At 54.4% G+C, this 68,462-nt stretch overlaps 3 protein-coding genes across 13 annotated transcripts in view; all 3 read left to right on the top strand.

Moving 5' to 3' along the window:
• The window catches only part of DCTN3 (dynactin subunit 3), a 6,942-nt gene extending 2,646 nt beyond the window's left edge, over nucleotides 1-4,296 (top strand). The window contains exons 4-7 of the mRNA XM_032164026.2: nucleotides 1,738-1,821; nucleotides 3,081-3,139; nucleotides 3,747-3,806; nucleotides 3,977-4,296. Coding sequence (XP_032019917.1) covers nucleotides 1,738-1,821; nucleotides 3,081-3,139; nucleotides 3,747-3,806; nucleotides 3,977-4,066 — 293 coding nt within the window. The 3' untranslated portion in view covers nucleotides 4,067-4,296. The remainder of the gene's footprint in view (nucleotides 1-1,737; nucleotides 1,822-3,080; nucleotides 3,140-3,746; nucleotides 3,807-3,976) is intronic.
• A 1,407-nt stretch (nucleotides 4,297-5,703) lies between these two features.
• RPP25L (ribonuclease P/MRP subunit p25 like) lies at nucleotides 5,704-7,349 on the top strand. Of its 2 annotated transcripts, none has more exons than XM_032164025.1 (2): nucleotides 5,704-5,777; nucleotides 6,509-7,349. In XM_032164025.1, exon 2 carries the CDS (start codon nucleotides 6,545-6,547, stop codon nucleotides 7,034-7,036), a length of 492 nt encoding a protein of 163 aa, XP_032019916.1. In that variant the 5' UTR covers nucleotides 5,704-5,777; nucleotides 6,509-6,544; the 3' UTR covers nucleotides 7,037-7,349. The 2 variants fall into 2 exon arrangements, with proteins under 2 accessions (XP_032019916.1, XP_058301585.1); XM_058445602.1 differs by having other exon boundaries at nucleotides 5,744-5,981.
• A 20,131-nt stretch (nucleotides 7,350-27,480) lies between these two features.
• Nucleotides 27,481-65,698, top strand: CNTFR (ciliary neurotrophic factor receptor). Of its 10 annotated transcripts, XM_032164023.2 has the most exons (10): nucleotides 28,056-28,238; nucleotides 36,637-36,747; nucleotides 48,726-48,810; nucleotides 52,885-53,118; nucleotides 59,789-59,906; nucleotides 60,081-60,247; nucleotides 61,355-61,518; nucleotides 64,252-64,432; nucleotides 64,802-64,970; nucleotides 65,060-65,698. In XM_032164023.2, coding segments are annotated over exons 3-10 (1,119 nt in total). In that variant the 5' UTR covers nucleotides 28,056-28,238; nucleotides 36,637-36,747; the 3' UTR covers nucleotides 65,061-65,698. The 10 variants fall into 10 exon arrangements, with proteins under 10 accessions (XP_032019910.1, XP_032019913.1, XP_032019909.1 ...); XM_032164019.2 differs by lacking the exons at nucleotides 28,056-28,238; nucleotides 65,060-65,698 and adding an exon at nucleotides 27,481-27,548 and having other exon boundaries at nucleotides 64,802-64,974; XM_032164018.2 differs by lacking the exon at nucleotides 65,060-65,698 and having other exon boundaries at nucleotides 28,055-28,238; nucleotides 64,802-64,974.
• The last annotated feature ends 2,764 nt before the right edge of the window (nucleotides 65,699-68,462 follow it).

Genomic DNA, 68,462 nt, shown 5'->3' with positions numbered 1-68,462 from the left:
CTGAGGATGTGGGTTGTCGGGGAGGTTAAGCACAGACATGGCCTCCCCATCCAGTCTTCTGATGGGTACAAGCCCTGGATGCTGCTCTCTGGAATTGTGGCCTGGTTCTGGGTTGAGGATCCTGTGGATCCTCTGGTAGACATTGAGTACAGTATACCTCTGCACCAGCTGCAGGCCATGGTGCCAGCCACAGTGGGAGCTAGTCCAGTGTTCTATCAATAGTCTGCCTCTTGGATTTTCCTTCAGAACCTTCCTCACTTCTGCTCACTAGACAGAGGAGCTTCTAGGAAAGGGTAGGGGCAGAGAGCATTGCCATTAAAGAAAAGAGACAGTATTGGCATGAGTTTCAACATCTTTCTTTCATGTGAGAAAGCTCTGCAGTGTCAGAATTCTAGGCAGGAACTATTGCCTTGGCAATGTCTGCTAATCAGTCAGCCATTCTATAAGCTAGGGTTTTTTAAACTTCGTTATTCATCCAAAAGGTGTATAATGATCATCTACTCTGATCCAGGTTTTTTCCTAGGTGAGGAAGCATAAAGTGGTGAACCAGAAAGTCCCTGCCCTCATGGGCACAGCCAGAGCTAGGGGAGACAGGGTCCTTGCTTCAGGGACCTGAGCTTATAACCCAGATGGGAGATCAGTCTCCCAGGAGACTGATCAGTGCAATGCAGCACTGAGGACTGGGTAAGGATGGGCCACTCCTGCTAAAAGGGCTGTCAGAGTTCCCAAAAGGCTCTTGATCAATTGCCATGGCTGAAGCACCAAGTTTAGATATTCTCCTGCACTGACTCTTGAGTCTAGCCTCTCCATCCCTCCCTGTGGCACTGCCTCAGGAATTGTGCATCCACTTGCATATGAATGGTTGCACAGTCTGCTAGATTATACTCTTGACCCTAATCTTTCCCTTCCTGCATGTGGTTCAGTCTCACCCTCACAAAAACATGTTTCCAACATGTCACTTTGCCTACTTTGGAACCTCAGTGTCTCCTGCCTTGCTAGGATAAAGTCCTAATTCCATAGTCTGCCATTCAAAGCCTTTCAGTCGGCCAGGTCTACCCTCCCATCCAACTCTGTTTCCTGTGCTCTCCCTGCTCCAGTTCAGCTAATTGAATTCTTTCCCCTCTACTAATTGACAGGCATTCCTGCCTCTAAGCATTTGCACGTAACAGTCCTCTCCTGAATACCCTTCCCACTCTATGGATTTCAGTACATTGAAATCCCCTGTGCATACAGGGCCTAGCCCAGATCCTGCTGTCCTCACTGGACTCTTCCATTACTGTCCCAGCTCTCCTCCAGCATATAATTGTCTAAGCCTCTGAGAGCCACTGAGCAGAACCTGCCTGGCGTAGTCTGCCACATATCTCCTCTTTTAGACCTTCCTGGGGACCCTTGGGTGTGGGGATCCAAGTCTGAAGTACTTTGTATCCCGTGGCCTAGGAGGTGCTCCCTGAGTTTGTTGATAGGAGGCTAGAAGAAGAGGTCTTGAAGTTAAACCTTAGAGAAAGGTGGGATTTGGAGAAATTGAGAGGCTCCTTAGGCTCCTTAGACCTGAGGCATCCAGGAGAGTTGGGGGCAGGATGGAAATGTGTACCTAGAGAAGGGGGCAGAGGACAGAGTCACTGTCTAAAGCTCTAGGACCTAGCCATATCCCTTGCCAGGTCCTCAGGCCCTTACATGGGCTGAGTAGCAATGCCCAGGTTTGCTTCACTGCAACTATCTTGTCCATTTTTGCTTTAGAGGAGCAGTTTATCCTTTCCCAGGTTGCACTCCTGGAGCAGGTGAATGCCTTGGTGCCCATGCTGGACAGTGCTCACATCAAAGGTATCTCTCTGGGGTTATAGCTTCACTACTCTGGTTGGGGAGGTAGGTGGATGGATGGGCAAGACTTTCCTGTGTTTCAGGTTGTGTGGATTCGGGTTGGGTCTGTTCCTTATCTTTTTTTTTTTGGACAGAGTCATACTCTTGTCACCCAGGCTGGAGTGCAGTGGCATGATCTTGACTCACTGCAACCACTGCCTCCGGGTTCAAACAAACTTCCCACCTCAGCCTCCCAAGTAGCTAGGATTACAGGTGTGTGCCACCACACCTGGCTATTTTTAGTAGAGACGGGGTTTCACCATGTTGGCCAGGCTGGTCTCGAACTCCTGGCCCCATGTGATCCACTCACCTCGGCCTCCCAGAGTGCTGGGATTACAGGCGTGAGCTACTGTGCCTGGCCTGTTCCTTATCTTTACCTTCACCCTGAGGTACTTGCCACATCCACCAATTAAAATTACCAGGATAGAGAGCCCAGTTTTAGGACCTCAGGCAATTTGGGCCTGAGAACACTAGCCTAAGCTCTAGCAGTCCCCAGCTCTGGGGATTCCTTCTGCCTTCTACCTACCCCCAAGCATCTCTTCTTCAAGGTGCTGCAGAACCCAGATTTTACTATCAGAGTCTCTGCCAGGTCCATGAATGTATGTGAATTCTTTCTGCTGCACTGCTGAGAGCAGTCCCTGGGCCTGGACTTTGACAAGGAGACAGTGGCTTTAATTGAATCCAGATATCCATCTTGTCTGTCTCTGGAGGTATTTTTCCCACCTCCCCCTCCCTACCCCTGATCAGCTGCCCGCTGAGTATCTGACAGCCTTAAGCTTTGAGCCCAGCATGGTGGCCAAGCCTTGGCATGTTGGATTCCAGCTTAGGGACCTGGCATCCATCTTCAGACTCCCTGTTCCCTAGGCCAGGCAGACCTGCCCCCCACTGGGCTGAGAGCAAAGGGACAGGTCCTATAATAGCCAAAGCTCTCTTTACCTGGTCCTGCTTATAGCACTGGGGTGGGGGTAGGGAGCAACACTGGGAACCCCAGGGTTTTGTCTTCTCCTCGGGACATGTATCTTCCCCTCCCCTATGGGTCCTGGAGTAAAACTGGAGTGGGCAGGGAGCCCCACCACCACCTCCAGCTGCAGCGGTCGATGAAGTCTGGCATTTGTTTAGCTTCTCCACTCAATACTCTAATCCTGCCAAAGACCTAATAGACTATTGAGCAGTCCCGGGGGAGGGCACAAGCATCATCCAGCAGTGTGCGTTGTGTTTTACAGCCGTTCCTGAGCATGCCGTCCGCCTGCAGCGCTTGGCCCAGATCCACATTCAGCAGCAGGTATGGGAGGGGTGATGACTAGAAGGGAAGATGGAGGTGGCACAGCACCTCATCCCAACTCATGCCACCTGGGGAAGCAGCTTCAGGCCTTTCTGTTATAAGCTCAGCAGAAACTTTGGGGTTTATCCTTTATCTTGCATATGCCCCAGGAAGGTAAAGGGACTTGCCTAGGTTCATGTACAAACCTTCTGCTTCCAGAGCAGGACTTTATTGAGACACCATAAGGTTGAGGCTGGGAGGTACCCAAGAACTCCTGGGGATGGTATGTCATTGACTGTGGGTAGAGGGGCTCTTTTTTCACTATTCCCAGGCCCTGGTGTAAAGTTCAAAGAGAGTTCAGAAATAAGGACAGAGAAGAGGAGACATATACTAGGGGGAATGTTTACTTAATGTATGGCCACTCCCTTTTCCATCAGTCTTTGGACTGCTGTTAGGGCACCCATCCTGGAGCCTGAAAGTGCTGCCATAGCCATTTGCTCCTTTGGCTTTGGGGTTAAGCATCTTTTTTAGGCTCCATGGGGAGTGGGAGTCCCTGATGAGGCAGGAAGTTTAGTGGAAGATGTGGGCTTTGCCCAGCTCCTTTGTGTGCTACACTTTGGCCCTACAGGACCAGTGTGTGGAGATCACTGAGGAGTCCAAGGCTCTCCTGGAGGAATACAACAAGACTGTATCCTTTCTGCTCAACTAGGACCCTAATGGGTGCTGTCCCTAAGCCCTGTCCTTTTGTTCCACCTCTAGCTCTCTCTCATCCTATCCCACCCACCTATGTTTGCCTGCTCCCCACTTTTCATAAACTTCCTCACTCAGATTCCTATTCTCACCTTGACCTACAACCAGACAATGCTTCTCTCCAAGCAATTCGTGCAGTGGGATGAGCTACTTTGCCAGCTAGAGGCCGCCAAGCAAGTGAAGCCAGCAGAGGAGTGACAGCTGCTCCCCATCCCAAAGTGGGCCTGAGCAGTCAGGCTCCAGGGCCCAATGCAACCTGCCTTTGTTACAAGGCAGAGGAAGCTTTGTATTTATTGGATTCAAGGCCCACCTCTCTGTACTCTGGGCTCTAAAGTTAGAGGTCAGGTTACCTGAGGTTTGCAATTTGCAACACCCACCCTCCCCCCAATCAGTGTTCTTATTCCAGTGACAATAAACCATAGAGATGACTGGAGGAGTGTGCTGGCTTCTTGGTCTAGGCTAGAGGTGGTGGGGGGGCAGAGGTGTCAGCCTGCCTAATCATTTGACTGGGAACTACACTCATCCTGGTCTGGCTTTCTGGCAGTTGTAGAGCTCTCAAGATGAAGGCTCTCATTTGATTATGTGAATAGGATATTCCTTTATGTATCCATTTATCCCACATTTACCAATAAGAGACCTCCAAATGTCAGATGATGGGAGTAGATAGGACTCACCTAACCCCTGCCCTGCACGGGCTAGCAGGATAGACAGTAAAGGAAAAGTGCAGTCCTATCAGATGGACACAGAAGAAAAAAGGGACTGAAGGGACCTGGTAAGTGATATCCAGGGACTTTCAGAGCCAAGGGAGCAGCATGTGCAAAGGCCTTTAAATTTCTCTCTTGGGAGCCTACCTGCTGCCACTAGCCGAGAAGGGCAGCCTAAGAGGTTTGGATGCAGGAAATTTTGGTCCTGGGGAGGGGAAGTTGGGAAGTAGGGGCGCTGGGGCAAACATGTTGAGAAACAGATTGGCACCGTAGTACGCCAAATGTTTGCTGCCCCCTTGTGGTCTCAGGGAGTGCTCTGGCTCCAGACCCTTTTTCCAACGGCCCGCTGGCCGCCCCGCCTGTGCGACCTCTCGGGCACCTCAAATTCAGCGTGTCCAAACCGCTCTGAAATCTGGGAGTCACCCTAGATCGGAATTTCCTACTTCTCCGTCCAAACAGTGGCCAACTCGTCACTGAACCTACTAGTATCTCCCAACTTAATCTTTTTTCCATTCCCACTGCGATTTCTCTGGTTCATTAATGTAACAAATCATTTAACAAATATTGAGGGCCGGTCATACGCCAGGCACCATACTAGGCTCCGTGGGCACCCCCGCCCCCTCAGCCCCCAGACTCCGCGGCAGGTGTCGTCAGGGGCCGTGGCCCGATTTCCCCACCACTCCCTCCTCGGCTCCCTGCACAAGATCTGGTTCGACTGGCCCCTGGAAAACCCCCGTGGTCCGCCAGCGCCCACAGGATGAGGTCGAAGCTCAGAAGTCGGTAACTAAGGCTCTCGCCCATGCAACAGCAGCCACTACAAACTGAAGCCTTTGTTCGCACCCACGGTGAAACCCACAGCTCCCCCTTTGCTCAACAGCTAATGCCAGCCCTCCCTTCTAAAGGCCAGATACCCCTCCTTCAGACGCAGGACTTCCCCGACGGCCCCTCCTTTCTACCGCAGGGAACTGTCCTGCCTCCCTCCGGGGCGTAACAGCGGAGGCTGCGATCGTGTGACCACCCCCTATGGGACCGGTCCGGGGCGCCCTGGCCAGCGGGTTGTTTCCGCGGCGGAGATGCCTCGGGGCCAGTCCCTCATGCCCCGCCCCTCTTGCCACGCCCCCTCGGGGCGTGCGCGGCCCCGCGGCCTTAGTGCGCTCCGGGTCCGCGCGCCATCTTGGCTCCGGATCGTGCGTGAGGCGGCTTCGGTGAGAGCCGGAACCGGGCGGGCAGAGGGGCGCTCGTAGGGTGGGGGGACGCCTGCGGCTTGGCTGCAGCGGCCGGCAGGACCCTGGAAGAGACCGTGGCTATGGAAACGGCCAAGGCTGTCTTGGAATAGCCTGAGCAGCCCTCCGAGCCGAGCCCCTGCCCCCGAGTTTCTGAGTGACCTGGGTTGACATAGATCGACCCTGGTAATCTCTGGGAGAGGGAGTCAGTTCTGTTTGGGGGCAGCACTGGATAAGGGTTCTTGGCTGTTTCCCGGGGGGCCTGGGGCGAAGGGCCTTGTCCCTGTCCTTGTAGAGCCCCGAGTGAGGATCGCTGTCTGTTGGTATTAGTCTGGGGTGAGGGTTCCAGGCCCTGTTCCAAGGAGTCCAGGATAAGGGGGGCTAAGCCGCAGTCCTGGAGAGTTTGGGATCAGGAGGCCTGGCACTTTCCCAAAGAGCACAGTGTTTGGGGAATGTGATCCTGCCTCTGGGACTCTAGGATTGGAGGTGGGGGTGTTATGGCCCTTGTAGAGGAACGAGGTGTATGGGGTACAGCCCTTTCCCAGACTGCGGCAGGCATGGCCCTTGTCACGAGATGCTAAGGACGAGGGGACATGATCCTGTTTCTGGGAAGTCTGGAACGGCGAGCAGGGCCATATCCTGAATGGAGATAGGGGATGGTGGACAATGACTTGGGGCACATTGCTTAGCACTTATCTGATTCTTCCCTGCAGTAGGCAGCGAGAGTCACAGACAAGACAGCAAGCAGGATGGAGCACTACCGGAAAGCTGGCTCTGTAGAGCTCCCAGCGCCTTCCCCAATGCCCCAGCTACCTCCTGATACCCTTGAGATGCGGGTCCGAGATGGCAGCAAAATTCGCAACCTGCTGGGGTTGGCTCTCGGTCGGTTGGAGGGCGGCAGTGCACGGCATGTAGTGTTCTCAGGTTCTGGGAGGGCTGCAGGAAAGGCTGTCAGCTGCGCTGAGATTGTCAAGCGGCGGGTCCCAGGCCTGCACCAGCTCACCAAGCTACGTTTCCTTCAGACTGAGGACAGCTGGGTCCCAGCCTTACCTGACACAGGGCTAGACCCCCTCACAGTGCGCCGCCATGTGCCTGCAGTGTGGGTGCTGCTCAGCCGGGACCCCCTGGACCCCAATGAGTGTGGTTACCAACCCCCAGGAGCACCCCCTGGCCTGGGTTCCATGCCCAGCTCCAGCTGTGGCCCTCGTTCCCGAAGAAGGGCTCGAGACACCCGATCGTGAAGACCTGCTGAACCAGCCTGTTCTCCGGGCCTGAATGTCTGGGGTGCTTGTGTCTTTTCTGAGAAGCCCTGTGACTGCTCAACATCCCCATCAAGGTTTGAGTCCACAAAAGTGGACCTCCCTATCATGCTTCCCCTTCCCTCTAGCATGTGGGAAGGGACTGCTGTAAAGAATGACAGATGTGGGGCCTCTGCCAAGTTCCACATTGCTAAATAAGGGCTTACTCTGCCTTCTACCTACAATGCATCTGAACTGCCTTCTGAAAGAGGTCCAGGGAGGGATTTAGGAAATAAAGTTTCTACCTATTTGATGAGCCTCTACTCAGCCTGCTATCTGGAGTGGGATTAAAGAAATGGGAGTCCCCACCCTTACCCCCGGGGGCTGATTGGGTGAAGACAGAGGAAGAGTAGGCTCAGGCCGGTGCTGGGAGAATCTAGTGTCTACAAGAAGCCTCAGTCAGTACTGAATATATCTAATTCCCTGGGTAGTTATTTGTCCCTGCTTTGGCCTGGTTTAAGAACACTGCCAGGTCAGACATTTCTCTCCATCTGCAACATACAGTATCGTATAGTGGTTGTGAGCATGGACTCTGGTACCAACCTGCCTGGGTTTCACTCCTGGTCTGCCACTTATTAGCAAGTTACTGCTCTGTGCCTTAGTGGTCTTATCCATAAAACAGGAATACGATAGTGTTTATCACATAGGATTGTTATGAGATTAAATAAGGAAATATACATATATGACATTTAGATACCACGTTGGCACATAGTGCTATTAAGTGTTAATTGCTATTATCGTTAATTAATGACTTACCTATCCCAAATGCAACAACTGTCTCACACCTCCTTCCCTCCAGCTTCCTTGCCCCAATCTCAGCTATGGAGCTGGACTCCTGCTTTGAAGAGATAGAGGCCTTTTGAACTCCCTCATGTTCCATCTTCACCTCCAGACCTATCTGTATACACATTTATCCTCAACTCCACTAGTTTGCAAACATGCTTTTTCCTATCTTAGAATCATATCTTTGGGTTGGGCACAGTGGCTTATGCCTGTAACCCCAGCACTTTGGGAGGCTGAGGCAAGAGGATTGCTTGATCCCAGGAGTTGGAGACCAGCCTGGACAACATAGTAGGGAGGCCCTGTCTCTACAAAAACATCTAAAAATTAGCTAGGCATAGTGGTGTGCACCTTTAGTCCCAGCTACTTGGGAGGCTGAGGCAAGAGGATCGCTTGAGCACGGGAGGTTGAAGCTGCAGTGAGCCATGATTGTGCTACTGCACTTTGGCCAGGGTGACAGAGTGAGACCCTGTCTCAAAAACAGAAAACAGGCTGGGCGCAGTGGCTCACACCTGTAGTCCCAGCACTTTGGGAGGCCAAGACGAGTGGATCACTTGAGGTCAAGACCAACCTCGTCAACTTGGTGAAGCCCCATCTCTACTAAAAATACAAAAAATTAGCTGGGCGTGGTGGTGCATGCCTGTAATCCCAGTTACTTGGGAGGCTGAGGCAGGAGAATAGCTTGAACCCAGGAGGAAGAGGTTGCAGTGAGCCGGGATTGCACCACTGCACTCCAGCCTGAGTGACAGAGCAAGACTCCGTCTCAAAAAGACAAAACAGGCCAGGCGCAGTGGCTCAAGCCTGTAATCCCAGCACTTTGGGAGGCCGAGGAGGGCAGATCACGAGGTCAGGAGTTCGAGACCAGCCTGGTCAACATGGTGAACCCCCTCTCTAGTAAAAATACAAAAATTAGCTGGGTGTGGTGGTGCGCGCCTGTAATCCCAGCTACTTGGGAGGCTGAGGCAGGAGAATCGCGTGAACCCAGGAGGCAGAGGTTGCAGTGAGCCAAGATCACACCATTGCACTCCAGCCTGGGCAATAGAATGAGGCTCCATCTTAAAAAAAAAAAAAAAAAAAAAAGGCCAGGGGCGATTGTTCACGCCTGTAATTCCAGCACTTTGGGAGGCCGTAGCGGGCAGATCACAAGGTCAGGAGTTTGAGACCACCCCAACCAACATGATAAAACCCTGTCTCTACTAAAAATAAAAAAAGAAACTAACCAGGCATGGTGGTGGGCACCTGTAATCCCAGCTACATGGGAGACTGAGGTGGAAGAATTGCTTGAACCCAGGAGGCGGAGGTTGCAGTGAACTGCCACTGCACTTCAGCCTGGGCAACAGAGCGAGACTCCATCTCAAAAAAAAAAAAAGTCCAGGCAAGGTGGCTCATGCCTGTAATCCTAGCACTTTGGGAGGCCGAGGCAGGTGGATCACGAGGTCAGGAGATCAAGACCATCCTGGCTAACACGGTGAAACCCTGTCTCTACTAAAAATACAAAAGATTAGCCGAGTGTGGTGGCAGGTGCCTGTGGTCCCAGCTACTCGGGAGGCTGAGGCAGGAGAATGGCGTGAACCCGGGAGGCGGAGCTTGCAGTGAGCCGAGATTGTGCCACTGCACTCCAACCTGGGCTACAGAGCGAGACTCCATCTCAAAAAACAAAAAACAAAAAAAAACACGCCTCAATCCCACATGTCTCTCCAGGTCTCATCCTTGCCTGTTACTTTATTTATTTATTTATTTATTTTTATTATTATTTTTTTTTTTGAGATGGAGTTTTGCTCTTGTTGCCCAGGCTGGAGTGCAATGGCATAATCTGAGCTCACCACAACCTCTGCCTCCCGGTTTCGAGCGATTCTCCTGCCTCAGCCTCCGGAGTAGCTGGGACTACAGGCATGCGCCACCATGCCTGGCTAATTTTGCATTTTCAGTAGAGACAGGGTTTCTCCATGTTGGCCAGGCTGGTCTCGAACTCCCGACCTCAGGTGATCCACCCGCTTCGGCCTCCCAAAGTGCTGGGATTACAAGTGTGAGCCACTGCGCCTGGCCACATCCTTGCCTTTTTTCCCTTTGCTGCTTTTTTTCTGCTTTGCCTCGGCCTTAAACTCTCAGGTTCAGGGGCATGAGAAGAGAAGTGAAGGTTGCATCAGTTAGCAGGGGGTGCTGTGGGAACTAGAGCAGAATTATGGGCAGTAGTGAACTCTGAAGAATTGAATCGGTTGGATCTCCCATGGATCTCGAGATTTTCTCCAATGTGTCCAGCAGCCTGCGTGTCCAGTAGCCTGGGTGTCCAGTCATGAGGAAAGCAGAAGGTTGGAGTTCTTCTGGGCTCACATTGTAGTAGAATGGGTCCAGCAATGTAAGGATGTTGCAGTGATACTTAACTGAGACCAGGCAGGAAGGATTGAGAAGGAGAGGGAATTGGAGGACTGAAGCCCTTGATAAGAGCTTGGAGGAGGGGTGAGGTGACCACAGGGCCAGCAGGCAGTTTTCAAAACTTTAAATACTGCATCCTTTGCTTTCAAAGATAGGTTAGCTCTGAGTGATGTGGAGGACCCTGGGGGAGGGGTAGGTGACAAGGATCCAGAGGAGATTAGGAGAGAAAACCTCCGTGGCTGCCGAGCAGGTCTTTCAAATGCACAGGGTCGTGAAGCATCTAATACACTCCTAAAGGCAATTATGGCTGCAGTGGCAGTGACTCAGGTGTCTTGCTGCCAGCAACTGACTGACTTCCCCCATTCTCCTCGCAGCTAATTCAGGGATTTTGTTCCCTCTCAGCTTCTGCATACCGCTTTTTCTCTGAACATCTTCACTTGTGTGTCTTCTGCCATCAGCAGTTCTCTGAGTATCATTGGATCTCCAGAGCTTTGAGGCCAGGCTACCTTGCAGACTACTGACCTTTGGCTGATGATCTCATCCCATCTGCTGATGGCCAGGGTGGAGGGATCACATATAATAATTATGGTGATCTGTGCTGAAGGTGGCATTGCGAGCTCTGAAGTCCCAGGAGGGACACTTTCTCTCTGTCTTTGGTCTCTGCGGGGCCCAGCTGGGGTCTGCAGGAGGAATGGCAGGGAGGGGACCAGAGACATGGGCCCTTTGGAGTCAGAAAGGCTGACCAGCTTTACGAGAGAGCACAAGAGTTGTGTCTAGTTCTGTCCACTTTCTCCTTAATTCACTGCAATGTGGCTTCTGCCACCATAAGGCCACGTCTTGGCACAAAAGGTAAGGAAGTAGAGACAGCTGTTTCAAGAAATTGGATTGTGAATGGGTGGAAAGGGGTGATAGATAGCAGGAGAGGAATGTGGAGTACAGAGAGCGTTGGGTTTTGTTTTTGTTGTTGTTGTTGTTGTAGCTTTTAATATACTAGCAGGGACTTGAGCATGTTTATAGGCTGACGGACGAAGAAGCCAGTAGGGAAAGAGATGAAGGATGCAGGAGATTGTGGATAACTCACAGCATGAGGTTCCTGAGCAGGTAAAAACGAATGGGATCCAGAAGCATGGAGGTAAGGGCCTCCCGAGGGAAGAGGAGGGATGACTTCCTGTAACAGGAGGGATGGAGTTGAGGACAGATATGTATGCAGATAGGTCTGGAGGTGAAGATGAGACATGAGGGAGTTCAGAAGGCCTCTATGTCCTCAAAGCAGGAGTCCAGCTCCATAGCTGAGAGTGGGGCAAGGAAGCTAGAGGGAAGGACGTGTGAGATAGTTGTTGCAGTTGGGAGAGGTGACTAGGGAGAGGTGACTAGGAGAGGTACAGGATGATGACCAGGCAGGGCTAAAAGCCCAGTGTAGGCTGGTGACCATGAACTTGTAGGGTCATTGGTCAGGGTGTGTGAGCTCTAGCAGCACCCACAGGATAGGTGAGGACTCAGAAAAAGCACAGTTGCATTCTTCCAGACTGACTTTAAGACAGGTAGGAATGATGGAAGATGCACGAGGAGACTAGCAAGAGAGTACATGTAGTGAACGACCAAGGCATCCAAACTGGGCCAGGAGGGAAGTGAGGGAAAAGGGACAGGAGTCAGTGGCCTGGAGATCCCCATGAAGATGGGGTGGAGTGAGATGGACTATCCTAGGACAGGAACGTTGTAGCTATATGGTTTCCTAGGCAGCCGTAACAAAGTGCCACAAACTGGGGGGCTTAGAACAACAGAATTTATTGTCTCACCATTCTGGAGCTGGAAGTCTGAAATCAAGGTGTTGGCAGGGCCACACTCCCTCTGAAATCTGTGGGGGAATCCTTTCTTGCCTTGTCCAGGTGATTTGCCAGCATCCTTTGGCATGCTTGACTTACAGGTGCATCATGCCAATCTTCACGTGGCATTTTCCCTGTGTCTCCACCCCATCTTCCCTTTTTGTGTGTCTTTGTATCCAAATTTCTTCTTTTTGTAAGGACACCACTTATATTGGATAAGGGCCCACCCTAATGAACTCATTTTAATTTGACTATCTCTATAAAGGCCCTATTTCTAAATAAAGTCACATTCTGAGGTACTGGGGATGAAGATATCTATAAATGGTTTTGGTTGGGGGGTGGTGGGAGTGGAGGGCACAATTTAACCCATAACCACAGCTAAAGGATGGGAAGGTATGAATAGGGTTGAGGGTTTTTGGAGCTGATAGGATTTGTGGGCATGTGAGTGGATGGCTGGAGGGTCTGGAGAAAGAGACAAGGAAGATGAGTTGGTGAGTTGAGGCTGGGAAAGGTGAGGTGGGGAGCATTCTGGTCGGCAATGGAGTCATCCAGGATGGAATGTGTTGAGCATTCTCACTACCTGTCTTAGAGGTGGCATGTCTAGCCACCTTGTGTTTGTTCCCTTGAAATGGGGACATCAGAACACAATATGCCTGGAGGAGTTATGTGCCTCCAATATCCAAGCAGGCACCAAGTTCTGCCCGTTTTGCCTTCTAGGTCTCCATCCCCAAAGCCTCGTTGGTTTGTGCCACTCATTATCGCTCGGCAGTTTCCATACTCATCTCTGTGCTTCACTCCCCTCAGAGCTCTTTGTTTAGAATGCTCTTCCTCCGATACTTGCATGGTTATCTCCCTCCCTCCTTTAAGTCTTTGCTAAAATGTCACCTTCATGAGGTCTACTCTGGCCACTTCATTTAAAATTGCAGCCCAGCACTTTCAATATTCCTTACCCTGCCTCTCCCCCTACTCCAGTTCTTCTTAACCTCTATGATATTTACGTCTTTAAAATAATACTTTTGTTTATTGTCTCCTCCTGATGAGAATGTAAGCTCCAAAAGGGCAAGAATCTTTGTTTCATTCCCTTATGTAACCTAAGGATCTTGAACATCACTTGGCACATAGTAGGTACTCAATAAATATTTAGTGAATAAATGAATGAATATTGAGCCTCCCCGCCCCCAATATGGGGCCATACTCAGATCTGACCATGTCATTCCTCTATTCCCTTAGCCTCCATGCCAAGATTAGAGGGCAGGATCCAAGTTCATTCACTACATTCACTAGGTGTTTGGTTTTTTTTTTCTTTTCCATTTTCTTTCTTTCTTTCTTTCTTTTTTTTTTTTTTTGAGATGGAGTTTTGCCCTTGTCGCCCAGGCTGGAGTGCAATGGTGCAATCTCAGCTCACCGCAACCTCTGACTTCCAGGTTCAAGTGATTCTCCTGCCTCAGCCTCTGAGTAGCTGGGATTACAGGCATGTGCCACCACGCCCGGCTAATTTTGTATTTTTAGTAGAGACAGGGTTTCTCCATGTTGGTCAGGCTGGTCTCGAACTCCCGACCTCAGGTGATCTGCCCGCCTCAGCTTCCCAAAGTGCTAGGATTACAGGCCTGAACCACCGCGCCCGGTCCACTGGGTGGTTTTAAAGGACCCCTTTGCTTGGCCCCTGCCCATGGCTTAGTCCGTCTTTGACCTGGTCCTCTTGGACCCTAGGCTCTGACCACAGTCACACTTCCCAAGTGCCATAAGATTTTCTGCCTCTGAGTCTTTGTTCTTGTCATTCTGTCTGCTTGGAACTCGTCAAGAATGTTCAAAGGACACGGGTGCTGGCCTCTGAGCACTCCCTTGGGACCTACTACCTCCCCACTCCTTACTGTAATACTTGTCTGGTCCAGCTCTCACATTGATAGGTCATGTTCTGGCTACACTCACTTCTGGCTTTGGCCACAAGGTGGCAGCATTTGCAAAGGGATAGCCCATTCCTTTCCAGGGTCTGCGCAGAGGGCCTCGAGTCCCAAGACACAGAGACTTGAAATTTGATCTTTAATGGGTTCAGTGACCCCTCAGTTATTCAACAAACAGCTGATGATCATCCACAATGTGACAAATATAGTCACTGGGCTTGGAACCTCCAACCCCACGAGGGCTATAGCCACATATATAATTTCCCTATGGAGGCTGGGTGCGGTGGCTCACGCCTGTGGTCCCAGCACTTTGGGAGGCTGAGGCGGGCAGATCATTTGAGGTCAGAAGTTCGAGACCAGCCTGGCCAACATGGTGAAACCTACAAAAATTAGCCGGTCCTGATGGTGCACGCCTGTAATCCCAGCTACTTGGGAGGCTGAGGCAGGAGAATGGCTTGAACAGGGGAGGCGGAGGTTGCAGTGAGCCAAGATCCAACCACTGCACTCCAGCCTGAGCAACAGAGTGAGACTCCATTAAAAAAAAAAAAAAAGTTTCCCTATGGTGTGACAAGTACACAGATTAGGCAAGTTTACTGCTGCATGAGTTCAGACAGAGCCCCTATTCCAACCTTTAGAGACACACAAAGATTTAAAGACGAGAAGGTGATACCTGTGTGGAATCTTGAATAGCTTAGGAGAGAAGTGGGCATGACATTCCAAGTGAAGGGAAGGGATAAGCCAAGGCATAGAAGCAGCATAGAGATGATCACTGGAGCATGAAGTTCAAAGCAGAGAGTAAGGGATGAGGCTCAGAGGTGAGTAGGGGTCAGACAGGGAGGCCTGCAAGCCTGGCCAAAGGTGCTTGGACTCTGTCTTGAGGGAGATGGAACGTCACTGAAGGCTTCAAGGTGGGAGTTCTGTGGCAAGCAGACTGTGTTTAGAAAGAGAACTCTGGCTACAATGTGGAGAGTGGATTGGGGGTACAGGGCAGGAAGAGCAGTGAGAAAGCTGCTGTAGGGATCCAGGGGGTAGTCAGTGAGGCCAAAATTATAAGCAGAGCAGGCCCTGAAGAAGCTCCTCCCAGCCCACAAGGCCATTCAATGCCTGGCACTTTGAAAGGGTTCTTGGCCCTAGGAACTCTCTCCCCCACCATCTGAGCTACCTCAGCCCCTCTGTTCCTGAGATTCCTTTTGGTGCTATCTCAGCTCCTCTGATTATTCTAGCTGGAACCATGGGCTTTGTCAGTTTCCATATGGAGGCCACTGTGTCCTAGGTAGCTCTGTGTTGGTAGATTTGTTAGACTCCAGCTCAGCCTACACCCCAGCCTCTCTCAGTGTGACCCTTTCAAGCACCCCCAGTTAGGAATGTGACTGAAGGATCGCCTCCACCAGAGAGCCAAGATGAGCCCTGGTCACCCCTGTCATCTCCTGCTACTCCTTGCCAGAGGCCACTGGCAGGACTGACGCTGAGGGAAGGGCATCCCCTGCAGGCAGAGGAGCATAACCTGAAGAAAGGCCTAGAGGTAGGAAAATGCAAAAGATGTTTGGGGAGGAGGGTCTGGCATTGTTAGCAGAGTCTGGCAGGGACAGGTCAAGGCCTACAAAACCAGGCTCAGAGCCATACCATATACTACAAAGCAGGGGATACCATAGCCAGGTTTTGAGCAGGGATTGAGAGTCACCTTCATTGGTTATCTCATGAATATGCACAGAAACCTGTTGAATTATTCAAATAGAAAGGATGTAAATGTGTATGCAAATTTGGCGCTGCCCTCCCTGTTGCTATGGAAACCAGATAATAGCAAAGTAAGGGTCCAACACCCTGGGGAGACCAGGCTAGAGAGACTGAGGCCAGGAAACTCCTTTGTCCCTCACCCACTTTTCCCACTCCTAACGTTTTGATCTCTTTCTTTGCCTCGCCCTGTCTTTGCTTCCTTCTGCCTTGTCCTCTGTCCATCTCTCTGCCTCTCTTGATCTTGCTGTCGCTGTCCTCCTCTCTCTCTTCTCCATCTCTCTGTCTCTCTCTCAATTATTTTTTTTCTCTCTGTCTCTGTGTTTCTCTGTCTGAGTCTGTCTCCACATTGTTGCTCTGTGACTGAGACAGTTTCTCTCTGATTTCATATCCCTCCCTATCTTGGTCTCTGTGTCTTTAATTCTATTGCTCTCTCTTCTGCATTTCCCTGTCTGTGTCTCTGACTCACATCTTTCTCTGCATCTTTGGTTTTGTGCCTGACTGCGTTTCTGAGAGTTTCTATTTCTCGGTCTGTCTCCCAGGCTCTCTCTTCTCTCTTTTGCTCTGATTCTATCTCTGTGAACCTTTTGTCTCAATGCTTGTCTTTATCTAACGAGAAGGACAAGAAGCTGCACATCTGTCCTTACCTGATGGGACGTTCCGCCCCTTGCCCAGCTGCCCACATGTTCGAGGATTCCTGGCTTCTCTCCTCACATAAAATCCTGTTTCGGGTCTGGCCCCCATCACTGTACTGGCATAGGATCCTCATGACAGGCCCAGGCTGGCTACCAGGACACCAGACTCCTGCCTCAGCCTTTGCCTGCCATGTGCCCCTGCCCAGAGTTTCTCCCTCTCTGGCTGTGTATTCCCAGCACTCTGCTTGAAGCTGGTGGGCACCTTGAGGCACTGGTGTGTTGGGAGTAGGGAAGTGATCGGGGAGTCTTAGTGGCTCACCCATCTGGCTCTCTGCCCAAGAGCGGACGTGAAGGGGCTGGCCAGGGCCCAGGTGTGGCGGCATCTAGGGCTAGTTGAGACCAATCCTGACCCCTAAAGAAGACTCCTTGTTCAGCCACCAAGTTGAACAGCAGCCGTTCCATAGTCTCTCCATGTTTCTGCCTGCTACAGCCTCAGCCGTTCAGTTCCTTGTTTGGAGTCCTCTGTTTTGCCCCTCCTTCATTTGGTTTATATTTGATGAGCACCTATTCTATGCCATGCCCTCTGCCTTCGCAGAGTCCACAGTGACATGGAAATGACATCTGGATTTCTTGTGTTCGCGCCACCACCACCACCAAGAAGGAGCTTTTTGGACCAGGTGAAGAACACAGACTCTTCAACCCCTGCAGTTTCTTATCCCTGGTGGTCTTAGCTTAGGGGTGCAAGGCTTATGCAGTTGCCAAAGTCATAGATCGAGATTGAGAAGACAGAGACACAGAGATAGAGACAGAGATAGGAAGAGCCAGAGACAAGAGCAACTAGATCTATGGAGGCAATGTGCTTCCACACAGGGTTTGCGATGGGGTGTGGGAGGCTCAGAGCAGAGCTTGGATGAGGGTGGGCCAGGAATGTTCTGAGGTCAGGTAGGCAACCCTGTGTGTGGAGGTAGAGGGCTACCCCTTTCAGTTATGGCCTTTGGGCAGGTTGCCTCACCTTCAGGCAGGCACTAGTTATGGGGATCTGGCCTGGGTCCAGGTGTGGGGGCAGCCAGAACAGTCAGGACAAGTCCCTCCTCCTCCAAGAGGACTGCCAGAGTGAGCCCCCAGCTCTCCTGCCCAGTCAGAAAGGGCCATAGACAGAAGTACTCACCCCAACGATTGTGGTTCCCCTATGTTCAGGCTCAGGCGTGACCCTGCTGCCATGAATGCCATATTTGAATTTACCTTCCTGGACACGCCTACCCTACCTCACCTAGGCCAATTGTGCCAGAGGGTTGCAGCAGGGTCATGCAGACAGGGCCAGATACAAGGAGAACCAAAGAGATCAAGAGAAAGACAGTAAAAGACAGAGACAGAGGATAGTGTTGATAGAGAGATGGGGAGAAAGGCCATGACAGAGGAGACATAGACATCGACTGGGAGGAAGCCAAAGCCAGCAGACGAAGGGGGCTTTAGCACCTGCCAGGGCTAGTGCTAAGCACTTGACTGGATTATCTCATTTAACTTAATCTTCACCTCAGTCCTAGGAAATAGGCACTGTTATGATCCCATTTTACTTCTGAGGTAATTGAGACCTTAAGTCACTTTTTGAGGCCACAAAGTCAGTAGGTAGTAGAGTAGGTATTTGAACCCCTCTGTCTCTAACCAAAAAGCCAGGGAGAGAGACAGACAGAGACAGAGGCAGGCCCAAATCTCCACAGCAGCACTTGGGGAATCTAGGAATCCTGAAATCTCTGGACAGCTGTGCAGGGGGAGGGCCTTCCCATCGGTCTTACAAAAGTGCAGCTTCTGGTCGTTTTGGTAAGAGACAAGGAATGCAACGTAGAGAAAGAGAGACACCCAAGTAAGGAGAGAGATTCCAGCCACAGAATTCCTTATCTGACCTTTTCACTTCCTGCTACCCTGGTGTGTAGCCTGTACTGCCCCTGTTACAGATCTGGCCAGCCAACACCTCCCTCTGGTGGGGTCCAGGCTTTGAGATCTATTTTTCTCCACATATTTATTGAGCACCTGCTAGCTGACAGGCACTCATGCCCCACATCTACCTCCTCCCTTTGTTTTTCACTATTGCAAAATTGTTCCCATTGTCTAACTTCAACTTGCTAGGTTCTGCAAAAAGGGATTATTAAGACTAGAATTTGGGATGCCTCAATATGAAGAGGTTAGCCTGGTATACACTAAGCTTTTCTGAGAGCACAGAAGAGGTCCCTGAGGGCTGGCTTTGGGTGCCTTCTGGTTGGAGGCCCCTTCTAGTTGGTTTGAGGAGGAGGGTCAGCAGCCCAGCTGCTGGGGGCCTGGGAGAGCTGAGCTGTCAACAGCAGGGAGGATCGGGGTGAGAAGAAAACCAGGAGCTATCCTGGGGGAGCCGCAGAGTCAGCGTTATGGTTTCTAATGTCTTAGCCCTGGTTTCAATTACCCCCAGGGTCCCCAGGGTTCCCCAACCACTGCATGCTCCTGAGCCTGAGGAAGGCTCAGAACTCTCCTGGGGAACCAAAAACCAGGGGCTCAGGGATGGAAGTCTAGGGGCCTGGGAGGAGCTTTTTGATTCTTCTGCCTAGCTGAGAGAGGCCCCCAACCCAAGCAGGGCTCCAGGGAACAGCATGGAGGCTGGGGAAGGAGGGGTCTACACTCTACTCACAGGCCCCTGTGGAGGAGTCTACACCAGCCTGTTCCATACCCCTAGCTTTGTCCCGTTGGCCCCACCCCTCTCCTGGCTGCTAAAGACCTGGGCTCTTCCTTGGTCATACCAGGCTATTTCTGGCCTCATGCAACCCTGATTCTTCTATCTCTAGGACCACTACACCTTCCCTGTCTTCTGGAAGTCCCTCATCTTTCCTCTGTTTTATTTTTATTTTATTTATTTATTTTAGTTTTTTTGAGACAGTCTTACTCTGTCACTGAGGCTGGAGTGCAGTGGTGTGATCTTGGCTCACTGCAACCTCTGCCTCCCGGGTTCAAGTGATTCACCCGCCTTAGCTTCCCAAGTAGCTGGGATTACAGGTACCCACCATTACGCCTGGTTAATTTTTGTATTTTTAGTAGAGATAGGGTTTCACCATGTTGGCCAGGCTGGTCTCCAACTCCCAACTTCAGATGATCTATCTGCCTCAGCCTCCCAAAGTGCTGGGATTACAGGAGTGAGCCATCGCACCTGGCCCTTTATTTTTATTTATTTATTTTTGTTTTATTTATTTATTTATTTTTACTGCTCCCCCCGCCCCCAATTTTGTTGTTGTTGTTGAGACAGAGTCTCAGTCCGTTGCCCAGGCTGGAGTGCAATGGCACAATCATGGCTTGTTGCAGCCTCTACTTCCCGGGCTCAAGTTATCCTGCCACCTCAACCTCCTGAGTAGCTGGGACTACAGGTGTATGCTACCACACCCGGCTAATTTTTATATTTTTTGTAGAGACAGGGTCTCAGTATGTTGCCCTGGCTGGTCTCAGACTCCCAGGCTCAAGGTGATCCGCCAGGCTTGGCCTATCAAAGTGCTGGGATTACAGGTGTGCATCACCATCCCTTTCCTCTCTTTTAATCATGGGTTCCCAGAGTTTTAGTTTCAATCCTCCTCTCCTCTTCCTTTCTTATCACACCCCCCCTCCCGCCCCCCGTTCTCTGATCTATCTTATCATCCTCTAGCACCATCATAATGCCCAGGTTAGTCTGAGACTCTAAATGCCCAAGCCTCCAGCACATGCTGAGCATAAAGGACGCTGGGAACTGTTGAACAGGGGCTACATACCTAGCTGTCACACCACAGACCCTTCAACTGAACATGTCAAGGCCCTTCTCTCTCCCCAGCTCAGTGAATGGTACCATCATCTCCCAGTCTCTCAAGCCAAAAACATGGGAGTCATCTGTAGTTTTGTACACAATGTTCCCTCTAGCCCTGGCACACAGTAGGCACTAATAAACGTCTGTTGAACTGAATTTAATTCAGTTTTTTCTCTTGGAGTCTCCCTCTGCCTCTGTCTATTTCCCTCAGACATGGTAATGCTGGCATTAAGTTTCCAAATCTCTGACTTTTATCTGCCTTCCCAATCACCACAGTTGAGTTTCTGGGGGAAAGTTGGGGCCTTTTTTCTTCCCTCTCCCCTACTTCAGGGAATCACAGGCTGGAGGGAAATAGAGCCATGGGAGGCAAAGGGAGGGATCCAATCTTAGGGACACATGGTCCTCAGGCCTTCCTGGAAATCCCAGCTGTTATCCAGGAGCCAGCTCTATAGCAGCAGAGAGCAATGTCAGACTCTGGGTTGGTACTAGGGGGGACAATCCTTTGAGGATAGTTTTCTCCTCCATGAGGAATGGTGGGTAGGTGGGATCAGTGCCCACTTGGGTGGGGAAGCATGAAGGGACTTTGTGCTTCTGAGCAGGGAATTTGTTCATGCAGATTTTTGCAAAATGAAAAATTGTATCTGTGATTTTGCAAATGTATGCCCCTGCTCCCACCTTTGATACACAGTCCCCTGACTCCTAGTTTCTCCATCTTCCCTATCCCTGTCCCCGCCTCCCGCTCCCTCTCCCTGTCCCTCTTCTGGATACTCGGCTCCCTCTCTCCCCACCTGCTTCTCTTTCCACACTTAGCCCAAACTTTGGGATCACCCAGCGGAAGGGTGCTTGGGAAAGCAGACACAGGACTAAGTGTCCAGCGAGCCCGTTCTCTGTATATAAAGTGACGTGGGAGATCCTCCGGGGGTCATGGGAGCAGATGAAGCAGATGAATCTGATGTCCTGCCCCTTTCCCAAACCCTGTCCTCTCTCTCCTTGCCCCAGGTCAGGCTGGAGATCTCTTTCTTATGGGTCACCACAAATACCTCCCTGTGGCTGCCCTACCTCCAGCCTCCGCCATCCTCACCACCCTCTACCCAGCAGCCTCAATGGTCTTGCTAAAACTCCAATGTGTTTATATTCCTGATTTCTTTATGCCCTTCTATGCCTCAACAGCCTTGGCTCCAAAGGCATTTCAGGATGTGGTGTCTGAGCCACTCAGGTTGCCTCAGCCTGCCTTCCGGTCTCTGCCACCTCACTAGTCACTAAACCTCTTTCCCATCCCTCAGGGCTGCGACCCATTCATCTAGGCTCCCACCCCTGTGCTCTGGAGCTTAGGTTTACTTCTCACAGGTCAAGGTTGTCCTACTTAATTACTTGTATCATTCATTCCGTCAACATTTATTTAAATCTATTTCAAACGTTGAGCACACCTGTTCTATGCCAGACCCAACTCTACGTGAGTGGAGATGGAGGCCACAGGGCTGCCCTCATTGGAGCTCACATGCATCACAGAAGTAACTAGATAATTAGGCATCAAACTAACTACTATAAGGAAAAAGAGGATGGCACTGTGAGAGAGGACAAAAGGGCTTAGTATAGGCCTCTCTTAGGTGTCATTTAGGCTGCCACCTCTTGCCTGAGGGGGCTGGGGAACCAGACTTGGGACTTTTGCATGAACAAATATATACAGTACACAGTTTTGTTTGTTTTTTTGAGACAGAGTCTCGCTGTGTCACCCAGGCTGGAGTGCAGTGGCGCAATCTTGGCTCACTGCAAGCTCTGCCTCCCGGGTTCACGCCATTCTGTTGCCTCAGCCTCCCAAGTAGCTGGGACTACAGGCACCCACCACTACGCCCGGCTATTTTTTTTTTTTTTTGTATTTTTAGTAGAGATAGAGTTTCACCATGTTAGCCAGGATGGTCTCGATCTCCTGACCTCGTGATCCGCCCACCTTGGCCTCCCAAAGTGCTGGGATTACAGGCATGAGCCACTGCGCCCAGCCTACAATGTACAGTTTTAATGCATGTGTACAGTTGGCCCTCTATATCTGTGAGTTCTGCATCCTCTGATTCAACCAACCACATTAGGGAAAAAAAAGCAATAAAAATAGAAATATAACAATAAAAAACAATACAATTAAAAACCAAAACAGTATAACAACTATTTACATAACACTTACATTGTATTAGATATTACAAGGAATCTAGAGCTGATTTAAAGTAGATGTGGGGATGTGCTTAGATCATACACAAATATTATGCCATTTATTATATAAGGGACTTAAGCATCCTCAGAGTTGGTATCCTCAGGGGGTCCTAGAACCAATTCCCCACAGATACTTGTACCACTCTCCCCCAACAACGGTAACTCCAATCTGATTTCTGTCACCATACATTAGTTTTGCCTATTCCTGAGCTTTATATAAATGAAATCATTCATTATGTACTCTTTGTGTCTTTTTTCCCCTTTGCTCAACATTTTGTCTGTGAGATTTATCCACATTGTTGTATGTAGCTGGTTGTTTTCCATTGCTGTACTTACATCACAATCTGTTTATCTATTTGTGTTGTTTCCACTTTGGGGTTATCATTAGTAAAGCTGCTATGAACATTCTGGGTAAACATATTTGATCATTCCTCCTGGGTATATATCTAGGAACGGACTTGCTAGGCCATAGAATAAGTACATGCACAGCTTTAGCAGATACTGCCACACAGTGTTTCAAAGTGGTCGTACCAACTTAACGTGCACTAGCATTCCATGGAGTTCTAGTTGCTCTATGTCCTTGCAAGGGCAGAGATTTTTGTCTGGTTCACTACTTAGATCAATGCCTGGCATATTGTAGGTGCTCAATATATATTTATTGACTGACTTAGGAAGCGGGGAGCCATCAGCATTCTTGAGGTCCTGCTCTGGCCAAGGCACTAACTTGCTGGGTGACTCTGAGCAAGTGACTCCCTTTCTCTGGGCTGTTTCTCTGTCTGCAGCATAAGGGGACCAGCACTAGGGGCTTTATTTTTCAGTGCCAGCTGGGTGCTATGAAAGCTAGACACCTGTTCATTCATTTACTTCACTTGTATTGATTAAGGATGCCACCTACGATGTGCTAGGATGGTGAGGGTATGATCTGTGACACGCCACTGACAGTGTCCTTCAGGTCAGCCAGGGCCAGGGGTCACTGCCCATCTTGTCCCCAAGTCATCTTCCCAGAGCCCGCTCCTCCTCCGTCTGTCCAGCCCTGACCCTGGGGGGAGGGGGTCTGGTCTGAGACTGAGGATGGAAAATGTGATTAATAATCAAAAAACATCCAAGAGGAAGAGACCAGGAAAACAACTTGAGGAAGGCTCCTCGCCCGGGGGAGGGGGGCCACGTCCTGGGCCTCGGGACAGCTCCGGCCGCCCTCCCGCCGCCCTTTCTGGGAAGCTGCCACAGGAGTGGATAATTTTAGCCAAAAGTGAAAAAAAAGTCACCCTAATTATTTATTTTTTTAAAAGATGCCCCCTAGTGTAAAGTATGCTTCCCCTGGGGGCTTCCTTCTACTCTGTTACCCCCCGCTAATGGTGCCCCTGCTTGGTCAGGCTGGAGGGCCCTGGAGGCACTGGGCTGGGGGCAGAGGAGGAATTTCAACATGAAATGTTTTGTTCATTAACAGAGAACATAGCGGGAAATTCCCTTTCTGCCTGGGCCTGGGCGGCCCAAGCAGACACTCAAAAGCTATTGTGAAAAATTGAGTCTAGGCTGCAGAATGGGGTGGGGGTTATGTTGGGGGGCGTACAACAGACATTGTCTCCCCTCTTCTCAGACTCCTGACTTCCAGGAGTTTCCTGAGCCTTAATCTTTCTGCCTTTTGGTGATTTTGTTGCCGATTCCTCAGGTTACTCTCAAAATTTCCTTTTAGCAAACCGGAGGAACTGGGATTAGACTGGAGTTAGAACTCCCAGTGGAGGAGGAAGAAAGGATATCAAAGGGCGTGAGGGGAGACCTTGGACCTGAATAATTTAGAATTCTGACAGAATATATTGGAATCGATAGGCAGCAAATCTGAGGGGGACCTGGACAGGAATGAAAGCCCCTCTCTATCAGAGTGAATTTAGAGGGCCTTGATGAGAAGGGAAGAGGAGACAGTTCCAGGAACTGGGGGTAATTCAAGGTTGAATACTTAGTTTCCCCCATTCTCTACCTTTAGGGGATCTTTGCCCTTTCTGGTGCCAGAGGTTGGAAGGGTCAGGGCACACAGGCAGCCATCCAGATGATAGGATTCCAGAAGGGGGTGTGCAGGATGGGGATGTTGTGAGTGGGCCCCAGGTACTATCTCAGGATGGTGCTGGGAGCTGTCTCTGGATGCAGGGGTAAGTCGTCCCTAGGGGCCTGGGCTGGACCCTGAGTTGGGGGGGTTTGGGCCCCCCTCCCTGGCTCGGCCCGGCCCGGGGCTCTGTGGGATCGGGTTTCTCGGCGCCTGGAGCCTCCGCGAGGCCGAGCTGTTCCCGGGCCCCGGCCAAGCCGCCCCGGGCGCTGGCACTGTGTGAGGAAGCAGGCGGGGTGAGGGGGAGCGAGGGCGGGGGCTTGAGGGCGTTTACGTAACTGCCTCCTGGAGCCCGCCCCAACCCGCCAAACCCCAGTGTGATTGAGAGCGCGTGTGACTCTGTGTGTGCCTGTGTGACACTCAGTGTGACCGAGTTCATGGCTGTGTAATTGTGTCTATGTGTGGGTATGGTGTGTGTGACTCAGGGACTCTCCTACTCTTTTGGGACCTCTAGTTCCTAGCCCAAGCTGGGGACCCTGACTCTCAGTGTACCATAGTGAGGTTGAATATACACCTTTTACTGTTTGAGATTGGGTGTGTGACTTTATGTGACCATGTGTTTGGCATTTGTAATACAGACAGCCTGTGTGTGAGAGTGTGTGTGTTTGTAACTTTGGACAGCCAGGTGTGTGCTCCAGGGAGAAACTTTCTGATGGTATTGCAAGTTAGAAACCAGCACTGTTTCCTAAAGGAGCACTGGAAAGGTAGACCACAGGAGATGGGGAGGGAGCTCTCCTTCTTCGGAGACATGTCAGTAAGAATAAGGAAGGGTCTTTGCTTGCCCAGCGGCTTGGAATGGCACAATTGATCCCTTGGTGTGTGTGGGGGGCCCAAGTTTAGGTCACCTGCCAGGGTGGAGGGTGGTGTCAGAAATCCTGGCCGTAGAGCCCCTTTCATGGTAGAGAACTCCAGGAACTAAAAGTCAACGAGGAACTTCCCCTAATTTCCCCAGGCCCAAATGTGAGATCCCCATCACGTGCGGGGCACAAGGGATCTGGCCTGGGGGTGTTACTTCCAGCCACTCCATCATGGGCAAGGTAGATGGTGAAGATTGGGAAGGCAGTGAATTCTTGGAGATGGAGTTGGGGAGAGGATGTCAGTGAAGTGGGGTTGGCTTAAGGATAAGTGACATGACATAGAAGGGGGCTGGCGCAGAGCTGGGGAGGCCGGGAATAGGGGCGCTTAATAAAGCTGGAGGGGAGGCAGGGCCACATCCTGCAGGGCTTTGAAGCCCCACCTAAGAAACTCAACTTTGCCCCCAAGGCGGTGGGGAGAGCTCAGCACTGAGGCTTACAAGCTCAAAGGCTACTGTGTAGGTAGGGCATCAGAGGCGGCAGGAGCACAAACCACTACTAGTCTGTTGACCCAGCTCTGGGGGGAGGAAAATTGGTTGTGAGCCGAGTGGCGGCTGTGTGGAGAGGTGGCAGCACCCGGTGTTCAGTAGGTGGCCAAGGCCTCAGCGCGGAGCAGGAGCCGCAGCCAGAAGGGAACGCACGTCCCGCACCGTCCGCCAGGTGTCGCTTCGGCCCCGGGGAAGCGCTCGAGGCCGCTGGGTCCAGCGTCGGGAGGAGCTGCTGACCGACTGACGCCTGGACAGAGGTCCGACGTGCGCCTCTTCCCTTCCTTTATCCTCTGACATCCACACGTCCACTTCCAGGACCCCGGACTCCCAGTGCGGATCTTGTCCCCGCAGCCGTGGACTGCGGCTCTGCCGACAGCAGCTTCTGCGTCCCCGGGGGCCGAGGGGGACATTCGACCGGGACAGAATTCCCGACTGCTCCCAACCTGGCAGAAAGAGGCTGAGCCAGGGACACCGGAGCAACTGGGGGTCAAGTCCGTTCCCCAAACCACTCGCCGATTTTCACCCCGTCCGCCCCTCCCCGGCCGGATTAGAGCGCCCAGGCCGGTCAGCCCCCTGGGGAGGAGCGGCCCCCGGTGTACCGAACCTTCCCAGGGCCTAGAGCTTCGCCGCAGGGGCAGGGGCGAGTCCTGCTCCCCTCAAGATCCCGTCGCAACGCCCCCTTCCTTCCCCGCGTCCACAGTCTAATCCCGGTCTGCGGCCCGGGAAGCAGGAGGCTGGCGGCCCAGAAAGCCCGGGGAGAGGACACCTTGTGTGGGCGGCTGTGCGCTGGCCCTCAGCGGGGCGCAGCTAGTTTGCTGTGTGTCCTGAAGTCCTAGCTGGCCGTCTCTGAGCTCCGGCCCATGCGACCCCTGCCAGTTGTAGGAAGGGGATTCTGTGGCCACGGAAGTGAAAGTGAAAAGCCCAGGCCGTGGCGGGAAGAAGGATTTTCCTCTGCAGTGGGAGTCCCTGAGGCATTTGTTGGGAAAGGGCCCGGGCGCTCTAGGCAGCCTACTGAGGAAGGATGTGAGGAAACAGCGAGACATTTCCCTCCCTTCTCCTCGCCCTCAGCCCTAGAGCAGCTCCCCGGAGGGGCAGGGCCCAGAATTATGGGTCAAGGGTCAGGTGAAAAATCCAAGGGGTGGAGACGGGGGTGGCCTTCTCGGTCTCCGCCTCTGCCATTGCCACTCCATTGCGCTTTCACGTGGCCTCAGAAGTTGGTCAGGTTGTCTAACCTTACTCTCCTATGTTGCAGCCAGACCGGAGGCCCAGGGGCGAGTTCAGTGAACACCCCGGCCCCTCAGAGGCCCAGGCTGCGAAGGCAGTGAGCCTCCTATCAAAGGGTGCGCCTGTGCCCGGCACTGAGGGTGCACCCTCCCTACCCCTTCATTCCAGTGGAGGCTTCTCCCCCGGCTATGTGTCCTCGGGGCGCGAGGAACATGCGAGCAGTGGTGTTGGTGTCATCGGAGACACGGGAGGCATGGGCCTGGGCTCCTGGCCGGGTCCATCCGCGGTGAAGGAAGCCCCTTTCCCCCGCGCGAGGGGGTGACCGGGAAGGGAGTCGTTGCGGGGGGCAGTAGTAATAGGGGAGAGGCGGAGCCGGCTGGCTTCTTCTGCCCAAAGTGGGGGTTGGGGGTTCTGGCTCGCGTTCCTCTCACGGCGACGCCGGAGGGAGGACCCCGAGAGTTGGCCCGGGGTGTGCCAGGGAGTCGGTGCGAAGCCGTCAGGGCCTGAATGTGCGGGAGTGTGCGCAGGAGAGACCTGGCCAAGGCCGAGAGGGAGAGTGAGTGCGAAGGAGCGATCCCAGGGGTGGGTGCGCGCCCAGCCGCCCTAGGGGAGCGGGCGGAGTGGGTGTGTGTGTGTGTGCGCGCGCGCGCGTTTGCGAGACCCGCGGCCGGGGCTGCGCGTGAAGCACGGGGACCACAGCCGTCTGGAGGGCGCCCCCGAGAAAGGTGAACGCGAGGGGGCCACGCGTGCCAGTGCGGACGAGTGTGCCAGCGGGGGGGCAGAGAGCGTGCCAGTGCTGGGCGAGTGGGAGTGGGGGCTCACAGGCCCGCGCAGGACGAGCGGGCCGCGTGTGCCAGGAGCGAGAGCGTGCCAAGGCGGGGGCGCGCGGGGCCCGTGGCGGGGAGGGGTCGTGGCGCGCGGCCGCGGAGACGCGGGGAGACAAGGCAAGAGGGGGAGGGGAGCGAGGGCGCGCGCGGCCGAGCGGGCGCCCGCGGTCACATGGGCGAGGGAAGGAGGGAGGGAGCGCGCGAGGGAGGGAGGAGGATGGGGGGGTTAAAGCCGCCGAGCGCCGAGGAGCCGGTGCAGAGCGGGCGGCGGCGGCAGCGGAGGCGGCGGCTCCAGCCGGCGCGGCGCGAGGCTCGGCGGTGGGATCCGGCGGGCGGTGCTAGCTCCGCGCTCCCTGCCTCGCTCGCTGCCGGGGGCGGTCGGAAGGCGCGGCGCGAAGCCCGGGTGGCCCGAGGGCGCGGTGAGTACCCTGCAGCGGAGTGCGCGCGGCCGGACCCTCAGAGCCCGGGCTGACCAACAGACCGGCGGCCCTCGTGCGCGCGGGAAGAGTGAGGGGACACCCCTGGGCCCACGGACGGGGGCGACAGGAAAGTTCACGAGAAACTTTGCCTGCAAACTCGGGGGCGGGGGCGCTGGAGAAGCGGCCCCCCACGTCCGGGCGCTCCGGGGGGTTGGGCGTGGTGGTGGTGGTGGGGCCGACTGTCGACTAGAGGGAGGTAGCTCCGGCGGTTTGTCTTAGTGTCCCTGTTCTCCCCACCCCTCAGCTGCACGCTCGGGGTCTGGAAAAATTCCTGGGTTTGGGGGGTTCGTAGTGGCCTCTGCGCGCCCAAAGGTGGCTTCTTTCTCGGGCAGAAATCTGGACTTCAAAGCGCCCGGGGATGCGAACCGACGGTTGCGCGTCTGCCAGTGCATGTGTCCGTGCGAATCCGCGCGCGCGCGCGCGCGCGTGTGTGTGCATATGTGTGTGTGTGTCGGTCGGCGTCCCCATGGTTTTCTCTTGAGTCCGCCTGGATGTATCTCCATGTAGTGGGTCTCCTCCAGTGTCTCTTTGTAAGTCTTCCTGGCTTGTGTGAGTCTGCCTATGGTGTATCCCCAAGTGTCTGTGAGTCTGCTCGTGTGTGTCTCCTCCAGTGCTGCTCAGTGTGAGCCAGTCTGGGTGTCCCTGTGTTGCTCCGAGTAGTGTATCTCCGCGTGTGTGGGGGCTGGGCCGTGGGGAGGTCACCAGACGGACAGCTCTCCCTCTCGGCTCCTCTCCTCTCCTCTCCCGAGCCTCTCCTCCAGCGTGAGCTCGCTCGCTCGCTCGCTCCCTTGTCCCCCTCCCCACTCCAGTAGCTTCAGGCGGGCAGGACTATTTCACGCCTTGTTGAAAATTCAGGATTTTCTTTCTCTTTCCGTCTAGTCTCTCTTTTTGAGAAGCGTCTGTGTGTGTCTGTGTGCCTGGCAGCTTGTCTGCAACATTGGGTGTGTGTCTGCATGCCGCTGTAGGAGTGTGTCTCTAACACTAGTTGTTCTGCCTGTAATACTTGGTGAATTTGTGTCTGTGTCACTGGGGGTGTTTGTGTGGCTGTGATCACTGAGGTGGTGAGAGTCTGAAATGCTGGGTGTGTCTGTGCATCTGTAATTGCTGTGTGTCCGAGGGGCCTGAAACACCAGGTGTATTTTTGTGTATCTAACTCTGGGTGTGATGGTGTGCCATTACACGTGTGGGAATGGGGCTTGAACCATTGCAGATTCCCAGGGATGTAGGGCTAGCAATGACTTGGGGGCTAGAAGGGCCTAGGTGTCTCAAACTATGCCCCCCTATCTCCACTGTCACAACCCACACAAATCCTCTCAGCTGGTGCCAGGGGCTCCTGGTCAGCATTGGTGAGATGGAGCTAAGGTTCACACTGTCAGGGCTGATACTCCAACTGAGACCCTGAGCCTACACAAAGACTAGGAGTTTAAAGTTCATGCACAGGACTTTTGGGGGCTCTGGAATCGATACTCAGATGCACACTGGGACACTTCAACTCCTTCTAGGGTCTAGGGGCTTACATTCATATGGACTTACACTTAACGTTGTGGGGCTCATATCCAGGGATACACTTCAGTCCTGGAGTTTCCACATAGACTCACATTGGAACTCTGCTCACACTGGGACCCACACTGGGACTGTAGGCTCATGCTTAGATTCATGGTCTTATCCTTTAGCTTAGATCTACATTGAGACCTAGAGCTCACACCCAGAATCTCACTGGGGTCCTAGGGCTCACACTGGGGCTCACACAAAGACCCTCGTGCTCACTCCAATTCACACTTATATTCTGGGACTCTGAGTTAGTCAGACTCCTATGGGGATCATGGGACTCACATTTGAACTCCAGGACTCACTGAGGACACTGGGGTTCATAGTCAGATTCACACTTCCAAGCTGGGGATCACATTGACTCACATGGGGACCCTGGAGCTCACTCAGATTCACACTAGGACCTTTGGGTTCACACTTAGATTCATATGGGGACTTTGGGGGTCAGACCTCCATGGGTAACCTAGGGCTCACACATAGACTCATACCAGGATCTTGGTAGGACTCACTTGAAGTCCTGTGACTCACTCAGATTCATATTGGGATCTCAGAGCTCACACTCAGATTCACAGTAGGATTCTGATGTTCACACTTAGACTTTCAAGGGCACTTTGGGACTCACACTCAGACTTAAAAAGGGATACCAGTGCTCACACTTGGACTCCATATGAGTCACCTTAGCTCATACTCAGAAGCCCTTATGACCAGGGTCTCACACTCAGACTTACACTAGAACTCTAATGCTTATGCTGACTTATACAGGAATCCTGGGACTCACAGGCTCTCTCACTTCAGTCCTGGAGCTTACATTCAGACCCACTGGGGTTTACAGTCAGATGCGTGCTGAGACCTGGGCTCATACTCAAACCCATACTTGCATCTTGGAGTTCACACTTAGATAGACATTAGACCGTGACACTTAGATTAAACTCACACTTTCATCCTGGGCTCACATTCAGATCCACACTAAGATTGTGGCATTCACAATCCCAGTGGAACTTAGAACTCAAGGTCAGATATGCCCATGCTTTCCTTTGGTTTGTGGTGAGTATTGGGGCACTTGAAGTGAGGAACAGAGACTGCTACAGGATCTGTCCCCTCCAAAGGTGAGGAGGAGAGAGGATACACATTTGGTCAAATCCCTCACAATGGGCTGTGGGCTAATGGAGGGGAGTGGTGGTAAAGGCTAACCCAGTCAGATTTCCCTGCTGTCCTTGCATAAGGAGACTAGGCTCTTGGCAGGAAGATCTGAGTGGATTGTTGGTACAGGAGTGATGTGAACCTTTAGATTCCTCCGTATGCCATGTCAATGCACACCCATCATCCCCCTTGAATAGTTTTGGACATCCCTTCTGTGGTAGAGAAGGCCAGGTGGGGGAAATAAGACTCCTGTCCTCCCCAGACATCTCCCCCGCCCCATACACAAACACATCTCGATCATTCTTAGGATGGGAGGGGTGTGCAGATTGGAGGGAGCAGACCTTGGCTCCTGCGACTGCTCCAGGGTGTTGAATCTGTGATTGCAGGAGAGATAACAGCCTCAGATCTGTGGGGAGAAGTTAGCTGGAGGTGGAGACGGGATCCCACCCTCTCTTCTCTTCTCTGCCCTGGCTGGGGAGGGGGAGGAACCATGTTTTGTTGTGCATGTCTCACAGTGTCTCTGGGATTGCCTGTTGAGCCCTTATCCTGGCTCCAGGGCATGCCTAGGCCTCCCAACTGTGTTCCCCAAAAGAGCAGTAGCCCTGGGGTACCTAGGTTGCAGCCAGCCCTGGTATTCTAACTCCCATGGAGACCCTGCCCTGGACTTTGCGTGCTCTGCTGCTATGAACATCAGTGGGTGGGGCTGCCTGAGATATGCTGTCTTCCCCCATGGGAACCCACACAGTAGGGACATGGCCCTGCAGTCCCTCCCAATGCTGAGATGGCTGGGCTGTAACTGCTTCCCGTCCTGAAGGGGACACACGCTTTACAGCCCCCCTGTGGGGGTGGGAGGCTTGGAGGCAAGGCACCCGTGCTCTCTGCCCCCCCATGGCGAGTTGAAGTGTAAATGAATCGGAAACATATGGAGTGGATTTTCTTTGAAATGCAGATGGGTTTGGGGGGGACCATGTGTGCTTGGTTTGGGGGGTCCTGGAGAGCAAGGAGCCTGAGAAGTGAGAACTGACCCCTCCTCCAGACCCGCCATTGGGTGGGGGTAGTGGTGGAGACCTCAGCTTTGTAAACTCCTGTGGCCCTGGGTGACCAAACCCACAAGGGCTCTCGGCTTCCTGTGGGGAGGGGCTGGGAAGGCAAGTGGTCCCTGGGGATGGAGAGCACTGAGGTCATCAGTCCCTTTTACCTCTGCAGAGGGCAAAGAGAGTCCCAAAGCACAGAGCTGTGCCCAGTTGGGGGTCACCAGAGCTCGGCGCTCTGGGCCCAAGGGGTGGAAGGAGGAGCTGGAGCAGATGTTGAGGAAGAGTTAGACTCTGCTGCTGTGGGCAGCCAGCTCCCAAAAGCTAAGACTAGAGCTACAGTAGCAGGAACTGAAATTAAACTATGGTAGTGACTTGTGTTCAGCTTGAGGGCCCGTCTTGGGTTTAGGAGCAAACTGAAGAGTCCTTAGCCTGTAGGAGGACAGGTTTCTCCAGACCCCAGGGCAGTCAGTGTGCCCCACCATATATCCTACCTGTACTTTCCCCACGTGACACTCAGCAAGGTTGCAGAGTAGTTGCCTATGAGCTCTGTGTGACTCAAGGACTGGGTCTACCTTGCTCACCCTGTACCTGCCTGCCCTTGGCACAGACCTCGTATACCAAGGAAGGCATTCTTGTGTGAACAGTAATACATCTTTTTCTCTCTCATTAGACCGAATGCTCCCTGTGGGCACAACCATGTGCCTGGCTCCCTGTACAGTGCCTGGCAGGGAAGAGGTGCTCAATAAACGTTGAGGCATGAATCACTGAGTGGGACAGATCATGGGGAGAGGGAAGCTCCTGGGATTTGTGGTTTGAGACCCAGCATCCCCTGTCCTACACCCCTGTTTGGCTCAAAGGAAGACTGGTTTGCAGGCTAGACTAGAGGAAGGGCTTTCCTTCACTCAGGGAAGGAGTGCAGATGATAGCCTCCTTCCTTGGAAAGGTCTGGACCAGAGGAGGCTGGGGCAGGGCAATCACCCTGATCTGGTGGCAGAGGTCAGAGGTCATCCTGCCCTTTCCCAGCCTCAGGATTTTGCAGAAGGTAAGGTCCTTTTTTCCTATGTGGTGGTGAACACGTCCCTTACCTTCTAGGTGTGAGTTTCTTGGACAAGAAGAAATTCCCTCAGGGGAATGGACCCCATCTCTGACCCTCTAGCTAAAGGAATGGACCCCATCTCTGACCTTCCAAGGCTGGGCTCTGAGGCTGTGTAGCTGTTGTGGGCACCACAGACTGTCTGTATTGCTTATTAATGCCTGTCTGAGAACACGGGGTTTGGATCCTAAAAATACTCTGTCCAGCCAGAGCCCAGGAGTTGCTGGCGTGGGCCAGTGTGTCAGTGGCTGCATCTTGGTCAGATAGAGACAGAGAGGAAGAAACACACATCCAACGCCAGGAAAGACTGGGAGACGGTGTGAATGTGGGGAAACTGAGGCAGCATAGGTGAGAGATGCACAAGAAACAGAGCCTTTGTTTTATGTGGAGCAAAGATTTATAAAATTACTGGTGCCAGTTAGTCAAATTATGGCAACATTTAGGATAATCTGTTATCCTACACTCCAGAGAATTTCCTTCTAAGAGAGTCTGGAGATACATCTGATGTCAGACATAAAAACCAAGTAGTCAGTAGGATCCATTTCAAGACCAGCTTCAGGATGTTCCAAAATTTAAGAGTGTGGCAAAAAACACAAAGTATTCCCAACTACCCTTTTCCGAGCCACTGCCCTCCTCCTTACCTCTTCAGAGCCCCTCCTTGCAGCCAGAGTCCCAATGAGGGTCTTAAGACTCCCTTTTATAGCCTCCCCCAACTTCTAAATCCCAGGGCTTTGCGTAGCCCCTCTCTCCAGAAGGGAGCTGCACAGTGGTTCCAAAAAGGCAGAGGAGCCCAGAGTCAGAGGGAAGATGCCATGTGACCTTGGCCCATGAGCTGACCCTTCCGGGCCCCTCCGTGAAATTGCGGGATGGGGGGCTGGGCCCTGGCCCAGGCCTGGAGAGAAGGCGGTTTTGGCACCCATCCAGGCCCCTGACGTCAATGACTTTCCAAATAATGGAATCAATATTGGGGGGTGGGGGCAAGTGTGAACCAGGCCCCAGCGATTAGAAACAGATCAGCACAACCCAGCAGCTGATTCTGATAGAGATGCCTTGGAGAGCTTGGGTGGGAGGCCTGGAAGGAGGTGGACTTGTGGGGGTGGGGTTGGGGGTGCTCAGGAATGGGCAGGCAGAGCCATCTAGTGTCCAGAGCTTGAGGGTATACGAGTGGGCAGAGATTCGGGCTGTCTGGGATTGGAATGATGGGATGAGGGCCCCTGTCCTGGTCCCTTCCTCCTCGAGAGCCTACAGGGTTCTGAGGCTAGGTAAAGGTTGTGGATGGAGACTTAGCCAGCTAGTGATAAAGAGTGGGCAAGGGGATTTCATCTCTCTGCATCCCAGATGTAGGCCCCTAGGCCATATTAGGGGTCACAGGTTATACCCATGCAGTGGAAGAGTTCTGAGTGAGACCTAAGTAAGATGACTTTTTGCTTGGAAGCAAAGGGCATTAATCCAAGATAGGGAGATGGGTATCCCTCCTCAAACTGGGAATATGGCCTCCTCCACCAGCTCACATTCTCTCAGCCTCCTAGAGGACAGCAGGTGAGGATGGAGGGGACCATAGGGTTTATGGGGGGCTGGCCTGGCAGCAGCTGACAAAAAACAGGAAGAAGGGCTGGGGGAGCGGCTGTAATTATGGGGCATTTATTATTAATCAGATGAAATTGCTGGAAGCAGCTGGTGTAATGTGCGTAGCTATACAGACTCTGCATGCTCCCCCCGCAATACGCACACACACATACGCATGCCACACACAGCCTGAGCCTTGCTTGCTTTCACAGTCTGTTTCTTGTGAAGGTCAGATGGGTCTATATGTGTCTGTCTGCATGCTGGAGTGTATCTGTCTGTGTTTTTTCATGTCAGCCTGTACCCTCCTCTACTCCTATTGTCTCCTTTTCCAGCTATCTCTCTCATTCTTTGGCCTAATGTGTCCCTCTCTGTCTCTGGCTTCCCCTCAGTCTCCCTCCCTTTGAACCCGTCTTGGTGTGGCTGTATCTCTCACTATCAACCACCCTGTCTCTAACACCTTATTTTAGTTTCTGGCTATCTCTCCCTGGGCGGTGGTGTCTCTGCATCTCTGGGCAGGATTGGAAGACATGGAATCCCATTCTCATGGTATGTGTTTAGGCTCCTAATCATACCTTTGGCAGATATATCTGGGACCTGTTTTCAGGGGAGCAGTTGGACCCTGAGGATCTCCTGGGGTCTTATAGAAGGTGAGGGGTCTTTTGAATGGCTAGAGTCCATAGAAGCAACAGTGGTTTCAAGATATCCCTGAGTTCAAGGCCAGCTCCTTTACCAACTACCAGTTGTATGACTTTGGCCAAGCTGCTTCTGCTCTCTGAGCCTCAGTTTCAGGATCTGTAAAATAGAAACAGGATTACCTCCAAAGCTTGTTTTTTATTTTATTTTATTTTATTTTATTTTATTTTATTTTATTTTATTTTATTTTTTTGAGATATGGTTTCACTTGGTTACCCAGGCTGGAGAGTGCAGTAGCTCAATCTTGGCTCAATGCAACCTTCGCCTCCCAGGCTCAAGTGACCCTCCCACCTCAGCCTCAGGAGTAGCTGGAACCACAGGTACGTGCCACCATGCCTGGCTAATTTTTTGTATTTTTGGTAGAGATGGGGTTTCACTATGTGGCTCAGGCTAGTCTCGAACTCCTAAGCTCAGGTGATCCACCTGCTTCAGCCTCCCAAAGTGCTGGGATTACAGATGTGAGCCACCATGCCTGGCCTTGAAGCTTGTTTTGATGATTCAGTACCAAAATGTAAATTAAGTACTTGTCACAGTGTCTGGGTAACCAAGGACCCTGAACAAGTGATACCTGCTGTTATTATTATTGGGAAAGGCATTGTGCAGGTGGGCGAGAGATCTGCACAGGCAAATTGGTATAGCAGCAAGGTTTTGGAACTAGATACGGACTCAAATCTAGACTCTGGAACTGATCAGCTCTGTGGTATTGGGCAAGACCTCCTTGAAGCTCAATCTCCTTGGTTATCAAATGCGAAGAACAATAAAACCTACCTCATGGAGAAATCATGAAGATTAAGTAAGATAATGCATATAAAGTGCCAAACACAGTTCCTGGCCTATAATAGATGCTCAATAAATCATAGTGGTGATAAGGAAGGGGGTGTTATGATGGTGGTTATTTACACCATGCCTGTGACCCTGTGACTCTAGGATTGTGTATGTGAGGATGCATGTGATATGGAGTTGCCTGTGTGTCTGCGAACTGATTGTATAGGAATTGTGGATTGTCTGTGGGTGTGTATCTGTGTGTTGTATCAGGCCACTGCTTTCTGGCAACCTTTGTCCCTGTGGTTCAGAACCTGAAGTCAACAAGGGGTGCTGGGAGGGGTCTGTATTACTCTCAACTTTTCGTCTTCCAGACGTTTAGCTGCTGCCTGCCTCAGTCTCCTCTTCACACAGTGGGGCTGTGAGTATGGAATGGCCTCTGAGTTGGACTAAGGCCTGTGGCTCCTCTGTGACCTCTGATTTGTGCCCTTTGCCCTTCTAGACTCTAGCCTTGTCACCTCATCTTGCCCCCTTGGTTTTGGAAGTCCTGAAGAGTTGGTCTGGAGGAGGAGGAGGACATTGATGTGCTTGGTGTGTGGCCAGTGGTGAAGAGGTAGGTGCTGGGGCGCAGGTGGGGCAGATCAATCTCAAGGACTCAGGCAGGTGTAGTGGGGCTGTACGTCTAGGGGACATGAGTGGAGGAGGACCTGAGATTCCTTCCTCTCTTCGCCTGTCCTTTCTTTTTCCAGAGGTTTTGGGCTCAGCCTGGCTGAGGCTTTTCATGCTCTCATAATAGGCCTAGAAAGGGAAGAGACTTATCTGTGGTCACACAGGCAAGGCCAACACCAGGTTAGAAGACTGGGTTCTACACTAAGGGGGGGCTGAATCCCAGATATGGGAATATGTTTCTGTTTCAGTATCCTCAGGTTTCCTCTCTGCCCCCCAGACATCTCTCTTACTTGATTGGAGGAGCAGCTAGGCTTTAAAAAGATGAGATAGGAGGTCAGAAAGTCCAGAATCTTCTGAGGCCAGCTGTGGGGCCAAGCCTGACTCTCCCTGTCTCTCATTCAGGCCAGGCAAGGCCCCTGGATTGGCAGCTTGGGGGTGGGGGCATCCAAGGAATCGAGGCACTGGAGCGGAACGGAAGGGCCTATTGTCCAAAACCCGCCAGAGGCCCACAAAGGCCGGCCGGGCTTTTCTTCTCAGCTCCCAAACAGACTGGCCATTTTCCCGGCTGGGGGCTGAGGGGGGACTAACCCTTCACAACTAGGACCAGGGTGTTGTTGAGGGTGGAGTGGGGTACCCCAGGCTGACACATAAAAGGGGCTTAAGATGGAGCTGGGGCCCAGGAGAGGAGGAAGGGAGGCCTGAGAAGGCTGTAGAGAGTTAAGCTTTTCACCCCACTGTTCCCAGAGGACCCAAGGACATGGGGTGTGTATCTGATAGAAGTTCAGACTAGGATGGGGCTAGGAGATAGATTTACAGAATAAAAGATAATATTTATGGGGGGTACCTTGGGAGGAGTCTGATGGCTTATTTGGAAAGTGTGCTACTGGGCTGCGAGGGCACATAATCCTCCGCAAACTGGGAACACCTTAGGGAGCCGGGACAGGAGCTGGAGAAGAGAAGGATAGTGGTCGGGGAAAGAATGGGCTCCCTGCAGCAAGAAGAACGGAGGCCAGACAGCGGGAAGGACTTCCTGCCAGTGAACAGTAGCTCAGATGCCCTGACCCTCTTCCTGGGGATCTCAGAGGATTGCCTCAGCAAGCAGGGGAGCTGGAGAACACCCCAGGGGCTCAGGCTGAGGCAGCTTCTGTGGGGGCCAAGGAGGAGGAGGAGGCCAGAGAGGGAGGACTTGGCAGTTCTGTTCACCCTCCCCCAGCAGCACCTCCAGCACCACTTTAAAAACAGCTTTTTAATTTAACAAAGTGGATGAAAAACCGTTTTTGGAAATAAAGAATATCTGCTGTCTCCCAGGCTAGCACTCAGCCCTTGCAGAGAGCCTCTCTCTGGGCTTCTCCCTGCTGCCCATGGTTCCTTTCCTCCCTGTCTCTTTTTGTTTGCTTGTTTCTGCTCCTCACCCCCCCAGCTTCCTTTGGCCTCCCATCACCCTCTCTGTCTCCATCACCCTCTTTCTGTCCATCTCAGCCTCCGTGGGAGCCTCGCCCTCAGTGTCTTATCTCGATGGTATCTCTGCATTTCCTTCTGTCTCTCCTCTCCCAGTCTCTGTCTTCTAGGGCCCATCTCTCTTTCCTGATTTGTCTCTGTCTCCCAGCCTGTCTCAATCTCTGTCTCTCCACCCCCCTCCTTCTCCCCCAACCCCAGCTCTAAATGGGTCTATTTAAAACGCCCGACGCTGCCAAGTCAGAAAAGCGTCTCCTGATAAAGCGCATTAGGCGGAGGGAGGGAGGAGGGGGAGGAGGGAGCGGCGGGCGGACGGATTGATCCAAGCCCGTAACCCCATTAATCAGGCAGCGTGGATCCCCCTCCCTCCCCCGTTCCAGCCCCTTTTGAGCTAAAAGCCCCTTAAATATTTATCACCCCTCCCCCACGGGGGCAAAGGGAGGAGGGTATGGCCCTTGGTGTGAGCATCCCCAGCTGTCTGATGCCCCCGACCCCATGTGGATGTGCATGTGCACGTGTGTGTGTGCGTGTGCTCATGTGTACGTGTACGGGTGTGCACACCTGACAAGCCCAGGGTCCAGTGACCAACCTGCCCCTCACCCTCTGGGCAGCCTGGTCCCTCCCTGGAGACCCTAGGAGTCTGGCCCTGCTCCTGTCCTTCCTAAAGGGGGGGGACCTGGGGTCCTCATCCCAAATGCAGAAAGTAACTGGAGGACGGGTGGCATTGCACTATCATTCCCAGAGGGCAGGATGGTGAGCCTGGGGTTCAGTTTCTAGATTCCCCCAAATTCCCAGCACTGGAAGTAACTTGGGGAATAGAGTTGGGGCCCCATGTTCCTAAAGTAAGGCAACTTGGAAGGCTGGCTGAAGTTCCTGCTTTATCCTCACAGAGCAGGAATAGGACCCGGAATAGGACTTGGGGGTAGGCTGGGAGCCTCCCGTGCCCTAAAAAATGTGGGAAAGTGAGCTAGGCCTTGAGGGGAGGCGGTCACCCCGGGAGGAGGAAGGTAGCCCGGAGCTGGGGACGGGTCCCACATCTCTCACCACTTGCTGATAGCCCCAGGCAGCAGAGGTCAGCCCTGAGACCAGCAATGGTCTGCCCGAGTTGGCCTGTGGCAACTTCTCCTTGGGAGGGGAAAGGAGGCCCCGGCCACCCCTGGGTGTGGAGAGGGGCTGGGACCGGAGCGGGGAGGGTCCCTTCTGCCTCCCCTCCCCCAGCATCAAGTGCCACATCTCCTCCTGACTCAGACAATTAGATTCAAAGGATGACCTCACTGCATGCCGTCCCTCACTCTCCCTCCGCTAGCTCGCTTGCTCGTTCGCTTGCAGCGCGCTCCTTCCTCCCCTCCTCCCGGCCCGCTTGCCCGGTCGCTCACTTGGGGCTCGGCCCTCGTCGCTCACCGCGCGGCCCGGCCCCTCGCCCACCCGCCCGCCGGGACCGCTGTAGGGGCTGCTCCTGCCTCCCGGGTCGTTCCGGCTGCCCGGGCCCCAGCCCCGCAGACCCGATGCCCGCAGGCGGGCAGGCGGACCCACGGAGCGCCGGAGGCACCGACGGGGCGCCTGCGTGGGGACCCAGGTCAGTGGCCACAGGGCCGGAGGACTTGTCACCCCCGCCACCGCGACGCCCCCGCCCCGCGCCCGCCCGCCAGCCCGCCCAGCCCGCCTCGGCGCTTCCCGCTCCTTTCTCGGCCCCCGCCCCCCGCGGCTGCTCGGCGCGCTCCCCCTGCCAAGCTGTCTCTCTTCTCTTCTGTTTCTCTCCCCCCAGCCCCCCTGCCTCTGCAGCCGGTGGGAGGGACTGGGACTTCCTGAGGTCCCAGGGATGGGGCCGGGGCCCATTGGCTGCAATCGGACCAGGCCTCTGAGAGGGGAGGGGGCTCTGGCTGTGTCCATTGGCCTGGGGGAGGGGACCACCGCCTGAGTGGAAGGGGGGCTACAGAGAGAGAGGCCCAGGGTGTGGGGGTGACATCTAGACAGAGGGGATGAGCTCCTGATATCTTTCTTTTCTCACATCCTGTGGGCCTCTTGCCTGGTTTCATTTGATCCCCAAAGCCTGGCTTCATTTGTCCACACCTCCTAGCTAACTTTAGTCCCCACTGCCTGGTTTCATTTGGCTCCCACCACCTACCTTCTTTGGGGCCCTGTCACCTGGTTTCCTTACACCCTGCTGCCTGGTTTCTTTTGTCCCCACTGCCCCCTTCCCGGAAGTCCCTATCACCTGGCTTTATGGCATCACCCCTGCCTGGTTTCCTTAGGTCCTGCCTGGCTTCCGTGGAGTCACGTCAGGCTCCTTTTAGGATGGAGGCATCAGGGCCCCAGCTACACCTGGAGTGGCAAGTGGCAAGGATGTCTGCAGCATTGCCGATCTTTCCTGGGCTGGGGCCTGGCCAGCACAGCCTGGATTCCATTCTGCCTGGACAGCGACTCCGCGTCTACTCCTCCAGTGATGGGGGCGGGGCTGCAGGGTCCAAGGACACCTTAGGACTCTCCTCCTCAGTGGTTAGTTAGAGGAGCACCCGCTGGCTCTGCCTGCTCCCTGCCTGCTGCTGGGCATCTGCCCTACCTCTCTGTGGGCTGACAGTGATGCCAGGGCTTTGGTGGGGGCTGGGGGGCTGGAGTGGAGGTCCCATCTCCTTCCCCTCTCCTGCCCTTTCTGCAGCCAGGCCAGACATCTGGGTGCCCGCTAGACAGTTGTGGGCACATAGAGGTTTTGAAGAGGCCTTGGGATCACACAGCAGATAGCTAGGCTGAGAGCTGCTGCCGATCCTCATCGTGGGGAAGAGAGGGTGATGAGGGAAGGCAGCAAGGGCCTGGGGAGTCGGCTGATTTCTGGGCCTTTCTGGCTCTTGCTGATGCCAGTGCCACCATCTGTCTCCCCCAGGTACTTCCTTCACCTCTCCTGTCTGGAATGGATCTCCCTTCATTCTCTAATGCTGTTGAAAGCAGGGTTTGGGGAAGAAGGAGCTGCCTGGGGAATAATCATCCATTTTCTCACTTTTTAGGGACCAACAATGTATTTCCTTTCCTTTTCTTTCCTGCCCTAGGCCACCCTAGGCTTTTTGTCCCTCCCCTCAGGCACGGCTAGGCAACCTGAGGTCCTGGCACAGTGTGGCTGTTCAGGGTGTGTATGTGGGTGTTTCCCATTGCCGGTGTCGGGGTGTGAGAGGCCGAGGGTGACTTGGGGCCCTGAGCTTCTGGAGGTGTACAGTGATGTCTGTGTGGAAGGTTGACTGTTTGGAGTGTGTGATGGTATCCATATGTGAGACCATGGCTGTGTGAGGGAGTCTGTGTGTGTGAGTGTGACTGTAATGTGTGCACACACACCAGCGTGTACGGGGCTGTGGGAGTGGGTGTCCATGTGGGAGGCCCTGATGTGTGGCCACGATGGTAGGCTCTGAATGCCAGTGTCTGCGAGAGGCTGCCTGGGTGTGTCTGTGAAGCTCTGGCCCTGTGTGTCTGAGGAGGCGGGGGCTTTGAGAGCTCTGCTGGGTGTAGTGAGAGCCCAAGTGTGTGCTCTGTCGGGGTGAAGTGAGCACTGGGTGCTGTGTGGCCTGAGTGGCTGGTGTGTGTGTGAGCATGTGTGTGCGCGTACTTACGCCTGTGTTTACCCATCAGGAACAGATTGCTCTGGCTTCCCCACTGTGAGGAGGGGAGGAAAGGGGAGGAAGGATGGCTCAGTCTTGCCCAGCAGACCAGGAGACTCCTCAGAAGTAGCGTGCATGGTGCATATGCACATTAGGAGGCAGAGAGAACAGAACACAGAAGACATTCGAAGCTTCTTTTCCCCCCACCCAACTCTGGCTCTGTCAGAACGACCATCTTCAGGTTTTTTTTGTTATAAGCGAATGCATCACATGCACTGCTGCCCCCAACCCCCCGGTGTGTGTGTGTGTGTGTGTGTGTGTGTGTGTGAGCTTGCATGCATGGGCCTCTGGGTATGGATTCAAGGGTGTGTCTGCACCATAGCAGTGATGGGGCCAGGGGTGGGTGTGGTAGGAGATGCTGAGGCAAATAGGTCTTTGTCCTAATCTCCAACTCTGGAAAGCCATTCTATCCATCCTTGTCTCCACGGAAGGCCCTGCCTTGCAGCCTCCTTCCTGTCCCCGGCGTCTGCTTCAGGCCTTTCCTTACCCCATCCCCCCTGCTAAGGGAAGTCTCAGTCAACCCTATTGCTCTGCCCATCCCCTGCCTTTCATTGAGTTCTTCCAACTGTCTAACATGCTGCAGCATTCTGTCCCTACAAGAGGAGCAGCACCCCGCTCCCCACAGACTTAACCTGACTGCTGTCTGTGCCTTTCCTGGGTGGAGGGGGCTTCCTGATTCTTCTGGAAGTCAGAAGAGACTGGACTGGGGTTAGGGGCTGGGGGATTTGGCACCAGTACCTCAGGTTCTGTGAAGCTCTCCAGAGCCTATGTGTCCAAAGGGAGGTTATGAACTTATCTGCCCGCCCCTCCTCTCCATTCAAGAGGCAGGGGGCTGGACCAGATGACTTTCGAGGGTGAAAGCCCAGGCCTTCTGCATCTAGAGGGCTACTTAAGCACAGGCCTGCATGTATGTGCATATACAAGCCCAATGCCCAGGTCATCAGGCAGCATGCAGGGCCCCAAGTGGGCCTCCACATGTGGGCACAGGCTGGTGACAGATTCCCATCTCCCCAGGATGCCTCCCCAGCTGCCCAGCCAGGCCCATCATGGGAGGGCCCCAGGCTCCCCCAACAACACGCCCGCACACACGTGCAGCAGGGCACGCACATGCTGATCTCAGGGTCCCCACGGTGCAAGAGGCTGGGAATGGGGGTTTTGAGCACTCAGAGTCCAGGCCGCTGCCAAAATCCATCGGAATCTTGTCCCCTCCAGGCCCCCATCTCCGGCTGTGGAGGTCACAACAGCAGGTGCGGATACCAACCCCCCCAACTCACTCAATTGGGCCGCCTCCTTTTCCACAGCCTCAGCCAGCGTCGAGAGCTGGGGGACCGCTCCCCCTGCCTCCCTCTTGGCCCCCTCCTACTGGTGCTTGGCTTATCTTGCCCCCTTCTGAGGAGGAGGACAGGGCCTAAGCTTGGGTAGGGTCATTTCTCCTGAGGACTGAGGCTTGCCCCTGGCGTGGGTGGGGACATGGTAGCCCAGGAGGAAGTAAAGCTTGAATCCTGAACCCAGGCACAGTTTGGAGCCCTATGCCACTTGAGGTGGGGTCACTGAGAGAGCTGAGAGGAGAGGTAGGTCTGGATTCAGAGAGGAGGGAAAAGAGAAGGGGCTAGAGATCAGAGATTCAGAGACAGGAGGGAGAAACACCATAGGGAGTGGGAACCTGCCCGCCCATGGCCAGCCGGCCCCAGCCCACGAGCTGGCCCCTGACCTAGGCCCGCCTCTCCCTGGTGAGGGGCCTGCCGGGCCAGCTGCCAGGGGCCAGGCCTCCCTCCTTGGCCTGGTCCCCCCACCCCCCAAGCCTCTGGACCGCTCAGGCCTCTGCCCCCGCCCCCACCGCCCACGCTGTCCAGGCTGCCTAGGCCTGGTGGGATCTGGGGGCCTCCCAGCCTCAGCCCCTCCTCCCTGTCCTGGAGCTTCCCGCCTGCCCTGACTGTCTCTTCCAGGCTCCCCCTCAGCCAGTACTGTTCCTCCCTGCCCACCATGTCCTTGTCCCTGTCTTTGCCCCCACTCTGTCTCTCATTTCCTTCTCCATCTCCAAGTCTATATATCTCTCTTTCCTGCTCCAACCTAATTCCTCTGCAGGTCTGAGGCTTCTAGAGTCCCCAGGCGTTTGAATCAGTGAGTCCATGCTGCGTCCTGCATTCTTGCCTCATTCCTGAGATGGGCCCTCTAGGCTGCTGTGGGGAGAGGTGAAGGAGATGAGGCTCCAGGATAAAAGGTGCCTTTTCCCCTCACTGTGGGATTCTGGAGTCTGGGCTATGGGAGTCAGAGTGGGGACTGGAAGCTGTGGGGAGTCCCCTCTGCTCTGTGCTGGGCCGGATGCCCTTCCTCAGATGGATGTTCTGAACCCACACTGATCCCTGGCAATGGGGGGAGTCCATCCCGGTGACCTTCTCTGGATTTCAATTCCCTGCCTCGGAGTTGGAATAGTAACCTTGCTTTGAGGCCCCCCGATCATTCATTGTCCAGGCCAGACTGAGCCTACCTGACCCTCAGCGTGCCCACAGCAACCCAAACCCTGAAGTTCACAACACACTATTACAGATCAACACGCACACACAATTATAGCTGAGATGCAGTTAGTGGTGCTTATTATCCCCCACCCTGACCTGATGGTGGCAGGGCTTCCCCAGGGTTGGCCTTCTACAGTCTAAACTGCTGTGATTCTGCAGGGATAAATAGAGGCTTTCCAAAACTCACACCTCCTTCCCCCAGGTTCTGCCCTCAGTTGGGCATGGGGTGAGGGGAGGGGTACAGGGCAACCGGAACATTGCTGGGACTGGCAAGATGGTTCCTGGGTCTTGGGTCCTAAACCAGATTCTTAAACTGGGTAATAAGGGTTCCTGTCCTGGAGCCTGTCACTGTGTCCGTTTGTTACTGATGGCGGCTGTCAAACTCCAGGGCTGCCAGTATTGCTGTGGACTAGTATCATTTTGTGAGACTGTTACTGAGTCTATCAACATCACTGTGTCACTGTGTTGATGTCACCGTCAGTGTTACTCTATGTGACTGAGTCTCATTGCATCTTTGATTCTGAGGTTACCGTCACTGTGACTGTGTCAGTGTCAACCGGTATCATTGCCCTGTTTGTTGGTGTCAATGTATGTGACTATCACTCACTGCATTATTGTCATTGTGGTGACTGTCAACATCCCTGTGTGTCATTGTCAACGGTACAACTGTGTCATTTTCAATGGATGTTGTTATCATTGTGTAATGGTGTCTTTGTGCCATAGTGGGACAATGGCAGTAAGTTGGGGCCCCAGAATTTGACTCTTAGTGTGGGAGTAATGATGACACTGGGGTTCTGTGCTGGGAGAGGTGCAGGGACCCTTGTGCTGACAAGGGACTCAGGGACTTCTGGGCGCTGGGCTCCTTTCTTGCTTATGGGGTACCCCCTCTGTTCCCTCCTCATTCTGGGGCTGACCTCTTTGAGGGGCTGATAGGAATCCTGGGCTAATTTGCATAGCCCTTATCTGGGGCTCTATGGGATTTATCCTGCAAATCTATCTCAGAGCCATGGGGTGTGGACTTGGAAAATTCCCAGGAAAGATGCTCTTTGCCCTGGGATGGGTGGCCTAGAGTGGGCCAGGGCAGGATGGAGGTGTGTCCTGGATGCCTCTGGCCTCAGCCTCCCGACCTGGGCAGTGGGCCCAGTTGGGAGTCTGAGGAAAGGGGGAAGTGAAACTGGCCTGGGGCTTTCTGGATCTGCAGGGGCAGGGGCAGGGGCAGGGATGGGGTTTTACCCTTGTACCCTAGGGGTTAGAGTCCTAGATCCCCAGCAAGAATCCTTCCAGCCTCCAGGAAGGCCCTTTTCTTGCCTCACATCGCATTGACCACCATCCCATCCTCCTTTGTGCTAGAGGAGCTGGGCAGGCCACAGAGATGCTCTAGGGTGGGCAGACACCCTGCCAGGGGTCTCCTCTCTTCTCTCTGGATCTGCCTCTCCCTCTGCCCTTGAGTCTCTGCCCATCTCCTATGTACCCCATCTTTCCCCCTGCGTCTCTTCTATTTCTTCCTATCTCAGCCTCTCCTTATCCCTCTGGGTCTCCACTCAGAGCTCCTCCTCTCTCCCTGCCTCTTGTTTCCCCTCCCTGAATCTCTCCCTTTTCTGGGTGCCCCCAACCCTGCAGTGTCTGTCTTGGCACCCCACCCCCACTCTGCAGCACTCACTCTCAGCAGCGCCCATCTCCCGTGGCTGCAGCCCCGTTGGCCCAGGGCCCGGCCCTTACAGTAACTCATCGGGCTGATGGAGGCGACTTTGATGAAGAAGCCACCCCTCCCCCTGCGGGGGCCTGAGTGTGTGAGAGTGTGTGTGTGTGTGTGTGTGCGCGCGCGCGCGCGCACGCGTGCACGCATGCACGTGGGAGTGTGTGCTTGTGTGGACCAGGAGGGAGCTGGGAGTAGAGGCCACCCATTCTTCCTCTCCCTGAACACTCCCATCCTTGGATCTAACCTCAGCCGCTCCGCCTGCTCTTCTGCCTGCCCGTGCCCTGGTTCCTGCTCCCATGTGGTGGGCAGTGGGCCTGGCACCGAGGCGAAGGATCTTCCTGGCTGTGAGGAGAAAGACATGGACAGATGGCAGAGGCAGTGGGGGAGGGTCTGAGGGCGACTGGCCAGGGCTGAGGTCGGGGAACCAGGTAGGCCTCTGGCTGCTGGTCTCATTTTCTCTTTCTTACATCAGCTCTGAATTCAGGCAGTCCTGGGTTCATTTCCTGGCTCCACCGCTTGCTGGCTCTGTAACTTTGGCCATTGTCTTAACCTCCTAGGCCTGAGGAGTAGCTGAAGAGTGGTGAGGGGCTGAGGGTCAGAAGGAGCCAGGCCAAGTGGTAGCTAAGGCTCCAGGAGTCACTGATGCACAAAGGGTAGCTGGGGCCACTTAGGACACAGAGAGATTTGCTGTGCCAGGGAGGGGCAGTCAGGGCACCTGTGGCTGTGACAGGGAGGAAAGGAAAAGCAGGCTCAGAGGAGGGGACTTTCCTGGAGAGGGTCAAGGGTAGCAAAAGGCAGGCAGGAGCCCTCTCCCACAGGAAGCCCCAGGAAGTCCATTGCTCTCCAGCCTCTCCGCAGCTGCTTCAGGCTGATACCCACATTTGTCTCTGCTATGCTATGTCTGCACTGTCTGGAGCTGAGTCTCTGGCACTTTCTCGGGGTGTATCTGGCACTGCGTCTCTGTCAGTTTCTCTGGCTGTGTGTCTGGCTGTTTCTCTGGCAGTCTTTCTAACAGTGTCTCTGGCAGTGTGTCTGACTGTGTGTCTGACAGTGTCTCTGGCAGTGTTTGGAGTGGTGTGGATACTTCCTGACTGAGCATCTGGCTGTGGCTCTGGCTCTTTTCTCAAGCTGTTTTTCTGGGTGTACGCCTGTTTGTGTCTATCAGTTTCTCTGGTATTTCTCTGCTTGTGTGTCAGACGGTTTCTCTGGCACTGTTTCTGACAGTGTCTTAGCTCTCCGGCTTTGTCGCCGACGGCTTCGCTGCCTGTGCTCCTTGCTCGTCCTTCGGCAGTGTATCTGCCTGGGTCTAGCTGAGTCCTTTACAGTGTTTCTGGTGGGTCCTTTGATTGTGTCGCTGTTCTCTGACCACCTCTCTGGCTGGTTATCTGGTTTCATCTACCTGTCTCTTTGGCTTTGTCTGATGGTCCTTCTAACAGTCTCTGGTGTATCTTCCACTGTGTGTGGAGCTGTTTCTTTGGGGTTCTGTCTGGTGGTTTGGGGCAGTGTCCCTGGCCAGCATCTTTGCTGTGTGACTGGCTGGAATCTCGGAGAGTGGCCCTGGTTGAGTGTCTGGTAGCATCCCTCGGTATTTCTCTGGATCTTTGCTTCTGTGTGGTTGATAGTTCTCTCTCCTCAGACTGAAGGTCAGGGGGTTTGTTACATTTGCAGCCCATTCTGCAGGAAATAATTATTTCCCTGCCATCAAGTGTAGGTGTGTGCTGGGGGAGGGGGAGAGAATAGTTGGACTCATCTCAGGAAGCAGGACACCAGATTGGGGGGCACGGGATCCATCCTGGCTTCTGGGGCCATGTCCTGAGTGCATCCTGTATACTTGCATGGGTGCATGTGGACACTGATGCACACCTACTGGGCTGGGGTCCCAGGCTCCTAGGGGCACATAGCTGGGGTCAAGGGTGGGCCAGGGTCCCTGACAAGGACTTACATATTAAAATCCTTCATTTTCTCTTGATCATTGGTGTACAATTACGGAAAAGCCACATCTGACCTGGGTCATGTCCCACTGCCCTGACTCGACTGCTCTGAGCTTCTCAGGGCCCAGTGGCAAGGCTCGCCGTAGGGGTGTCGGGGACAGATGACGGATCTGAAGGGCTCCCGAGCATCCAGGTTTCAGGCTCTCTCCCCAGGAGCACAGCAGGGGGCCTTCCATTCAAGGCAATCTGAAGAAGTACAGACCTCCAATTAAGTTAAAACATTACGCTTTCAGTTTATGATGTTTATAGCTAATTAGCTAACCTCACCAGTAAAGTTTTTTTTTTTTTTTTTTTTAAGAAAAATGGCCCTGGCATTACCAATATTCTATAACTCATTTGCGGTTGACAACATTGTGTAGCCAGCAGTCTTATTGAACAGCAAACCACCATAGGTTGCCTTCTACCATCTTAGCAAACCTTTGCCTACAGATGCCAATATTGTTGCTTTCTGTTGCCTGAAAGAAGATCTTGAGCCCCATTAAGAAGGGCATTTTGGGGTCAAGATGCTCTGGCCCTAGGGCTGGGATTTCCCAGTCTTGCCTGAGAACAGGAGGGGCTTCCCAGGACAGTCCTGTCTGGGCTGATGCTGTCCCCTCCCCCACCCCGGTTTCTCCCAACAGATGGCTGCTCCTGTCCCGTGGGCCTGCTGTGCTGTGCTTGCTGCCGCCGCCGCAGTTGTCTACGCCCAGAGACACAGTCCACAGGGTGAGTGCTCACGGGGGCCACCTGCTGACCCCCCTGTCAGAGCTGGGCATGAACCCTCACTGGCATAGCTGCATCCTGACACCACCCAAGAGTCACACACTGGCATTGTCACACATGACCACCCAGAGGGACATGGAGTCATGTGACACTGATATGCACAGTCCTCCACACTCACACTTGGGTGGTCGAATGCTGATGGTGTCTCTGGCTTGAGATGATCTGTCTTCTTACTAGGGTGGCATAGGGTACAGGCAGGTGGGATGGGAGTTGACGGGGGAGGCTGGGGCAGGACCTGTATATTGTATCTGGGTGAAAGGGGATCTCTCAGAGATTTGTGGGGGTGCAGTTGGAGGCACTGATTGGAGACAGTGGGCAAGACTGCAGGTCACCTTCTACCCTCAGCTTCATCCCAGAAGGAGGATGGGGACAGAGAAGGTGGACTGAGAATGAGATGAGGGGACAGGCTAACATGCGGGAGAGAGCCAGTACACTAAGGAAGGGACAGGTTAATCAGCGGGAATGGCCACACGGGGGAGGGACAACTCAGGGCTCGGCCATTGGCAGCCTCCCTGCCCTCCCTTTACCTATTTCTCCAGTGAGGGGCAAGGCCTGCCCACAGCCCACAGGACAAGGAGCCGTGTCCCTGCGGGGAGAAACAGAGGCCCTCTTAACTTGACCACCTGCCCCTCTACTGCACTTGAGGCAGCACCCCAAACAGCAACATCAGCCCAAGGTCTGAACTCAAAACTCACCTTGAACGAGACTCCCTAAGCTCCCAGCCTGCATGATTCCCACCTCCTACTCCGTGTCAGTTGGGTTGGGTGAAAGCAGAGAGGGTGAGGGCCTCTCCAGGGAGCAGGCATGGAGCAGACCCTGGTGGCTGGGCTCTGCCACCCTCAAGGCTGTGGGTAGTGAGTCGAGGCTTATATGGCCTCTTCTTTATGAGATCAACAGTGAGACCCAGAGAGATCCTGGCCAGCCCCAGGGGCATTGACTGGGCATCCCTAGGGCCTGCCAGTGGTCTCTACCTTGTGCCCCCATGGTCCTGGACAAAAGGCCACCTCTCTGAGAGTGTGAAACTGTGTTCTTGTGAGGGTGAGAGTGTGTCCCTGTTTGAGTGCATTTCTCCATGTGGCTGTATCCTTGTGGGCTGTTCCTCACATGTGACATTGTCTGTCTATGTCACATTGCCTGTCTGCATCCCCTTTGTGGGGCTGTATCCTTGCGTTTGAGACTGTACCCCACATGTAATTGTATCTCTCTGTTTCTCTCTGTGTGTTTGTATTAAATTGTCTCCCTGTGTCCCTGGGCATAACGGCTGTGTCTCCAGGTGATGGTGCCCTTCTTGTACGTGTACATGTGATCTCGTATCAGGTGTTACCATCCCTGAAGTGAGACAGTGTCCCTGTGTGACTGAACTTGTGTGTGACTGTGGCCTTGTGGATGACTGTCCTGCATGTCCTTCTTCTTTAGGGGTGACTGCCCTTGTTCCTGTGTGTGTGGCAAAGTGAAGTTGCTTTAGGATGCCCGGGGGGACTGTTTCTGGCATGTGGTCCCCCTGTGAGCCTGTGTGTGCAGGTGTGAGGGAGCCGTCAGCTCTGTCCCTCTGTGTTCTCCATGTCCATGACCTCATCCTGTCTCTGTCTCTCATCCTGGCTTCTAACAACCTTTTCACAGCTGATTCCTTTGGAGCATTTGTCACCGCATCAGGGCCAAGAACCCCATCCTCCCCCTGCTGCTTGATTTAATTTCTGAAATGGACAGCACATCAGTAGGGGCACCCACGGGGCGGGAGCAGAGCTGTCCAGAGACAAAAGATTAAATCACTGCCATCTTTGGAGCAGTTGCATGGCTGCATGTATTGCCATTGTTGTGTTATTGTAGCAGTTGTGACACTGTGTGCTTGTCATGTCCTCTTACCCCTCCACCTCTCCACGTGGCCTGTCGTTGTCTTCTGCCATTGTGTTGTCATTTTTTCATCCTGCCCTGCCCTTACATCATCGGTTTGTCATTATTGTCAGGTTGTGTTTCTACTTTTTTTGTGCAGCAGACAAGGTGTGGTGGGGAGGTGTTATCCCATAGCCATTGTATTTAACGTGTTGTTCGGTCGCTGTGTCCTCGTGTGGTGGCTGTACCTGCTCCCCAGGATTAAGGCCACACTGGGTCCATGTTAGCATTGAGCTGCCTGGTCAGTGTTGATGTGTTGCTGCTGGGACCATGATGGCCACGCCCCCTCCCCAAAGGTCAGTTTTCAGCCTCCTCCTCAGGCAGCTGGATGCAAAGTCTCTGCTAGGGGGTGCAGAGAAAGGGGCTTGGCATGTTTCCTGGAAGCTCCAGGTTTTTGGAAGGGAGGCTGGAGGGGGGCTCAGTGGCTGGAGCTGGTGGACTGTTGGGGGGGCTCAGTGGCCAGAGTCTTGGACACTGGGCCTCTGGTCAGGGGGAGGCCCCTGTTTAGTGTCTGGTCCAGCCTCACAGCTGTGGCCTCCAAGGCCCCCAGCCACCGCCCTTCCGCCCGTTCATCCTCTGTTCGGCTGGTCCCAGGCTCCACAGACGAGTGGTCAGGGCTGGCTGGGTTTCCTGCTTCCTTCTTCGCTGACAGGGACAGAGAGACTCAGAGAGGCTCAGAGAGGGGCAGGATAGAGATAGGCAGCGAGGGAGAGAGACCTGGAGTCACAGAGAGACCCTGGCACAGCAAGGACGACAGAGGCAGCAAACCGGGACAGATATTCCAGCGCAGAGCAAAGCAGGGCTGAGGAGGGGGCTGCAATGGGGAGAGGGGGCGGCCAGTGGGTCCAAGGGGGATCCCTACACCCCTGCAGTCTTGGTAGTGTTAACAAGTCTAATTAAGAGGCCACTGGCCCAACTTAATTGGCTTGTTAACAGGAATTGCCTCTGAAAATCCCCCAACTCAGCAGGGTGGCTCTCTGGAGGGGAGATGTAAGCGAGTGTTAACGAGGGATCCCGCAGCCCCCCACCCCAACTGCTGCCCTCTCCCCCTTCCCTTCTCCTCTCCTACCCTCACTCCACAGATCTGGCCAAGACCTGGGAAGTGTCTGTCCCTCAGGCTCGGGGTAGGATGAGAAGGGGGTGTCCTGAGATTCCCATCTCCCTATCTCTGTGTGCCTGCGTCTTAAATCTGCCTCTCTGCCCTGCTCGCTTCCCCCACTTCGCACTGCCTGTCGACAGGTGCTCGCCTCCACCCTTCCATTTCCAGTCTCCTGGGCTCCGTCCATCATGCCTGAGTTGCTGAAGGCAGGGCTGGGATTTGCTTTTGGCTCTGACAGGCCGCTCCTGGGGGCAGGAGAGGAATGATCACAGTGCTCGCTCCATCCCAGCAGCACCGCACCCCGCAAGCCCCCAACCTGCCCTAAGTAGTTCCTGCCTTGTGAACTTGACAGCTGCCAGGAGTTCCCTACTGCCCATTCTCCCTTCTCCTGCTGCTGCCTGAGCCCTGGATGGCTGAGGGGTGGGTTGTTGTGGGGTGGCAGGCTGGGAAGGCAGAGGAAAGGGAGAGAGACAGGAAGAAAGATGGGGGAGGTGGGGATAGAGACAGGACAGAAAGAGACAAGGATGGGGTGGGGAAGAGAAAGAGATAGGGAGACAGAAAAAGGAGTCCAGGAGTGGGGCTCCTCAGTGCCAGCTTGCCTGGGTAATAATGGACGTCAGTGACTGGGCTGGGCCTGTGGGTGGCAAGAGATCAGGGTCATGGAGGTCAGGAAACTTTAAAAAACCCAGGGACTGGAGAGGAACTGGGTTTTCTCTGAGAACTGATCCCTCTCAGCACTATGCAAACTCTCTGTCACATGCAAACACACACACACACAGAAGATCGCCCATTCACATACCTAGCCCCTGTACATGCACACTCACATACACATTTGGAGACACTCATACCCATACACTTGCACAGGCATAGAGGAGCTTTGAACACTCTCCATCTCCCCACTCACACAGACATCGAGCTTCTCGTCCTCACTCATACATCCTCACAGGCTCTTGCCTGAGCACATTCGCCTGGGGGTGCTGGGCAGGGCTGTGACCTGTGACTTTTGCCCTGTGCCCCCCGCCCCACAGAGGCACCCCATGTGCAGTACGAGCGCCTGGGCTCTGATGTGACACTGCCATGTGGGACAGCAAACTGGGATGCCGCGGTGACGTGGCGGGTAAATGGGACAGACCTGGCCCCTGACCTGCTGAATGGCTCTCAGCTAGTGCTCCGTGGCCTGGAACTGGGCCACAGTGGCCTCTACGCCTGCTTCCACCGTGACTCCTGGCACCTGCGCCACCAAGTCCTGCTGCATGTGGGCTGTAAGTGTTGCCCCCACCCCTCATCCAGCCTCCCACCTTCCTTGAGACCCAGACTCCTAGCCCAGATCAAGTCCCCTTCCTGTTAGGGGGACACGGAGAAGGGAGAGCTACAGCCTGACCCTTGCCCTCTGATTTTGTCCTGGTCCGCTCTTCTGGCCTCTGAGCCCAGTCTTTCCCACTGAGTCCAGACCCCTAGACAATTTGCCCACAGATCCCACCCCCTTGGGTATCCTAAAACCCTATTCCTTCTGACAACATAGACAGAGAGCTGGTAAGGCATGGCTCACCTGGGACATGAGTGGGGAGAGACCCTCAGGTCACGGATCTGAGCTGGAGGAGCCTCACTGTGTCTGCTCCCACAAGGGCTAGTCAGAGGGCCTCAGGGAGGGAAGTGGGATATGTGGTTATACAGGTATAGGCAAGGCGCTCCAGGAGGCCCCAGGGAAGGAGGAAGGCGTCCTGGAGTGGGAAGCGAATGGAGACTTGGGAAGCGAATGGTGATTTAGAAGATGCATTGAAACATCATTTCTGGCAGAGAGCTGGGTGTGACTGTAGGCCTCAGTGGCTGGGAGGGCATGTAAAGGCCACTTGGGCTGGTGTTGATGTGGAGAGGGAGCTGAAGGAAGGGACAGGGGGACAGATCATGATCCTGGAAGCTGGGCAGTGACATCTTCTGGGTCATGTTCTTAAAAGATCACTCTGAGTGGAAGGAGGCAGGTTGGATGGAGAAAAACCAAGGTAGGAAGGAGACTATTACTGGATGCAGGAGAGAGGATGAGGACCTGGGACCAGGGCATGGAGCTGGGGAAGCTGAGAAGGGGCAGTTGGATGTCGAGGAATTGGTGCTAGATTGGAGGTGGGAAGGACAGGAGAGTAGAGGGTGGGAGGAGTCAAGACAGCTGGAGGGATCCATGACTGCAACAGGAAGAAAACGGAAGGAAAAGATAATGTGTGCTGCTTGAACAGTGTCTTAGTTTGGGTTTCCCTAGAATCAGATCCCAAGATGAGAATTCTTATGCAAGCGGTTTATTTGGCAGGTGAAGGAAATACCATGAAGGAATGGGAAAGTGACACAGAAAAAGGAAGTTAAGTTAGTCAATAAAGAGTGAGTTATCCAGACATTGCCTCTTGGCGACTGACATTAACCACCGAAGGTGCAGATGCAGAACATGCACCTAAGTTGCCCTGCCTGAGGGTGAGGGAGCTGGGATGTGTCTACACTAGCGCCTGCCCATCAGTGGTTGAGAGATTCACCTGGGGTGGGAGGGAGGCTTTGATTCCCCAGCACTTTTGCCCTGATGTCCCAGCAGGCAAAGCAAAAGAAAGCGCTTAGGCAAATAACTGCAGAATTTGGGAGTGAGAAGTATTAATAGTATGGGCAAGGGATCTGCGGCTCCCTAGACATCTGCTGCAGACCTGTTCAGTGGGATCCTTGGAGGACAACCGGGAGTTGATGGCTAGTAACCAGTGGGTCTGAGCGTCTGGGATTCGGAGAGAGGCCTCTGCTGGAGATGGATATGTGTGGGGGGTTGTCAGCATTAAGGCCATGGGATGGTGTGAGATGGCCAAGGGAGAGATCGTGGAGTGAAGAGAGAAGAGGACCCAGAATTGAGCCCTAAAGACCATCAGCATTTAAAGAGGTCGATGGAGGGAAATGAGCCACAAAAAGAAATAAGAAGGAGCCAGCAAGAAGGTAGAGGGAAGACCAGGTGAGTGTGATTTGGAAGAGGGAGAAGTCAGAATGACAAGGCCATCACCATTGCTGAGGGTGAGGTGGGCAGGCATCCAGATCCCAGCTGGAGGCACCCACCAACAGAGTGAATACTCTGAACATAGTTCCATTTCTTCATTTCTTTTCTCCTGAGCCAATGATTCAAGCTCCTCTGGCCTCATTTTATTTGGGTATGGTTCACCCCACTGCCCAAAAATCGTCTCCTTATTCCCTAGAAGCTACCTAGGAGATGTTTAAGGGATCTGGGAGCAGACACTTGCCTCGCTGTCAGAAGACTGGTGTAGAACGCCATGTAAAATGTTAGGCTGAAAGGTTGTTCAGGGTCTTCCACAAAAACACCCACCAGTAGGGCTTAAAGAGGTGTGAAAATGTATTTTGGTGGGAATGTACCTTTCCCCATGGGAAGGCCTTTTTTTGGTTATTGTTTAACGTGTCTAAACTGAAGAGATGGCGTTCAAAACCCAACATTTTAGTTGCAAGCCACGGGTGGAGTGACCCCTGTTGGCCAGCTTGAGAAATGCAGGACCAGCCTAACAGAATTCTCCTTGGCCCACTATGGGGTCCTTCAGAAGTGGAGCACTCAGCCTAGCCCCAGGCCCTTTCAGAGGGAAAAAGGCCACTTACTGAGTGCCATGGAAAAAGGATGAACCCAACTTGGCACCGGTCACCCACATCCCTGTCTTCTCAGTTTGGGTCCCAGAAGTCCTCAGGATGGACAAGACTGGCTGTGATGGCTGGGCCCTGGCTGTGATGGCTGGGCCCTGGCTGTGATGGCTGGGCCTTGATGACCCTGGACCCCCATTCCTGATGATGTGATCTTCTTTGAGAGGTCGTTGGGGGGGAATTGGGTCTTGAAGTAATGTCCATAGTCTATACCCACAGGACATGCCCACAGCTGCCCTCTTGTGACCAGGGCCCAGACCTTTTATACAGAGTGCTCACTGCCCTCCAGGCCCTGCTGCCAGAGGAAGGCTGGCCATGAGTTGGCTGTAGCATTAGTTTCAGGTACTTATCTCTCACTGCATTATTTCCTTCTAAAGACCTGGTCAGAGGAATAGGGGATATTAATCATTATCGTCTCAGTCACTTTATATTAGTAACAAGAGACTGGCTTTGGCAACACTCAATATCAAATTATCCTTCCTGTCAGCTCTCAGAGAACAGGACAGAGTTACCCCGATTTGTGGGTCATTCAAACCAAAAATTATTTAATATTTTTCCTAAACACATGCAATTTGTCTCTGTTTACAAGGGAACTTGGTCTTAACAGTATTCTGTTGGAAGTCTCCTTAACCAGGCTAATCCCCGAACTGCTTTCTCCTGATCCACCTTCTTGCTCTCAAGTGGATCCTCACGAGCAGAGCCCTAACGACTCCTCTCCTCCCTAGGATGACGGAAGGCCCCCCACATTAGGAAGCAGGATCACAGTGTTCCTTTTAGTAGCATCTTTTTATTTACAAGACACTGCTGATTCTGTATCGTTCTGATCTTAAGCTAAAACAAACCAGAGATTAAAATGATTTTTAAATGGACAGTTCCTTGTCCAGTTGTTTTAAAACTTTTATTTGATTGGTTAGGATGGCAGCTCTGGATCCCCTGGTTCAGCACTCCTTTCCCTGCAGCCCTGTTCGGCTGGAAAGGAAAGAGTGAGGAGAGGGCTATGGTCAAAGAAGATGTCTGGGGAGAAATCACAAGTGGGAGGTCGCCGGGGCATTTGGGAGTCCAGAAGTTGGAATGCCTCAAGGGATGCCACGAGATAAGGCTGAGCCAGGCCTGAGCCTTGAGTGCCAGGCAGGAGGCGGCGTGTGGGTGGGGCATGGGTAAGGCTGGAGTGGAAGGGTCACCCTGCCCCACCCTGCCTGATCTGGCCCGGCCTAGGGTGTGGGCAGCTTGTCCTCCTCCTCTCTGGGCCGGCGGGCAGGCCTCATGCGTGCCGGGGGCTCCAGCCCAGGCGGGCTGGCGAGATGAGAGGAAAAACATGCGGTTTGGTGGGCTGGACATGGAAAAACAAGCCAATTAGGAGGAAAACAAACAAACCCTGGGCCAGCGGGGGCACACGCACGCATACACACGCGCACACGGCCCCGCGTGGGACCCAGGGACACCCTGCCACAGGCTGACAGTCACTTGGGTGTCTCAAGAGCCCCCACAAGGGGCAACCCAGATGCCCTGTATGCCCAGAGCCTGATACTGTGACCTGTGTGCATAGGAGCTTTTGCTCACACACTCTCTTTAACATGCACTCACACGGTGTTCAGTTCATACGTGTGAACATGCTGGGAATTCCGGGCACCCTCCCACACCCACAGTTTGCAAAATAACATTCAGCCTCACTATGCTCCATCACATATGCACTGCCTTATGTATGAGCTCTAGCTGTCACTGTGTTCAGACACAATGGCACATTTACAGGCACTCTAACAGAGTACCTTGGCCACACAGCCTTGCACATAGAGACAGTCTCGAGATTGAACAGCCTCACCCTGAGTCATGTGCAAACACAGTCATCCAGTCCCACACAGCCCCCCATCATACAGTTACACAACTGCCCAGAGTCTCACAGTCACACACACGGAGCCTCACAGTTACACACAGCCTTGCAATCACAGCGTCTTAAAAACAGCTTTTCCTCCAACTCACAACACACTCACAACAGGCATCCTGATCCCACACTGTCCTACAATCTCACAGCACCCCCACCTCCGCCCACCCGGCCCCTCAGCTGGGCTCCAGCTGCAGCAAGTCACTCCTTTTCTTCCTTTTGTTTTTCTTTCCTCCTTTTCCCTCTGAGAAACCTGGTCCCTGTCAGGAAACCCAAGCCCTTCCCTGCTCAGGGCCCAGGGCCAGGCAGGAGTAGCCAGATGACAGACAAAGCCCCCAGTCGGCCCCCCAACCCCCACCCCACCGTGACCTCCCCAGTCAGGGAGAGGAACTGGCGTGAGGGGGAGGTTGGAAGGGGACGCTGGTCTGAGGGGAGAGGACAGTCGGGGAGTGGAGGAGCCTGGTCAGTGGGGAGGCTGGCCGGGGGTGGGGGCCTGTGAGTCCAGTGCGGTGGCCCGCTCTGCCCTCCGAGGAGTCCCGGGCAGCAGGGAGCTGACTCTGCACACTCTGATCCCCACCCCACCCCCAGCGCCCTTCCCCTTCCTGGGGGTAAGGGGGGCGGTGGCAGGAGCAGGGAGTGGAGGCTTCTCGGCCGGCCGACCTCGGAATGTCCTTTCCTCCTGGGGTGGCTGCCAACTCTGGCCTGGCCAACAGGCCCCCAGAAGGCACTTCCTGTGTCCTTGGCCGCCCCCCACCCCACCCCCAGGCAGAGTTCTGCACCCATGGGCAGACAGGGAAGAGATACTAAAGGCACACAGGATGAACATGGAACAACATGAGATGGACGCAGGGCCCGAAGGCTTCCCAAGGGAGGCGGACGGTGGAAGGCAGAACGCAGGTTGGCCCTGTGGGGTCTCAGCTGGGCCCTGCTTTGCCCAACAGGCCTGGGGAATGGAGCTGCCTCCGCCCACAGCATTGCCCCCTCCACCTGGTGCCCTGGAGTTCTCCTGATGCCTCTGCCCCCTCATCTCTTCTGCTGCAAAGCCAGATCTGGATCCTGGGGGTTCTGCCCCAGGCCCCTCCCAGCATCACACATACTGGACACGCACACGCAATCACACAGAGTCACTCACAGTCACATGCACACTGTGGATGGAAGCCCACTGTTCCCCTGTGTCACCATGGCCACTCTACAAGCATAGACATGCACTCCCCTTCACTGTCCCTGGCTTATTAAGCTGCCCCCCTCCCATTTCCTGTCCACCTGTCAGGCGGGGGGCGGGGGCGGGGGGAGGCACAGGAGGGAGGTGTCAGTGTCCCTGGAGCCACAGACGGACATTCCTTGCTTGGGTCAGATCACATAAGCTGCCTCCTTCCAGGAACCTGAGCCGCCTGTCCTCACGCCTTACCCAATGCCTGAGGGTGGGACAGCTGGGCTAAGTGCTCACGGCAGCAAAAGAGTGCGGGCTAGACAGCAGAAAGGACTTCCCAAGTGTGTGTGTATAGGGTTACCCCTGTCTTAAGGTTTAGCTCTGGCTTTACTGTCTGACCTTGAGGGGTCCTTATCCCTCTCTGGGCCTTCCTATTCCAGAGTGAGGGCAGCTGCTTACCATGTAAAGGGCTTCTTAAAGGGTCTGCGATGGAGATGCTGGGAGCTGGCACTAGGGTGAGGTACACACAAAGGGAACAGCAGCTTCCTTTCAACAGGCACTCGTACGCACACACAATCATACACAGACATGCAGATTCACACACATCCGCATAGCTGCTCCTACCGATCCCCGGTCACTCATTCATGTCACATAGAGACATGCATGTAGCATGTATACCCCTGCATGCAGACATCTACAAACACAGATATGCACACAAACAGCTGCCCAGTGCTGTTCCTGTGTAGTCACCAGGCCTGTCCTTGTGTCTCCGTCTCTACTGAGGGAAGTCTGGGGTGTCTCCTCTCTAGGAAGTGCACCCAATACTCCAGCAGTCGGAGGACCCATTCAAGACTCCCCTCGTCTCTGCAGCACAGTATTCCTCTGGGAGTGGACACAAAGTGGCAGGAGATGTGGGGCTGGGGCCGATTCCCCCAGACATCACCTCCATCCTGTGATTGATGAGTTGAGGCCCGCAGCCCCCTGCTCCCCACGGTTCCTGCCTCCATTGAGCAGGTGGAAGGGGGGGGTTCCCTGTCCGCACAGCCCTTGTTTTTCTTTAATTAAACATCTGGCTCTCTGTGGCCTGGGAAGCCTCAGACCCTCGCTGACAGCCTCCCCCCCACAACTTTGGCATCGATGATGGGTTGAGGGGGGAGAGCTGGGGCTCTGGGGCCCACCTGTCCCCATACGGTGCAGGGGACTGGGAGCTCCAAGAATGCCCTGACCATACTGTCCTCACCCCCAGTGCCGCCGCGGGAGCCTGTGCTCAGCTGCCGCTCCAACACTTATCCCAAGGGCTTCTACTGCAGCTGGCATCTGCCCACCCCCACCTACATTCCCAACACCTTCAATGTGACTGTGCTGTGAGTAGCTGTGCCTCTGACCCGGGTCCAGCCCTGACCTCTGACCTCTCCCCCATCCCACCACCATGCCCTCCATCCATACCCCAGCCCTGCCTTGGGCTTGACCTTTCCTCAACCTCTGTCCCACCTCACCCTTGATGTTGGTAACAGTACCTGGGTCTCACCTCTCCCCAGGCATGGCTCCAAAATTATGGTCTGTGAGAAGGACCCAGCCCTCAAGAACCGCTGCCACATTCGCTACATGCACCTGTTCTCCACCATCAAGTACAAGGTCTCCATAAGTGTCAGCAATGCCCTGGGCCACAATGCCACAGCTATCACCTTTGACGAGTTCACCATTGGTACGTGTGGCGGTTGGGGGGACCTGCTGCCTACTCCAGTGGGAATGTAAGTGGATGTGTGCCATTGGTGGGGATGTCCACATGCATGCACATGTATACATGGCATGTACATGCCTCTGCACAGGTATGTACAGTGCACATATATGTGCACATATATGCATGACATATACACCTGTGAACGTGTAAGTGAATGTCCTTTACCTGAAGGGCCGAGAGACCTGTCCAGCAGCTCTTCCGATCATTTTTCTGGCTCCCAGAACATGCAGCAGGGGGAAGGGGGGGCAGGCTGGGCCAGACCCTTTGCAGCTGCAGCCTCCACCGCCCCCCACCCCAACTCTAATGGCTTCCTTACGGCCTGTGATGAATGAGGTGTCAGAACAGGAGACAGGACTGGGACAGATACAGCCCTCCCCCTGACCCCCCCATCCCAGCCAGACCCTCTACCTGCCCCTGCCCTGTTCCAGGCAGGCTCTCTGCCTGCTATTCCCCCTCCCCAGCCAGACCTTCTGCCTGAGCCTGTCTTCTCCCCAGACCCCGTGGCTGGATCCCTAGCCAGAGTATTTCTACATAAGCTGGGCCCTTAGGCACTCCCATCAGATATCCCCAGCCTACCTCCAGATCTGCAACACCTGTGGACTGTCTTTTACCCTTGACCCAGGTCTTAGTTTGGAACTGGAAAAGTTGAAGTGAAAAACCAGGCTTGGGGGAGTATGTGATGCTGGTGTAGGAGGGGGTAATCCAGGTAACAGTGGGGGTGACAGTGGTAACTATGGAGGCATCATATTGTCTTAGTTACTGGGATGCAGGTCAGTATGAGGATAGGGTTGGGATGATGGGATGATGAGATGAAATTTGGGATGTTGATATTAAGAGCTGGTGACAGTGACTGTAGCGACAGTCATTGGTGATGATGGGGATGTCAGACTTGGAACTAATGAGACAGTTGTCTATGGTAGTTATCAGAATTGACAACAGAGAAGAGGCATGCTGACTATGATGTCGATGACAATGGCTGGCAATATGAGAAGGTCAACATGGTGGCTGGAGTTGACAAAGTGGGTTGTTGCCAGAGATTAGTGTAGTAACGAAGCTATGTCTCCTGAACAGTGAAGCCTGATCCTCCAGAAAATGTGGTAGCCCGGCCAGTGCCCAGCAACCCTCGCCGGCTGGAGGTGACGTGGCAGACCCCCTCGACCTGGCCTGACCCTGAGTCTTTTCCTCTCAAGTTCTTTCTGCGCTACCGACCCCTCATCCTGGACCAGTGGCAGCATGTGAGTGCCCTGCCCTGCCAAGATCCTGGGTGCCTGAGTTAGAATCAGGTGGAGTGAGTGGCACCCATATCCCACGTGGCAGCAGCTCCAGTGTGAGACCTGATGAATCAGGCTCTCTGCGGGGAAAAGGGACAGGTGGGCCTGGGAGAATGGATGGAACTGAGGCAGGTGTCCTTAGGGGTTCCCAGTGACCCCTGTTCGTGCAGTGGGAACACCTATGTCTTTTTGTGGCTCCCCAGGGTAGTGGAAAGAAATGCAGGAAGGGAGATGGCGGGCAGGACAGGCAAGGCGCCCTTTCCTTCCCTCGATTTCAGCCCTGACCAGGCATCTCCCTCTTTACACTCTGGCCCAGGCTCTGGGCTTGTGCTGGCCCCAAGGGACAGGAACGTGTCTGTCCTCAAGGGCTCACAGATGGGCCCAAGGGGTCAGGATCAGGCAGTGGGGTCAAGTCTGGTCCAGCATGTGAGTTTAGGCCCTGACTGGCATCCGGACTCCAAAGTCAGACCCAGCTTAGGGGTCAGCTTGAGGCTATGAGTCGGAAGGTAGCCTGGCTGGGAACCAAGCAGTGGACAAGGGTCAGTATGGGGTCAGACCACAGTCTGGATCAAGAGCTCTGGGGAACAGCCAGAGGTCTGGGGCAGACTTGGGGTTCTCTTGCTTTGAGAGCCCTGGGCCCATAGGGTCGTGGGCACTCTGTGTGGCCCATGAGGCCTGTGGGCTAGGACTGGGGTTGGGAGAGTGCTCCATGGGACAACCCAGGCTGGTTCCTGGGGGTCAACTTGTACCCCCACCTCATCTACCACGCTCCAACTCCAGCTCCTCGTGCCCCTATCCCGTCAGGCCTTTAAAGTGTGTAATTCGATTCCTGGGTGCCTGTCCCCCACAAAGCCTGCTCATGCACTCACATGTTCCCTGACAGAGTCCGAAGTCCCTCCCGCCTGGCCAGCTGCCCGCGCCTAATGCATTGCTAATAACCAGGGTCTAGTTTCACAAGCCCCCCCTCCCCCGCTAACGAGCTACAGGCAGCAGCCCCGCGCGTCGCAGCGCACACGCCTTGCAGTGGACCTGGCCCACCGCCCACCACACACACGGGAACATGCACACACACGCGGCTCCCAGCAGGAACCATATACCATACGTGTGTGCGACTAACATGCCAAGACCATGCGCAAAACTGACCCCCACACTGAGGTGGGAAGAGCAAAGTGTGCAGGCTCTGTGGCGAGAACACACGTGGCCTGTAGTGCATCCTAGCCCCATTCTGTGTCTCACTGGCATTGGGGTTGGTTAGATTTATGGTTCTTTTCAGCTGAAGTTTTGCTCTGAACAGAGTCTGTTCTCCCCAATCCTTGACCTTGGGGAGAGGCAGGTGTATGACTGGGAGGGGGCGAGAAGGGCAGAACAGAGAAAAACATTTGGATTTTCAGGAGGAAAATACAGACCAGGAATTGCAAAAGAATGGGCCCTGGGCAGGGGCTGTCTCAGCATGGACAAGAGGGAGGCAAGTACTGGGACCCAGCATGGGTTCCCTGCAGCTCCTGCCCTGGCCCTAACTCGGCAGGGAGGCCTGGAGGGCGTGTCTGGCATCTGCTCCAGCAGACCATGGAGGACTCCCAGGGGAGGCCGATGTCAGTGACTAGGGAGTTCCTGCCAGTTGAGAAGCCTTTCTCTTGAGAGGGAGGATGAAGGGATCACTGATAACCTAGCAAGAAGGATCCTGGTCTAGGATATGTGGCCCTGAGGAGAGCACTGACCTCCTGGGGGCCACATTCCTAGAGGTATGGTGCCCACCATGAGCCCACAATGAGGTGGCAATTTTATCTGTTCCCCGTGGCTCCCTCCCTGTAGGGAGAGACTGACATGGAGGCCTGTGGTCTAATCCTGGCAGGAGGGAGACAGAGCTGAAGGAGCCGGGGCTACTCAGCCAGAGAGTATCTTTGCCGAGCAGAAAGGGACTGGGGTGCCAGAGGTGGAACTGGGACCCTGGCTCCAGGAGAAGAGGGTCTTTGGGACCCTCCGATCTTCCAGGGCTGAGATTAGGATTTACTGAGCCCAGGGTCTGGGCCCAAAAGGTGTCTCACCATGACCCTGACCTTTACCACCGTATCAGGACCACAGGCTGAGCAGGAACTGGAGGGGATTCCTGCCCCACTTGGACCCACCACACATGTCCAGACACATACACACACGTGTGCATGCACTCACAGCCTGTCAGGTCAGATAGCCCAGACCCCAGTTTTCTGGGGGGAAGATTGGAACAGGGACCAAAAAAGCCCTGAAGCCAGACGTGGCCCAGAGCGGCCCCCTCCTCCGCCCCTGCCGGCTGCCCCTGTTTACGAGGCGGCTTAATGAGGCAGCGGGTGCCGCTGAGATGAACCAGAGCCCAGCCTGGGCCTGGAAGGGGCGCCGGACAGGCAGGCTGGCCTGGAGGGTTGGGGGAGACCAGCAGGATGGGGCCAGCGGGGCGAGAGTGGGGTGGCGATGCCTCCAGGAGGAAATGGAGCAGCTCTCCTGCGCCCTGCAGCTCCAGGGGCTGTCCGCCACCCCTTTCCGCCCCAGCAGGGTGATAACCACACTGAGGCCTTCCTAAGGAGAGGCTCAGCTGGGGCCAGGCTGGTAGGTGCCTTGGGCATCTGGGAGCCCAGGCTCTGACCAGAAGCCATGGTAATACCATGGACACACCCTCCTGGCCCCCAGGTGTGTCCTTACCCCCACCCCGTGGTCTGGCTGCAGGTGGAGCTGTCCGACGGCACAGCACACACCATCACAGATGCCTACGCCGGGAAGGAGTACATTATCCAGGTGGCAGCCAAGGACAATGAGATCGGGACATGGAGTGACTGGAGCGTGGCCGCCCACGCTACACCCTGGACTGAGGAACCGCGACACCTCACCACGGAGGCCCAGGCTGCGGGTGAGCTTGCTCCTCCTGCCCCTGCCTCCTGGCTCTGCTGTCCTGGAGGCCTGTGGTAGAACCTGTGGCCTGGTTCTACCCTGCTGCCTCCAGCCTCTGCTCCCGGGGGTAACCACATTTCTGCCTGTCTGTCCAACTCCTGCCATTCCTGGTCCTTGCTATCTGGACATCCTTGGTAGGGGTCATTGTGTGGGGGGTTATCTGTGAGCCTTGGGAAGCCGGATCTGCCTGATGGGGGAGGCAGGGCTGTCTGATGGGGGAGGCAGTACCAGTCTGATGCAGGAAGCAGAATGGTATGTCTTATGAGCCCCCAGATCTGGATGGGACCCCAGCCCTGGCCTTGCCCTGAGTTTCCCCCATGTTCCCCAGAGACCACGACCAGCACCACCAGCTCCCTGGCACCCCCGCCTACCACGAAGATCTGTGACCCTGGGGAGCTGGGCAGCGGCGGGGGACCCAATGCACCCTTCTCGGTCAGCGTCCCCGTCACTCTGGCCCTGGCTGCCGCTGCCGCCACTGCCAGCAGTCTCTTGATCTGGTAGGTTGAGTGAGGCTGGGTGGCAGAGGGAGCCTGAGGGAACCCCCACTCCAGCCCCCTCCCTGACAGACCCCTGCCTGTCTCTACAGAGCCCGACACCCCATGAGGACATGCAGAGCACCTGCAGAGGAGCAGGAGGCCGGAGCTGAGCCTGCAGACCCCGGTTTCTATTTTGCACACGGGCAGGAGGACCTTTTGCATTCTCTTCAGACACAATTTGTGGAGACCCCGGCAGGCCCGGGCCTGCCGCCCCCCAGCCCTGCCGCACCAAGCTGGCCCTCCTTCCTCCCTCAGGGGAGGTGGGCCATGCAGCTAACCCACCCACCAAAGACGCCCTCACCCTGGCCCCTTGGGCTGGACCCTCCAATGCCAGCGACTCCCAGGAGCCCTTGGGGGACGTGAGGGGAGCCTCTCACATCCGATTTCTCCTCCTGCCCCAGCCTCCTGTCTATCCCAGGGTCTCTGTTGCCACCATCAGATTATAAGCTCCTGATGCTGGGGGGGCCCAGCCATCCCCCTCCCCCCAGCACCCACACTTTTCAGTCCCCTCCCCTCTGCCCTGTTTTGTACACCCCTCCCCTGGCCCTGCTCCTATCCCACAGTATTTAATGCCCTGTCAGTCCCTTCTAGTCTGACTCAATGGTAACTTGCTGTATTTGAATTTTTTATAGATGTATATACAGGGTCGGGGGGGTGGGGGGTTCTCATTAAACGTCACCATTTCATGAGTCCTTGGAACAGACCCACTTTGGGAGGGTACCCCTCTTCCAAGGACCCCACTCCATCCAGGGCTGGAAAGAAATTGTGGTTGGGGAAGGTGGGGAGAGGTGTTCAGCTTTCAGGCCAGTGTATCTGGTAACAGTGTTGTCTACTTCTTGGGGGGTAGGGCTTCCCTGGAGCACAGGGTTGCAGCCAGGGAAAAATTGTGGGAAATAAGGGATCCCATGGGGGGTATCCAGTCAGTCCTGGAGGCTGCCGAAGTCTTGGCTGGGGCAGAAGCCTTTCAAGGGTCACCTCTAGAACTGCCTTCCATGAGTGCCCAGGCCTGAGCCCAGTGCACAGGGGTAGAGATGGCAGAAGGGAGGGGCAGGCTTCATCCTTGGGGCCAGGGGTAGTGCGTGATCCCTGCCATCCAAGAGACAGTCCAGGGGTGCTAGAAGGTCAGGCCTAGGGCTCAGCCAGGCCACAAGGGCTCAGAGCACAGAGTGTCCTGGGCCTGGGCAGGCAGGGGGGCTGCCTGAAGGAGGAGGCTGCTTGGAGTGTGACCAGGGACGGGACCTGGGCTTCAGGACTGGAATGACAGAGTACAAGGCTTACTCCCAGGGCTGGGTTAGAGTCAGGACTCAGTGTGGAGCTGGAGAGGGTGGGGCTTTGGCTTTACAGGATGGTCAGTCTTTGGTCCAGCCTCAGATACTGCCCACACCCTTCCAGTCCCCAAACTGGGGCTCCAGGATCCCTCTGACTTCTCCTCAGAGGAGGACACTTGGCTGTCGCAGGCCTGTTTAGGTCCAGACCCCACTTATAGAAGCCACCTTACTGAGCATAAGCAGGCATTTCTCAGCTGGGAATGCCCAGGGCTGGGGCCAAGTAGGCAGGCCATGTGACCTGGGGGCAGGGGTGAAAGGGGAGGTCGGAGCTCCGACCTGGGGAGCCAGGTTTTGGCCTTGCTCTGGGTTCCTGGAGTAAGAAGAGGGGGATGGAGTCAAAGTCAGGTCCACACCCACACCCACCTGTGCACAGATGTGTCCTGATACACTCCCCATGGCAGGCACTGAGCACTCCACCTCTACAGAGCCACCAGCCACCCTGATGCCATCACACACTTTCTCCCAGTTCAAACCCTTCCCCTCAGACCAGGCTCCGGAAATGGATACCCCTTGCTGGGATCGCCAGGCCCCCTGGGATCGTGCCCTGGGAGGGGGATTGACAGTGCCTCAAGCACCGATGAGTCCGGCCTGGACAAGACACAGTCCCAGAGGTGGGGCCTGGTGAGGGGCTTCAGAGTAAAGTGGCCGTCTCTTCTCCAGCTTAGAAGAGAGAGGGGTATTCTAGGTAGGAGACCCATGAAAGCAAAGGCCTGGCGTCAAGGTGAAGCCTGTGGCGTTTCAAGCTGAACAGCCCCAGCTATGGAAGCGCAGGGCTCTTCATTCACAGGAAGAGGCTCCCAGGATGGATATCCTGAGAGGTGGCTGTGGACCTGCTCTGTACCCTGAACCCTGAGTTCTGCCTGGGGGTCTGGTCCCTGTGAGGTGTGGCTCAGCCTGAACCTAGGCTCCAGGTCCAGCATGAGTAGAGATAACAGGGGGTCACCAATGGTCTCCCTCAGAACATTCCTGGGATGTGTCAGAACTTCCACCCTTCATCTTTGGGGTGGGTGGGATGAAGTGAGGAGTCTCTGGCCTGAGCTGCCTTTCTGCCTTGAGAGCCCTGGTCAGCCCTGACCTACCCACCGCCCACCGAGCTTGGGCATCAGCAATCTGGCCTCCATTAGCAACATGGGAAAGCAATTATGTGGGGCCTCAGGAGGAGGGGGCAGAAGGAGGGGAGGGGGGCCTGCTGGAGCTTCAGAGGCCAATGGAGGGGAGGACTGGGGCCTCTATCTCTCTGCCCCCAGCCCTAACAGAGAAACCCTGCTCTGCCTCAAGCCCAGGGTGGCTGGAGGGGCAGTGTCATTGCCTCTGACTAGACAACTGGCCTGGGCCTGCGGGTGGTCACCTTCCTTGTGGGTCTTGGACCCTTGGCCTCACAGAGGCTGTTTGCCTTGGAGGGTCTCAGTTGCTGACTGTTGCTTCTCTATAGTACTGTCCCTCCACATCCAGGTCCCATGGTGGTTCTGGGGAGCCAGGCGTAAGTGCAGACATCAGTTATTGGAGCTAAAACAGAATCTGGAGAATTAAAACAACCCTGAGGCGTGGAGGGAAGGGGAGGCTGGGATCCCAGACTCCAGGTGCATTGCACAGGGGCCCAGCCTTCCAGCCCCCTACTTCTCTTTGCTCCCCCACGATACACTGTGGCTGGGCCCTGCTCTGTGTCCTGGCCTCTCAGCCCCCCGCCCACTTGATCTCTCTTCCAGTGTGGCTCTGCTCCATTCTTACAACTCTAGACCTGTCTCTGTGCACCCCGCCCCTCTCTTCTTGCTGAACCCATTCTCATTTATATGTTTGACTCTTCTTTTTTTTTGAGACGGAGTCTCACTCTGTCTCCCAGGCTGGAGTGCAATGGTGAGATCTAGGCTCACTGCAACCTCTGCCTCCCAGGTTCAAGCGATTCTCCTGCCTCAGCCTCCCGGGTAGCTGGGATTACAGGCACCCACCACCATGCCCAGCTAATTTTTGTATTTTCAGTAGAGACGGGGTTTTGCCATGTTGGCCAGACTGGTCCAAACTCCTGACCTCAGGTGATCCACCCGCCTTGGCCTCCCGAAGTGATGGGATTACAGGCATGAGCCACTGCGCCCAGCCTATATTTATCTCTTTCTGTCCCGTTCCTATC

This window comes from Hylobates moloch, unplaced genomic scaffold (assembly GCF_009828535.3).
Source record: "Hylobates moloch isolate HMO894 unplaced genomic scaffold, HMol_V3 SCAFFOLD_10, whole genome shotgun sequence".
In the NCBI taxonomy this organism is placed as follows: domain Eukaryota; kingdom Metazoa; phylum Chordata; class Mammalia; order Primates; family Hylobatidae; genus Hylobates; species Hylobates moloch.
This window is presented reverse-complemented; position numbering and strand designations above follow the sequence as displayed.

Bases quoted from the DNA above. Each gene is read 5' to 3' on its own strand.
- RPP25L (XM_032164025.1), top strand. From the start codon at position 6,545: ATGGAGCACTACCGGAAAGCTGGCTCTGTAGAGCTCCCAGCGCCTTCC.
- CNTFR (XM_032164017.3), top strand. From the start codon at position 40,554: ATGGAGGCATCAGGGCCCCAGCTACACCTGGAGTGGCAAGTGGCAAGG. The intron at 61,519-64,251 runs GTGAGTGCCCTG...GTCTGGCTGCAG, and splicing joins TCCTGGACCAGTGGCAGCAT to GTGGAGCTGTCCGACGGCAC. The intron at 64,433-64,801 runs GTGAGCTTGCTC...CATGTTCCCCAG, and splicing joins CACGGAGGCCCAGGCTGCGG to AGACCACGACCAGCACCACC.